This window comes from Papaver somniferum, chromosome 2 (assembly GCF_003573695.1).
Source record: "Papaver somniferum cultivar HN1 chromosome 2, ASM357369v1, whole genome shotgun sequence".
NCBI lineage: Eukaryota > Viridiplantae > Streptophyta > Magnoliopsida > Ranunculales > Papaveraceae > Papaver > Papaver somniferum.
In genome coordinates this window covers 146958320-147030408 of record NC_039359.1, presented here as the reverse complement: position 1 = coordinate 147030408, position 72089 = coordinate 146958320, and the positions used below count along the sequence as shown (strand labels likewise).

Genomic DNA, 72089 nt, shown 5'->3' with positions numbered 1-72089 from the left:
GCCACCAACACCATCAGTTACAGAAGTCTCCCTAGTGTCTGAGCACTTGATCGACAACATCTCTTTTGGAGAAGAAGATCGCATCACGGATGAAGGACACAACCGAGCTTTGTATGTCACTGGTTTCATCAAAGGCACCGAATTTAGAAGAGCTCTCGTCGACACTGGTGTTTCCACCAACATTGTCACTATGAAAACTCTCAGGATGGCCAGATTCCCACAAGGTAAAATCGTTCGCCATCCCATCCTAATGATAGGATTTGAAGGAAGTCAAAGCCATACATATGGATATGCATATATAGATTTGAGGCTGGGTCCGATTCGATCAAAAACAAAGTTTCATGTGATCGAGAAAGAACCTGACTACCACATAATACTGGGACGCCCATGGCTCTATGATAACAAGGTGGTTCCTTCAACATACCATAAATGCATGAAGGCCCTGCTCGACAACAAGATCGTTTGCATTCCGACTTCGTCATCTCCTTATGCTCCTGTCTATGATACTGAGTTCCTTGAATCTCAAAAAAGCATCCCGGAACCTCCAAACAAGATTCACAGTACTCTCCTTCCATGCTGGAAGACTATCGAGAAGGCTGATAACGATCTGTCATCCTCTGCTAAAATGATCAAGTCACCTACTACACCGACTAAACGCCATAACGATCAGGTCTCAACTGCAGGGTCAAACTTCACGACTGATCGAGATGCAGAAGGGAGAGTCATTTATCGCCGACGGAAAGATTAGCAATTAATCGGGGAGAACGATGAAAAATCTCCCCACCATGAAGAATCATGCAGAGTGAACTATCACTTGAAGAAGAAGTCCAGGATGCCCCATGACAACTGCAAGACGACACTGACTCTACCACTAACGATCTTGAAACAATCAACATTGGGACTTAAGACGATCTGAGGCCAATCCTGATCAGTTCAGCATTATCACCAGATGATAAAATTATTGAGAGAATATCAAGATGTCTTCGCCTGGACGTACGAAGAAATGCCGGGTTTGGATGACAAACTCGTCACCCATCACCTTCGCATCGTCCCTGGTTCCAAAGCTGTCAAACAACCGCCCAGACAATTTAGACACGAAGTGGAGGAGAAAATCAAAGTCGAAATCCAGAAACTGTTGGCAGCGGGGTTCATCAAACCTATCCTTCATCCAACGTGGCTAGCAAATGTGGTACCTGTTAAGAAGAAAAATGGTCAAATCAGATGTTGTGTCGATTTCAGGAACTTGAATAAATGTTGTCCAAAGGATGATTTTCCTCTACCAAACATTGACATGCTCGTCGATGCAACCAGTGGTCACAGTATGTTCTCATTCATGGACGGCTATAGTGGGTACAACCAGATCAAGATGTATGAACATGACGCCAACAAGACTGCGTTCCGTACTCCCATTGGGAATTTTCACTACACTGTGATGCCCTTTGGATTAAAAAATGCTGGTGCCACCTATCAACGAGCCATGACTGCCATATTCCACGACATGATGCACAATCAAGTAGAAGACTATGTTGATGATGTGGTGGTAAAATCGAAGACTCAGGCATCTCATCTCTAAGTTATAAGGAAGGTGTTTGAAAGGTGCAGGTAATACAAATTAAAAATGAATCCTTTGAAGTGCGCATTCAGAGTTTCTTCCGGAAAATTCTGAGGATTCCTGGTCACGGCTGAAGGGATTAAAGTCGACCCAGACAAGGCAAAAAGCTATTACCACCATGCCCCCTCCATGTATTGTAAAGGAAATACATAGCTTTATGGGCAAGGTTATTATATTTGACGCTTCATTCCTTGATTAGCTCAAATCATTGGTTCGTTCACACCTCTGCTGAAGAAAGGAGCAAGTTTCACCTGGACAACTGTTCAACAAGAGGCTTTCCATATAATAAAACAGATATTATTGTCACCGGCTGTCATGAGGTCTCCAGTGCAGGGAAGACCTCCGATTCTCTTCACAGCCTCCAGTGACGTCGCCATCAGCGCACTCCTCGCCCAGGAAGACGACGAAGGCGTCGAACGACCAATTTACTACTTCAGCCGCACAATGAGAGATGCTCAACTACGATATCCAAAGGCCGAAAGTGCATGCCTGGCCTTGGTACATGCAATCCAGAAGTTCAGACATTACTTGCTATCTAACAGGGTCGTACTCATCTCCAAAGTTGATCCCATAAAGTTCTTGCTATCAAAGCCAGCCTTGATAGGGAGACCGGCAAAGTGGTTACTCCAGATGTCAGAATTTGACATAGCTTGCACGCCACCTAAAGCCATCAAAGGTCAGGCGGTCGCAGACTTGCTTGCTGCTTTTCCAGGAGAAGATACAACAACACTACATGAAGAAGTGCCCGACGAATTCCCAGATATATTGGTCATCAAGGAAGAAACATGGCTTCTATACTTTGATGGATCTTCCACCCCTAGTGGTGACACCGGAGGAGCGGGCATAGAACTGGTGTCTCCATCTAGTGAAGTTTTCTCACATTAGTTCAAGTTGGATTTCCACTGCACCAACAACTCAGCGGAATATGAAGCCTTCCTATTAGGATTATCCTTGGCCAAGAAAGCAGGAGTAACACACCTTGAGATAAGGGGATATTCAAAATTATTGGTCAACCAGATGAATGGAACGTATTCTCTCAAAGAAATCACACTTGCTCCATTCAGAACCGAAGCTCAGCGACTATTGACCTATTTCACTGACGCAACGATCGTCCATACTGGACGGACTAACAATAGGCATGCTGATTTCCTAGCAACTCTCGCCTCCAAGATGCAATTCGAAGGAGCACAGAAAACGATCATTGTATAGAGGCGTACAATATCTTCAACTTGGCTCACTCAGATCGAAGACATTCCAGCGAACGATTGGCGAGCACTCATCATTCATGAATTGAGCAGATCTATTTCAGAAGGCCAAGTCAGCCTCAAGGAATTGAAGAACTACTTCTTGCTTCATGGAGGATTATACTATCGAAACCATGATGGATCTCTATCACGATGTCTTGGGAGCGACGAAGCGGAATAAAAACTCAAGCGCATACATGAAGAAGTCTGTGGGCAAACGTTAGTGGTAACACTTTACAGAAAGCTTCAAAGAATGGGGTACTACTGGCCATCCATGGAGACTCAGTCAAGAGCTTTACAAGGATCTTGTGCTGATTTCCAAACACCTCCTCATCACTTGGAGGTTTTGACAGTCTACCACACTGGGGACTGGAGGGATCCTTACATCAAATACCTCCGGGATAACAAACTACCACTAGAAAAGAAGCAAGCAGTCAAACTCATTCAGAAATCTAAGATATTCGTCTATCTCGATGGGATCTCATACCGCAAAAGCTTTGGTGGAAATTTACTGAGGTGCTTAGCCGATCATGAAATCCCTACAATCCTGAAGGAAGTACATGATGGAGAACATTAAGGAAATAGGAAACTATTTCTTCAAATTCATGAGAAGTATTATTGGCCGACCATGGAAGATGATGCAGCCGCACACGTTCAGAGGTGTCACCAATGCCAAACCCATGGTAATCTCATCCACACTCCTTGTCTCCCGTTGAATTCAGTGAATAGTCCGTGGCCTTTCTATAGCTGGGGACTAGATATCATTGGGAAGATCAATCCAGCGTCTTCAAAACAACATGAATACATCATCACTGCAACAGAGTACTTCACCAAGTGGGTCAAATCTATTCCTCTTCGAAGCACCACTGGAGTTACGATTGCTGCCTTCATCAAAGAGCACATAATATGCAGATTCGGAGTTCCTAAGCACATCATCACAGATAACAGAACTCCTTTTGACAATCAAGATGTTGAGAAGCTGCTCAATAAATATGGGATCAAACAAATCTTCTCTACGCCTTACTATCCATAAGGAAATGGTCAAGCAGAAAGTACCAACAAGACTTTGATCAGGATTATCAGTCAGACAATTCATGACCATCCTCGATCGTGGCATGAGAAATTACCCATGGCTCTGTGGGCTTATAGAACTACACCAAGGAGCTCGATCGGTACTTTACCATATTCCCTCGTCTATGGAGATGACGCCATACTTCCAACAGAAATCAAAATTCATTCAGCCAGGATTGCAGCATCCAGTGGCGTACAATAGGATGAGGGTGAAATCTCCAAATCAAGAATCGCCGAATTGGATATGCTTGAATCAAGGAGAGCCAAGGTGGAAAAATATGTGGAATCTTACAAACAGAGGATCTCCAGAGCCTACAAAAAAATGGTAAGACCCCGAACATTTCAAGTAGGAGATTTAGTATTAAAGACGGCAAAGCACATTCAACAAGACATGTCTGCTCCTAAGTTCTCTCCTAAATGGTAAGGGACATATGTTATTATCAAAGCAGTGTCTAGCGGATACTACAAAATTTTAGCAATCAATGGAGGAAAGGAAGGAAACATCATCAATGGCAAATGGCTCAAAGCTTATTATGCCTGATCCATGAAACAAACTACCTCTTCATCATTTCAAGCATTTTCAAAATGTAATTTAATTCCTCCAAAGTGCATGTGAATGCTCATTTGTTCATTAAACATTTCATAAATGAGCAAAATTCATTCACGCCATGATCAATTGTTTCACCTAATTAGAAATTCAGATTTATTCAAAAACAACAACCACAAATGCTCACTCAGAGCAAACCATCCAGCAACGGATAATCCCTGTAAGAAGCCTCGTCAAGCTTCTTCTGAAAAATCTTGGTCTTTGCCTTCAAGTCTTCCACCGCTTTCTCAACCCTTGCTGACTCCAGAGCCAGTATCCTCTCCTCATCCAGTAAAGCGGCATTCATGGAAATTGTATCAGCAGCCTCTGCCGCCTTATGAACCTTGATTATCTCAAGACGACGACGGAGCCAGCTTACACTGAATCGCAATATCTCACAATTCAAGATCATTTTATCCCATTTGTGCAGTTCATGGTTTTTGACATCTCGCAAGTGCATCTGGTTCATTTCCTCGATGATCGGCAATATCCCCGCTACCGTGGTTAAAAGGGTTGGAAGAAAACCTTTCCACACTTCTGTGATAGCAATGTGACCATACTTCTTCCAGATCTTGGTGTACAGAGACGCATGACATTTGGGAATAACGAATCCACCGAACACTTCATTGTCTGGGAAGGTATTAATCAATGGAGCTTCGAATAAGAGTCCAGCCGTTGGGTATTCACCAACATGGACACTGTCTCCAGTCTCCACGGATCCTGCAGAATCTTCACATGCCTGGTTGCTGCTTTCCTCAACCTCAACACGGTCACGGACTTTCTACTCTTTCTTCGTCTAGCATCGACGACGACCCGGACATCCACCTATGATGAAACGAAGGAGTGTTAATCCCGGGACTCAGTACAATCTCAAGAGTTATAGGTTTACTTACAGACGATCAAGCTTCATCACGAGCCGATCCATACCGGACAGGAGCTCTAACAGTCCGCTTAGGCCTTGCATTTTGAGGAATAGCATTCTTCTTACAGTCCTATGACAAATCATTCTCTTGTGATCAACAATCTCGATAGAACAGCGGCAATAAAGGAGAAGAAGAAGAAGTGTACAACTTACTGAGATAGACGTTGTTATTTCACGCTTCGACTGAGGATCATCTTGAGAAGAAATACTATTGTTCGACATGATGGAAAGGAGGTAGGATCAAAACTTCTCTGTATGATGAAACTGACTCAGGAATGGAAGAAATATTTTCGTGGATCACAGATTTGGAGTCTTGAATATATATATATATATATATATATATATATATATCAGGCGGATAGTCATCACTCGCGAATAGTCAATTCAGTTACGAGTTTCACTGAAACCCTAGGCTTCAAAGATCGATACTGAAGACGCGGAGGAAAATAACACACTGGGGACTGACCATCACGGGTCAAAGGATGGCCACGCGGCCTTATACATGTCATGAATTCTTATCCATGTGTTATGTTACTTCTCATGAAAATCGACAAGTCATGATGAATTTGGATGTGTAGACATCGGTCCATGATTAGAAGAAATCGACGTTAACAAAATGTTCATCATTCAGAAGAAAAGTTTAATTGAAGTAAAGTCATTTAAACATTTAAAATAAATATATCCACCATGAAGACTAAAAGGGAATGCTCTAACGTTTAAAGAAGATGGAAATACAACTACTCGTTGGACTCATCTGAATTGTCAGATTCATCATCACTGGGGTCTTCGTCACTATCCTTCTCGGAATCATCTTCTTCAGAGTCACTGTCATAATCATTGGTGAAGTACGATGGATGGAAGATAATATCATCATCATATGAATCCGAGTCCTCTTCTGCTGCAGCTTCAGCTTCAATTTTCTTCATCATCCTCTGATGCTCTCTTTCATATCGATCAGGCTTAATGTAACGCTCGGATGGTCCCCATGTGATCTCTTCTTCAGAAGCATCAGCATCAGAATCAGAAGGTACACCATCCAAGAATTGACGCTTCTCCTCAACCTTGTGTCTCTTACGCCAGGTGCGATCTTTCTCACGTTGACGGGCATCCTTCTTTTTGTCTTCAGCTCCTCTTTTCTTGAGTTCATCAAAAGAGACTCTTCGCTCACCCAAGGCAACATTAGGCTTCGCCCCTTCATGGGAAACCTTATCCTTTGATTTCGCTACATGAGCTTCAGAATCCTCATCAGAAGATCCAGAGGAGGAAGAGGAATACCAGTAATCGCAACTGCTGTTGTTGTTGGTCGATATTTTCTGGAACTGGAAGATCAAAGATTACTACTATGTAAACAAACCAACATCAGCCAAAAAAGGTAACTCTGAAATCTTACCTCTTTACAATTCTACCAATGGTAGTAGTTGTGCCGTAAGAGTTAACACGATAAAGTTAGTTCGTTTCCTAAAAACTGCAAAAAAACGAACGAAACTTTAATTTCCGAAACTGATTTTTCATGAAATCACGGACAAAATTTTCATAATGTGAGCATTCACACAACTGACCTATGAAGTTTATAATAGTAAAATATTTCATCATAAATATATTGTCTATCTTCGAAGGTTCCTCAAAACCCACGTTTCTAATTTTTCAAAAAAACAGCAATTAATGCAACATTGCTTACATAAATTCTCAAGAATTTTATCTAATGAAAAAAAATTCATGCAAATAAAATATACCATCATATTTAACACAATATATGTCACGACTGCATATAAAAAAAACTATCTTTCCTTCGTATCGTCGTTATTTGTCTTTAAAACGAAGGTTTATTTCAAAATATTGTGAAAGCTCACATCTTATACATATGATAAAGTTTTGCACTTACATGAAAGCTCATAAGCAAAATTTTATCACTGGACACAAGTTCATCATACGAATTTTCCTTCGAGTCGTCATAATTTGTCTTTGAAACGAAGGATTATTTCGATTTGGTGAAAATTAACTCCTTTTATGATAAAACCGTGGTACACATGAAAGCTCATACACTAAGTTTTATCACTGGACATAAGTTCATATATTAAAAAAAATATATCTCCTAAATCAGGGATTTCAGTTAGTTTTCAAAACTAACGATCGAACGAACATACGTTTTCAAAAATGAGGGTTTTTCATAAAAACTCACACCAATATATACACACATGTATATGGTTTCATCATGATCAAAACATGAACAACTCATGAAGGTCACAACATCAGCAAACATCAAAAAAAAATCGCTCACCTGGTCGGCGCCGGCCGGAAGTTGGCCGGACGGTCGGCGGCGCTGGAAACTCCGGCGAGATTTCTCCTCCTCCTACTACTGGCGTGAAGGTGGTGGATAGGTGAAGATCTTGTCGTGAGAAATAAAAAAAAGGGATTAATTCCTTTTATACAATTTTTATTTCCAAAACCTAATTTTCCAAGGATTCCCTTATTGGGCCCGACCTACAATCGACCAACCACAGACTCATCGTCGATACCAGCGGTTCAACACCAATTTATGCTCATCAAACGACGCTCCAATCATGAAATTGAAGCCTTCATCAAGTCGTGGTTTGCTCATACTATCTAAATCCGGTAACGTCTCAACTTATGACTAAGTTCAATTATTGGTATTATTATTTATGGCCGGAAAATCACCATTTAATGCTGACTGAGGAACACAACTTTCCTCAGTAAGCGGGGTACTTAATGTATATGGTGGATTTTCGACAAGGGATAAAATTGTAAACTCATAATTATACGAAGTTCTGATCCAGCAATCAGACGTGAGTATTAAGACACGGGTCTCTCATCGAATTCTCAATGGAGAGTACTTTCTCTCAGAGTACATGTAGATATGTAGTCTCGCGACTGGACAACGGCATATCTCATGAATACTGAACACCTTCAGTGATTATTTCTATATTGTATCACGAGATGGACGGCTCCTAGACAGCTTGCTCTGCTAGTATAGAGCGATAACATCTTCAGGAACAAACGACGAGTTTACCCTGACTATATAAAGGATATGACTTACTGACAAGCTCATATCGGGATAATTAATGCTCCTAGACATCTTGCTCTGCTAGTATAGATCCACAAAGTTAATTATTCCTAATTAAGATTAATTCTGCCGTGACATTAACTACTGAATTCCCAGAATAATCTATTATTGCTCCTATTCCATGGTCGAATCCACGACTGGTCCCATGGAATGGAAATAAACAATTGTTCTGATTCTATGATCGAATCCACAACCTAATCTCATAGAATAACAATAACTATATTATCTCATTACTCCGATTTCATGATCGAATACACAACTAGTCTCATAAATGGTAATAGATAAATCTTAATTACTCCGATACTATGGTCGAATCTACGATCCCATGGAATGGTAATGCTCACTTTATTATTCTGAATTCGTAGTCGAATCCTCAGCTGATCCTATGAATTAATAATAAACGTCTTATTACTCAGTTTTGTGAATTCTTCTCCACTGAATTCCACAATTACTAATAAATAACCAAAAACCGGGCGTCTGAGCTACCTCTAAGTAAGCCCCGATTCAAATGGTGAAAGTGTATTCAACGACGATACATTAACAGTCATCGCACGAACGAATGTTTCAAAAATACAACGAAACGATGAACCTATGCAAAATAGGGAAGAAAATAATAAATAATTGAAAATATTGATCAGGGTGCTGGGAACACGGACACACGACCAACCGACCGTGTCGTGGTCAGTTCCACGCCAATTTTTATATTTTTAATACATTTTTATTATTTTCCATGATTTGATGAAAATTCTCTCGTTTGATCAAATCTCCTTCGTCTCGAAGAAACTCCTCGGTTTCAAGGTATTTTCATAAATCCGTAAAAAATAGTATAAAATTAAGGAAAGGAGTGTGGAGCGTGACCATAGGCCAACCGGCCGTGCCTTGGTCTCAGCCGGCCCCACACCTCACGGTTTCCTATTATTATTTTTTTATTATTATTTCTTAATTTCATGAAAAAACTCCTTGATTTCATGGTATTTTGCACAAATCATCAAATAATAATAAAATAAAATAAATTATGAAAACTTGTGGGACCGGGCCTTGGCCATCCGGCCATGCCCTATCCGGTCCCACACGCCCCTTTGTTTTATTATTAGTTTTCCCTGAATTCATCAAATTCCTTGATTTCATGGTATTTCTCTCAAATTAGGAAAAATTCCCTCAATTCATCAAAAATACACAAAAATGAGGGAAACTCGTGGGACCGGGCCCAAGCCGGCCGGCCATGCCTTCCACGATCCCACACGCCCTTGCTTTTATTATTTTAATATTTTTTTGCTTTCTTGAACTCATGAAAACTCCTTCAATTAATGGAAACTCCCCAAATTCATCAAATTTCTTAAAATTCATGAATCTTTCATAAAATCATCAAAATATTATAAAATTAAGGAAAAGGCACCACGAGACCGTGGTCACGACCTTCTGACCATGCCTTGACCACGACGGTCTCACGCCTCCTCATTCCTTATTTTATAATTATTTTCCATCGTCTCATGGTGTTTTCCTCAGTTTCGTAGAAACCCTAATTTTGACATATTTTCTCGAATGGATGCTCAATTGCACGCCAGAAAATATCAAAATTCTCAGGACTGAGGCGCGGGCGCCTTGGGGACACGAGCACGCTATCTTGATCGACCAAGATTAGCTCTTTGGCTTACAGAACCCGGTCCCATCAAGTTTCACAGTTTTGACCTAATTTGCACAATTGCACGTATTAGGTCCAAGATTCTTCCAAACACTTTGGATTTTCATCAAGTGATCATCAGGCGGTCACGTGACTACCCAGGTAAGATTTCATGACCCCATGGTCGGTCCCTCACTCCGTCATAATTAATTAGGTTTTCTCATCTAAGGCTCAGACGAGCATTTTCGAATAACTGATTGAACCGGCATTTAATCATTCTTTCACCAACAAATTGTCAACTCTTCAGTAGTTCTTTGTATTTTCTCACGTGAGCATATGAAAACTACATGGTTGATCCACGGTCCCATGTAGTCGCTCCCTCCTTCGTCCCATGGTTAAACTTCTGACGAACCATGAATTGATCAAATTAGGGTTTCTGAATCCAGGGATCATCATTCCATATTCCAACCTTAATAATTTTACGACGACCTCATGGTCATTAATCTTATTAATTATGCTCGGTTCAACAACTAGTACTTTAATTAATATTTTTGGTACGCTGCCAATAATCCATAGATGAGCAACACATGCTCAAACGATCAAATATTCAACAATTCATCACATGAGCAACACTTGCTCAGATGATAAATATTTGCTCAAACCAAGGAATATTGGTTCAACAATCAATATTCAACGATCCGTCGAATGAGCAATACTCGCTCACTTCACCGTAAGAACTATATATCTGTATCATGACATGTTCGATTCATGAGTTTCGGAACATCATGTGCAACTCAGCAACCACATGGACTCATCGTCCCATCAAACCACGAAGTCATTAATTGACTAACAAACCACGAGACGTCAATCGTGTCACTTTGGGGGGATATCACTTAGGGTTTTGGTCTGGCGGTCTACGGCACGTGTGTTCAAACACACGATGGAATGTGAGCAAGTCGTGCAATCAGTTGAAGGAATTCACGAGGTAGTGGGTGGAAAATTGACCAAGTCTCCACACGTTGAGAAACTGGTTTCAAACACGATCTCCACTTCCCCACTCCTTGATTCCATTAACTGTTACACTTCATGGGATCATGGTGTCTAAAATTCCAGCAATATAAATAAGTCTCTGAATCATGATTGAATCATCAGCATCAACAGTATCATCAATCTCACGTCTCATCGACAACACGATATCATCAACTCATCAATTGAGCAACTACTCTCAATTGAGAAATTTCAATCATTCAGAGCTTATCATATTCAGAATTCACACACCCACAATCTTTGATTACCATTGATTCCACACATTTCCCAGCTTCCCTCCTACAGATCAACCCATCCTCTCTTGTGACCGAATTTACTCTGGAACGGTCATTGTCTTGATTTAGGCCGGAGTACTACAGATTTATCTCTCGAATTCAAAGCACCCCCTTTGCAGCGGTCCATGTGTGTGAGGTTTAACATTTCGCTCGGTTCGAGGAGTCTCCCCCGTACGGTCGTCTCCTCAATTCCTTAAAAACCAGCAAATCGTTTTTCCCCATCTACAAATATTTATTTAATTTGGAAAGCTAATTAAGGTTTGTAATTTGTGTTAGCACCCATCCGGGAAAATTCAAAGAGAAGCTCAAAAGGAGAACAATGAAAGTGTCTCCTTCTAACTTAAAAACTCCCAAACCTCGAGGTGGTGGCACAAAGAACTTACATGCAGGGAAAATGGGAATTGGTACGACTTGCTCTTTGCTGTAGAATAAGAGGATGACAATGATGAAGATGTTGGTGAGGAAGGTCAAGAAGAAGAAGAACTAGAACAAGAACAAGAGAAAGTTGTTACATCAAGGGAGACATGTAAGCACATTCCTCACCCGGATAATGTGATACATCCTCGCAGGGATAGTTTGCCCCATGGTCTCCCTGAAGATGGTAGAAGAGTGTTGATTGGATATAAGGAGTCATGGGCGAAGAAAATTTACGAGACTTCGGATCACAGGGATGCAGTCCGCGTACTTAGATACCAGAGCGCCGCACATTGGGATATTTTCAAAGAGGCTCCTGAGGTGGTGGCTTTAGTACAAGGCTCAGGTTTATGCCTGCTATTTTCTATGTACAAGAGGAATTTGATGCAGTTACAAACTCAGCATTTTGTGAGAGATTTTGTCCGGAGACTTACACATTTCATCTCCCTTTTGGAGAGATGGTAATCACTCCAGATGATGCCCAGAAGATTAGTGGTCTTAGAACGCATGGGAAAAATGTTTACTCAGTGGTTTATGAAATGACTTGGGATGAGTTGTATGTACTTGCTGAGGAAACTCATGGTTGGCCAAAAGAAAAAACAGAATTGAAGTTTGCATGCGCTGCTAAAGAGGAGAAGTTTGTGGATTCTAGCACAAAGAAGTTGAAGAAAATCAAGTTCACTGCTTTGAAAAAGTGTTTTAGAGACATAAATGAGAAAATTTCAAAGGGGGAGTTGGTTATGGACAAGGTCACAGCTATGCGCACTGCTACCGCGTATTTGTTGTATACTTTAGGAAGTGTTATATTTCCCGATAACAGTGGGAACAAGGTTAATGCTCAATACCTTCAATTGTTAAAGGATTTGAAAAGCTGCCACAAGTACTCTTGGGGAACCGCGACCCTTTCTTTCCTATTGGAGCAACTTGGAACTGTGTCTAGGTTAACAAGTAGAAACATTGGAGGTTATTTCATAATGCTTCAAGTAAGTTTACACATTGTAGTTACATTTTCAAGAAAAAACTCGGCTTTCAATTTTGGTTTATTTTACGCCGAACCTGCTTTCCTTTGGTTTGGCTGTTTCGATTTCAATATCCTGAGCCGAACTTGTAAGGGTTCGGCTTTAAACCTTGTTTTGTACATAAGCCGAACTTTCTTCTGTTTCCCCAAGTTGACAACCTTCATGATCCAATTCTACTGATCCTAATAATTAAGTTTTGTGTTTTGTTTTCAATATTGTTGGTGTAGGTATGGATATATGACCATTTCCCGGATTTGAAGTTAGTCAAGGAAGATGACAAATGGGTAGACACATTCCCTACCTCGGCCAAATGGAGTTTCAAGGAAAATAAGAAGAGGAATAAAAAGGAAATATTGATAGCTTTGAGAGAAAACTTAGACTCTTTGACTGCTGAACAAGTTGTATTTCAACCATACAAAAAGGATGAAGAAGATGATGATGTTGTTGAGGATGAAGATATGCCGTTGGGGATGTACTATGGGTCATTGTTTTATCCCGAAGGCTTTATAGTGTTTGATCCCCGTCGAGTACTCCGTCAATATGGATTTATCCAAACGATTCCGGTGCTAGAGGAATCAAAGTTCAAGTTGTTTCCCAAGGGTTCTAAGGGAACAAAGAGTACGGAAAGTTCATGGAATGCCGAATATGATCTCGATCCTACCATTGATTGTTAGGATAAATTGGAAGATAACAAATTAAATTGGATTGGCTTAGAAGATTTGCGTGACGATCCTTGTGAAGTTGACCCGGCTTATATGTATTGGTATAACCAAATTTCACATCCCTTAATCATTAATAGGGAAAGTCAAGCTTTGGTAGATGGTAAGAGGGGAAAGCGAACACAAAAGGAAGTGGAGCCGAAGACGAGGAATAACACAAAGGGCATGGTTGAAGATGCTTCGAAGTCTTATCGAACTATGGTATATTGAGTGCATACTTTTAAACTTGTTTTCAATATTTTTGTCTATTGTTGCTTATATGTTTTAACTAAATTTTATCAGATGGCTGGGGGTAACGACGTGTTGAAGGCTATGAAGAAGAAAATTGATTGCAATGTGGATATGGCGGTGGAAGAGCAAGAATATATGTACAACCGTTGGGTTGGAGTAATCAACAAAGGTGAAGGTGCGAGTGGAAGTGGTGCTAGAAAAGGTCGTGGTGGTGGAAGACGCGGTGGTGCTAAATAGATGATTATGTTCAAATTAAAGTACACTAGGTTTTTATGGTTTGGTTTTTAAGTAATGTTTGATTTTAGCACAATTTTATTTACTTGAAGAAAACAATGTTATGTGTTTGGTTTTCGGTACAATGTTTTGATGTTTAACTACAATGTTATGCTTTTATGTTTAAGTGAAATTCTATGTTTTTTGTGTAATGTTGTTTTTATGTTTAAGTTACAGTATAAAGTTCGGCATATAAAAATGTAACACTTATTATCCGAACCTTTTACAATTTGCTAAGTAAAAATCTCGACTTATAAGTGTTTAACGTGTATAAGCCGAACCTTACACTGTAACATTCAACTGCTCTCTTGTTGTTAAGTTTGGCACGAACTTCCATCTTAGTTTAGAGCCAAACCAAATTCTAGAACGGCTAAAACGGATATTTTATAAAGATCCGAACTATTTTCCAAGTATTAGAAAATTCTAGAATCTTGTAAATTACTATACTAACCTTAAGTTTATATAAAAGCAAAAAATGCTCTTTTGGGTCAAAGCATAAGGAACATCAACAGAACCTTTTCGGTTCCTCTCCTCTTCTTCTCCTCTTCAAATCATACTTCATTGCCGAAATTGATCGTCGATTTATAAAAATTTGATCGTCGATTAAACACAACTATAAAATGGCTCGTGGAAAACAAAAAGCAATTGGTAGGCGGTCCAAATCTTCTTCTAAACCGTCAATTGAAGACCAACAACCGTTAGAAGGAGTTGAAACTGAAATTGACAAAGAAGTTCAATCAAGTGAAGAAGAAACCCCGGAAATGAGGATTAGAAGGTATGTTATACAAACCCAATTATTTAATTTGTTGATTAATGCATTTTATTATATTGTTAGATTAGGTTTAATTGAAAAAACCTAGGTTTTTCGGAACACGGAGAAAGGTTCGGCTCATAGAGTGTAATTTATTAGCTGCCGAACCTTAACCGAAGAACAGTTCGGCTAGTCCAGATAACCACCGATCTTTTAGTTTCATTGGTTCAGCTGTTTCGTCTGGCGTTCGTATACGCCTAACTTAGTTCTGTAAGCTATTTTTGTAAGGATATGTTGTGTATTCTGTAGGATTATAATTATTTATGTTTTTATACTATGTATTGGAACCAAAAGGGTAAAATGAAACACCAGGAAGATCAACCAGATGTGGAATATCAACCTGAAGTGGAAGAACAACAACAACCAGAGAAGAAAGATGTTAAACCTCGTGTGGTTGGATTTCACATTCCTGATGATGATGATGTAATAGATCCAAGACATGATGGTTTACCACACGGTCTTCCAGCCGACGGAGGAAAGGTGTTGATTGGTTACAGGGAGTCTTGGGCTAAGAGGATATATGAGACTCCTGACCATTGTCGTGCGGTCAGAGTTTTGAGACATCAAAGAGCCACACATTGGGATTTTTTTAAAGAGGTTCCTGAGGTGATTGCTATAGTGGAAGCCTCTGGTTTATGGCCTGCTATTAAATATGGTCATCAGGAATGTGATAGAGTGACATCCTCCACCTTTGCCGAGAGATTTGATCCTGAGACTTACACATTTCATCTCCCCTTTGGCGAGATGACAATCACTCCTGGCGACGCGAATAAGATTACGGGCCTTAGTGTAACCGGCGAAAGCGTGGATGCAGCGTTTTATAATATGAGTTGGGATGAGTTGTATAAGTTGGCGGAGGAAACTCTAGGTTGGCCAAGATCGATAACCGAACTAGAGTTTTGTTGTTCTGTGAGAGATGTCACTTCTACCCATAATGATAAAGGTGCAGCCTACAAGAAAAACAAGAAGTTCAAGTTGTTGAGGTTGAAAACCTATTTTGAGAAAACAGCGGAGAGGGTTAAAGATGGAAAGTTGGTGATGACTGGGGAGTTAGTGAAACAAACTGTAACAGCATATATGTTGTACAGTCTTGGAAGAGATATCTTTCCAGACACTTCTGGGAACAAGGTGAGTGCCCAATATCTCCAATTTTTCAAGGATGTTCACTCGGTTAATAATTATGCTTGGGGGACAACGTCACTTGCCTACCTACTCAATCAACTCGCACAAGCATCTAGGTTGGCAAGTACAAACATTGGAGGAAATTTCACTATGCTTCAGGTGATAATCTTCATTAAATTTGATTTTTTTTTGTTCAAATTATTCTTATTTAAAACAAAATGTTGTTTGTTCAGTGCAATGTTCGGCTTAAAACCATGCATATTGGTAAGCCGATCTTTCTGCTGTATAGGTTTGGCATGTTAGATAATTTTCATTATCAGCCGAACTTTATACTGTCAAGAGGATATTTTGAGAAATCTTCAATTATTTATGTAGGTGTGGGTATATGACCATTTCCCGAAATTGAAACTGGCCAAAGTATATGCAAATTGGGATAAAACAACGCCAACAGCGAATCGATATGATATGGAAGCTAAGAAAGAAAGAAATAAGAAAGATGTACTTATTAATCTGTGAGAGAAATTGGACTCTTTGGATGGGAGTGACGTCGTATTTGACCCATATTTGAGAGATGTTCAAGAAGATTATGTTGTTGAAGATAATTTTGTGCCGATAGGTATGTACTACAGACCTTTATTTTATCTGGGTGGTTCTGTAATATATGATCCTCGTCACGTTCTACGTCAGTTAGGATATGTCCAAACGCTCCCAGTAGTTAACGACAAGTTCAAGTTGTTGCCATTGGGTACCAATGGGACTAAAAGCACCACCTCTTCGTGGTGCCCCAAATATGATCCAGAACCAACCTTAGAGTACTGGAGAAGGTTGGATGCCAACAAGTTAAATATGAACCACTTGCATATTTTGGGTGGCGGTCCTCCACAAGTTGAGCCAGGGTATATGGATTGGTATAATGAAATTTCACATCCGCTTATTATCAATAGAGCAAGTCAAGTTATAGCTGAAAAGGAGAAGGCAAAGGTTGCCAAAAAGAAGTCCAGGGCCATTGACATTCAAAAGGCATATAAAAGAATGGTAAGCGATGTCTTCAGTTTTTACTTGTTTAGTATTACTTTTGAAATATTAAAGTTCTTCGACCTTTAAATGGAACCAGGTTGCAGCGGGTAAGGAGTTGTTGAAGAATTTGAAGAAAAGAATTTCTTGCAAAACTAAGATGACGGTGGAGGATCAACAGGATTGGTACGACCAGTGGGATGCAGTCATAAACAAAGGGAAAGGACCCAATAAACCAGCAAAAAGGCCGACAAGCAAGAGGCCACGACAAGAAGGTGAAGGCTCAAGTCAAGCTGTTAGGGGCGGGCCTGGTGGGCCCGGAGAAGTGTAAAAATTAAGCGAAATGAAACGGGCCTACAGTAATACCGCAAGTGCACGGTCGTCAGTTGTAGCTCGTGCAAGTACGGGTCGATCCACAGAGACTGGGTGTGTTTTGTAGTTTCTAGCTATTTTGGGTTCTAAATTTGCTATTGGGCTATGAATAATCAATGGGCTTTTGAGTGCTAATGGGTTATGAATACCCTTGGAATGAGTTGGGCTTTCAGTGGTTTTGATGGGCTGAACTTGGGTTCAGTTGGTTTCTGATGTGAATTGAACTGGGCTTGAAAATGAACTTGGGCTTGTTATTGAACTGGACCTATAGCCAAGCAATGAACTGGGCTTGTGGTCAAGAACTGAACTGGGCTCTTGATCCTTGCAATGAGCTGGTCCTTTGCAAAACAGAATGCAATTAAGAGACAATGGCCAAGGAAGGGCAGTAAGCTAACAAGCCAAGACAATGGCTCTAATGAGGCAAAGGAAGCTAGAGAAGACAATGCTATTTACAATGCAATGCTATTTACAGTAAAATGAAAACAGAAAAGAAAAAGCAGCCCAGTTGCAGCAGCAGCAGCACAAGCAGTGGAAGGAAAGCAGCAGCAGCAGGGTTGCAAGTGATAGACGCATTTATGTGTCTAATTTGTCCCAATTGTTTATATTGTTAGTGCTCGATTTTGTACTTATTTGGTTATTTTATGTCTTTGTAGGTGTTTTTGGAGAAATAAGCTTTTGCGGCGAAATTGGCTAAAAAGTGGTTTTTGCGCTCGTGGGAGAAAATTACTATATGGACTCTCACTTTGGATAAGGGGTAACCTAATTACTAAGGGGCACCCCATTTCAGGGCATGTACTAAAGGGACACCGGAACTGGATAGGGGGAGGTCATCTTCAAAGTTTGTGGGTTTTGGCGGAAAAAAAGGCAGCAGCGTCAACAGTTTTGGATCAAGGATTTGAGCGACCTAGGAGGAGATTCAATGGGAAAATTTGGTACCCACGGACTCTACAAGACATAAGGGACCTGTTAGAAGCGATTAGACCCATCTAATTGGGCTGGATAAGTCACAAAATCCACACAAAGTCAAGACAGTGCACACGGTCCCTGTTTAGGGTTTTGAATTGGTTTGAAAGATTTGGGAGAGATTCTTGCGTGGGATATACTTCAAAACAGTTGAGTCCAAGTCCTAGAAGATATTTGAGTCGAGAGAATAGCTAAAAACAGCCTGGAACGCAACAAGAAGAAGATTATTCTTCAAACAGCACGTGAAGAATAAGAGATTTATTCTCGAATTTGATCGAGTTTCTAGGGAATCTGAAGGCTATATAAGTGTTGGTTTACATCAAAGAAAGGTTAGAAACCCTTAGGAGAGAGTTTAGATCCCAGGAGAGCCGTGGAGAATCGATTGAAGACCAAACAGTTCTGCTGCTGCTGCTGTTCGAGGAGGAAGAAGAAGAGGAAGAACAGACCTGCTAAGGCAGTCGTTCTTCAACAGTCTAAAACCAGAAACGCTGTGTCGCTGTTTACAGAACAGACTTGTATCGTTCTTTACAGCAGTCGTTTTCTTTTACAGCACTTTAGTTCTATCGTTTCTTCTCAGCACTTACACCATTTGTAACAGTGACGCTGTAACACTTTTACAGCGTTGCTAATTCCTATTTCATCATATAATCATCAATAAAAACACTTATTTAGCCATGAATACATCTTGTGAGTGTGTCTTTGGGATGAGGAGCTAAACCCATTAGCCGAGACGACGGAGGAAGCCATTGGTCCATATTGATTGGTATAATTCTAATTTTATTATTTATTTGCAATATTATTATTTGATTATTTGCATGGAATTGAATTTGAAATATTAGTTTTTATTGAATAGTTGTGAATTATTTTGATGAAGCATGCTGGGTTTTAAAAACTTTTGATGTTTTATACTTTGTGATTACAATTATTACTTCAAAAATATATTTGAGGCAAATATTAGAATTATTTTTAAAGGTAGAATTGCAAGAATATTATTTAGAGTTTACTATTAAAATGGTCATTGGTGGAATCCTAGTCTTGGTATTTTCTCTAAAGGTTTGAATTATTTTATTTATTTGTGTGTTTAATTTAAATCTAAAAAAAAATTGTTTTCTTCACAAGTCTGAAAAGACCCCTTTTTACCACTACTACTACAATCACTATTTGAAAAACCATCAAATTTTTGGCGCCGCCGACGGGGACCTGTGTTTAGTTAGCATTTTTTTTTTAGATTTTTATTATTTTTATTATTTTTGTTCTTCTTTACGTTTTTGGTTTTTTTTTGTTTCCTTGCAGATTTTTGAAAGTTGGAGCGAAAAGCAAAGCTAAAGGAGCGAAAGAAGAAAAATTTTATTTATTTATTTTGATAAAAAGAGAGAAAAAAAAAAGAGAGACATTTTTTTTGTAATTTTTTTTATTAGACTTTCTTTTCTTTTGTATTTTTTTTTATGGACTTTGGACATTAATTTTGGGACATTTTATTTTTATTTTTTTAACCCTACGGAAGGGTACCCTTAAATATAAACTGTTTGCAGGGAAGGACGACGATTACGATATCGTCTCGGCCCCTTGGGTTCGCACACGGCATAGGAGTCGTGGCCCGAGTCGACTTCAGCGGTTCTTCGCCCGTCTGGTACGGGAGGTAAAATTCTAAACACCCGCGAATCTCCTGCAAGCGGGTTACTGGACTCCTTAAGGTGAATATATGCTGAGGACTTGAATTGGACTGTTTTTAATTTCCTAGTAAAGGGCAAGGCCTGGCCAATCAAGATAAGGGTTCGGATTTCATCACCGCTCCCTTCTTGCCCGCCTTAGGAAAACGAAACCTAAAGCGAACCTAAGCCTAAAATTTGGACTAGAAAGAGACCTATAGGGTATCGAGCTTAACAGGACAATCATTCGAAAAATATTGGTTACTCTTTTAAGCACACTTGAAGTTCTTGACGGTTCTGCGAGTTGAATGCGTGACTGCGCCGCATTGGATCGGTGAGGTTTTGGGTATCAAAGCTCCACTGAGCTTCCCTCGCCTCGATTCAACTTGCTTTAACTCGGATTGATTCCAGAGGGGTTTGCTTAAATTGTAACGAATTCCCTTTCGAAGGATTAGAAGCTGGTCTAGAAACAATCTAAGTGGAGCCATCATGCTTGTTGTTTGCTAGAAATCTTTAGGTTTGCTGTGGTAAAGTCGAGTCAGCCTGCTGTGTGATTGCTAGAACCTTCCTGTTAGGATTTTTATTTCTTTTTGAATTCTTTTTAGTGTATGCCCGATTTTGTTAATAGGGCTTGGAAAAGAGATACTCTAGGTCGATTGATTAGCGAAAAACCTAGTAGTTCTTCTGATTTAAGCAGGGAGCTCGAAGACTCTTCTTTGGAGAGCCCTGTTTTTGGAAACTTCAGTTTTGAGAATTTATCTCTGAGTGACAAAAGTACCCCTAGTACTCTGTTGTGCCAACGATGGCAACTTTGAAAGATTACATGTTCCCAACTAGGACCAACCGAGCTTCATGCATTAAATTGCCAGCCACTACGGCTAATTTCGAGATAAAACCTAGTATTCTTCAGATGATCCCTATATTCTTAGGAAAAGGATGAGAACCCTTATTTTCATATTAGGGACTTTGAGGAAATCTGTGGGACAATTAGATAAAGGACCTTACGATGAAGTCTTGAAACTTAAGATGTTTCCCTTTTCTTGAGAGATAAAGCCAAGACCTGGCTTAACAACCTACCGTCTGAATCCATAGAAACATGGCAGGAACTTATCGCTGCCTTCTATATGAAATTCTACCCTAAGCATAAAACTGCAGCTGTTAGGCAGAAAATTAGTGCTAGTGTGCAACAAGAGGGAGAGTCTCTTTATAGGTTTTTAGAGCGATTCAATGATCTCCTATCTCAGTGTCCTCACCATGGATTTGATAATATGAAACTTGTACAGATTATTTATGATGGTTTAGACTATTCGACCAAAGCCATGGTTGAGTCTATGTGCGCTGGTGAGTTCACTAGTAAAAATGCTGATGATGCTTTTACCTTCTTAGGAGCTATCGCTGAAAAATCCCAACAGTGGGAATCTTGTGTTGAACCCCCTAAAAGACTCTTGGTCAATAGAAGTAGCACCAATATGGTAGATACGAGTTTTGCGTCAGATGCTAAGTTTGCTGCTTTGTCCAGAAGGTTAGAAGCTTTGGAAATGGGTCAGTCTAAAAATAGGTCCCTTGTTGAACCTAATAGAGCCTCTCAAGTCTCTAGTTGTGGAATAGAGCCCGATAATTCATTTTGGGAAGGTCAGGTTAGTGAAGAGCAAGCCCATGCTGTCTATAACAACTCTAGGTTTGAGAACCGTCAGAAGTTTGACCCATACTCAGAAACCTACAACCCTGGTTGGAGAAACCATCCTAATTTCTCTTGGTCTAAGGCCAGAGTCAAGGCCAGTCTAGCAATTCTCAGCCTCCCCCAGGTTTTGGTTTTAAGAACTCTTCAGGTCAAACCCAGTTTCAGAACACTTCCGAGAAAAAGATCTCTACCTTAGAGGATACTCTCACTATGTTAGCAAATAACCATGAAATGCTAACAAAGAACCACATGAGCTTTCAACAGAAACTAGGCAAGAATTGAAGAATAATTCCCAGAGTCTTGCCAAATTAGAACTTCAAGTAGGACAAATAGCTAAGTTCATAAGTGAGAGAGAAGATGGAAGGTTCCCTAGTCGTACTGATCCCAACCCAAAAGGAGAGAAATCGTACAATCATGTGAATGCTGTCACAACCCTAGGAGTGGAAAGAAAGTTGACAACAAGGTCGCCATGCCTGATAGTGAACATGCTGTAGTTCACCCTGCTGAGCCAGAAAATGAGGAGACTGATAGAGTCTCCAAAGAGACCAATGAGGGTCCTGTTGAGCCCGGCTTTGTTCCCAGAGCCCCATTCCCACAGCTGCTAGTTCCGACTAAGAGGGAGTCCAACTTTAATGATATATTGGAGGTTTTTAAGCAGGTTAATATCAACCTTCCATTATTAGATGCAATTAGGCAGATTCCCTCTTATGCCAAGTTCCTTAAGGACTTGTGTACGCGAAAGCGTAAGCTCAGTGTCCAGAAGAAAGCCTTCATAGCTAGTCATGTGAGTTCTATTATTCAGAATACCACTACTCCTAAGTATAAAGACCCAGGGTCCCCTACCATTGCTTGTACAATAGGTAAGTACCGTGTTGAGAAAGCTTTGCTTGACTTAGGAGCCAGTGTAAATTTACTTCCATATCATGTGTACCTTAAGCTAGGACTTGGTGAGATGAAACCTACCCAGATGACACTTCAGTTAGCTGATAGGTCCGTTAAAATTCCTCGTGGTGTGATCGAGGATGTTCTCATAGAGGTTGACAAGTTTATTTATCCAGTGGATTTTGTTATCCTAGATACCCAACCTGTCCCTGACCCAGAGAACCAAATACCAGTGATTTTAGGTCGCCCGTTTTTAGCTACATCCAATGCGATCATTAACTGTCGAAATGGTATTATGAATTTGTCTTTTGGTAATATGACTATTGAGCTGAATATTTTTAATATTAGTAAGCTACCCTCTGAACTAGATGACTCGAATATAGAAGAGGTGAACATGATAGGAACATTAGTCGAGGAGTCATTACCAAACACTTTGTTAGAAGATCCATTAGAAAAATGCCTAGCTCACTTTGGGATTGATTTTGATGATGATAATGTAATTAATGAGGTGAATGCTTTGTTAGATTCAACCCCTTTGTTAGATACTAGTAATGGATGGAAACCTAAGTTCGAACCACTACCAGTTTCTAAGTCTACCCTAGTTCCTTCTTTAGAAGAGCCTCCTAAGTTGGACCTAAAACCATTGCCAGATACCCTGAAGTATGTGTTTTTAGGCCCGTCTGAGACTTTACCTGTGATTGTTTCTTCCGACTTGGATATAGATCAGGAAAGTAGGCTAGTAACCGTCATTCAAAACAACAAGGAAGCTTTAGGGTGGACCATAGCAGACATTAAGGGTATAAGTCCTACTGTTTGTATGCATCAGATCTATTTAGAGGAAGACACCAAACCTTCTAGGGAGATGCAACGTCGACTAAACCCCAATATGAAAGAAGTAGTTCGAACTGAGGTTCTTAAGCTATTAGATGCAGGCATTATCTACCCTATTTCAGACAGTAAGTGGGTCAGCCCCGTTCAGGTTGTTCCCAAGAAATCTGGTATTACTGTAGTCCAGAATAATAACAATGAGTTAATCCCGACCCGAATGACCACGGGTTGGCGTGTTTGTATTGACTATAGGAAATTGAACAAGGTCACTAGGAAGGACCACTTTCCCCTTCCCTTCATCGACCAGATGCTAGAGAGATTAGCTGGACATAGTCACTACTGCTTTTTAGATGGCTACTCTGGATATAATCAGATCGTTATTGCCCCAGAAGACCAGGAGAAAACCACTTTTACCTGTCCCTTTGGTACCTTTGCGTATAGACGCATGCCTTTCGGGCTATGTAATGCCCCTGCGACTTTTCAGCGTTGCATGATGAGCATATTTTCTGACATGGTAGAACGGTTCTTAGAGGTCTTTATGGATGATTTTTCAGTGTTTGGTTCGTCTTTCGATGAGTGCTTGCATCATTTGTCATTAGTTTTGACTAGGTGTAAGGAAAAGAATTTAGTGCTTAATTGGGAGAAATGTCACTTTATGGTTCGTTCAGGAATTGTTCTAGGGCATATTGTATCTTCAAAGGGTATAGAGGTGGATAGAGCCAAAGTTGACCTTATTAAAACTTTACCGGTCCCAAAAACCGTAAGAGATATTAGGTCATTCTTAGGACATGCTGGTTTTTATCGTCGTTTCATTAAGGATTTTAGCTTGATGTCTAGACCTCTTTGCAATTTGCTTGCAAAAGATGTTAAGTTTGTTTTGATGATGCTTGTTTAGAGGCTTTTGAGAAGCTTAAGTCATTACTACTACCGCCCCCATAGTCCAGGCACCCAACTGGAACCTACCCTTTGAGATCATGTGTGATGCTTCAGATTATGCTATTGGTGTTGTGCTAGGTCAGCGAGAAAATAAGTTACTTCATGTGATTTACTATGCTAGCAAAACTCTGAATGATGCCCAGTTGAACTATACCACTACCGAGAAGGAACTATTAGCCATTGTGTTTGCCTTAGACAAGTTTAGACCCTATCTCTTAGGTTCTAAGATCATCATATATACTGATCATGCTGCTTTAAAATATCTTTTGTCTAAGAAGGATACTAAACCTAGATTGATTAGGTGGATTCTGTTGTTGCAAGAGTTTTCTCCAGACATTAGAGACAAAAAGGGTGCCGAAAATGTTGTAGCAGATCACTTGTCTAGGCTAGTTGTTAGTTCCCCAGATGATTCCCTTCCTATAAGGGATAGCTTTCCTGATGAACAATTGTTCTTTGTTACCCAATTACCTTGGTATGCGAATATAGTGAACTATCTTGTTACTGGTCGAATGCCCCAACATTGGGGTAAACAAGATCGTTCTAGATTTTTAGCTGAGGTTAAGCACTTCTTTTGGGATGATCCTTATTTGTTTAAGTATTGTCCAGACCAGATTATTAGGAGATGTATACCTGAGAGTGACCAGTCCAGTATTATTTCCTTTTGTCATGATCATGCTTGTGGGGTCACTTTAGTGCTAAGAAAACTGCTGCTAAGATATTGCAGTGTGGATTCTATTGGCCTTCGTTGTTTAAAGACTCCCACAGTTACTGCGTTACTTGTGAACGATGCCAGAAATTAGGAACCATTTCCCGTAGGAACATGATGCCCTTGAACCCTATTTTAATTGTTGAGGTCTTTGATGTGTGGGGTATTGACTTTATGGGTCCGTTTCCTAATTCTTTTGGTAACCTATACATCCTTGTCGCCGTAGACTATGTCTCTAAGTGGATTGAGGCGGTTGCGTGTAAAACCAATGACCATAGGGTTGTGATTGAGTTCTTGAAAAATAATATACTTACACGTTTTGGTACACCGCGAGCTATAATTAGTGATGGAGGGTCGCACTTTTGTAATGGGACTTTTAGACTTCTGATGAAGAAATATGGTATTACACATAAGATAGCTACCCCGTATCATCCACAGACTAGTGGTCAGGTAGAGGTTTCCAATAGGGAGATAAAACGTATATTAGAGAAAACAGTTAATCCTAATCGGAAAGACTGGTCGTCTAGGCTTACTGATGCCTTATGGGCTTACCGTACTGCGTTTAAGACCCCCATTGGAATGTCGCCTTATCGGCTTGTTTATGGCAAGGCATGTCACTTACCTGTTGAGTTAGAACACAGAGCTTATTGGGCTGTTAAGCAGCTAAATTTTTCACTTGACAAGGCAGGAGCCCATAGGAAACTCCAGCTCAATGAGTTGGACGAGATTCGTATAGATGCTTACGATAGTGCGAAGGAGTATAAGAACAAAATGAAACTTGTGCATGATAGAAACATATTACGGAAGTCATTTTCTCCAGGTCAAAAAGTTCTTCTGTATGACACTCGTTTGCATCTATTCCCCGGGAAACTGCGCTCTCGGTGGACCGGTCCTTTTGTGGTCCGTACTGTTTTTCCTCATGGAGCTGTTGAGATCGAGACACTGGATGGTAGTAGTTCTTCAAAGGTTAACGGTCAGCGATTGAAGCCCTTTTTAGAGCCTTTTCCTACAGGTGATGTTGAGGAGGTCCCTCTGGAGGACCCTGTTTACCCTTGATTGACCATCGAGGCGATTTGTATGTTGTATAATTTTTGCATTCAGTTTTTGGTTTCACTTCACTCAGGTACTATCTTTCCGAACTCTCTCTTTACTATTTCCTCATGTTACTTATATTCTTGGTACTGTTCTTTCATGAGAAACATTGAGGACAATGTTAGATTTAAGTTTGGGGGGGGGAAGAAACTTTTTGTTAGCTTTTAGTTGCAATAAATAAACTCCAGAGCCTAGAAATTTATGCCTATTGAGGATTGCACTAACTAATCTAAGTGGATGGAAGCATTTTGATTGTAGGAGTTTGAGGAACCAATCTGATTAGATGGAAACATCTAAAGAGTATTCATAAAAGCACAGAGCTCAGGTGTTAGAAATAACATGATAGTTTCACCATATCTCGTTGAGTCCTTTTCACTTCTATTTTTTTTTATTTTGTTTTTAAACTATGTTTCTCTAAGTGATAGGTGGGGCCCACGATTCAAGTTGTTACCAATGCTAGGGTGAATTAGAGTGATTGAGATACCATGAAAAAAAAAAAAAAAAAAAAAAAAAAAAAAAGTTGAAAAAAAAAAAAAAAAGATGAAAAAAAAAGAAAAAAGTAAAAACAAAAAAAAAAAAAAAAACAAAAAAAAAAAAAAAAAAAAAAAAAAAAAAAAAAAAAAAAAAAAAAAAAAAAAAAAGAAAAAGAAATTGAGACCAGACCATTTGACCAAAAGGAATAAATTCAATAAAGTCGACCACTGGTACCCTTGTATATGCAGTTGTGTTGACCTAGAGTTAGGTTATCGACCACTGGTACCCTTGTATATGCCAGTGTGTGATATTAGTCAGACTAGTATCTCATCCATTAGGATAGGTTCATTTTGGCGGAGGCCTTCAGACAGATATGGGAAACGTCGTTCACTTAGTAAACATCAAAACCATATATGTTTTCATATCCATCTTCTTGATCTATCCATGTGATTAGTTTTGACTCCGTATGATGTCCATAGTGAAACTATCTGAGTAGGAGCTCTGTCACTTATATGAATTTTAGTATGCTTGAGTGCAAACTCGTGTACACAATTGGAATTTCGCATCAGGGTACTTCTTCCTGTAGTCAATAAGTATGCCAACCAAGGAGATTCTTTAGTGCCTTCCAAGGTTCTGCGTAGATAGCTAAGGTCTGGAGTAAGGTTTTGTGGGTATATCTCTGGTAACCCCCCGAGACAACACTCGCCACTAGGGCCACCTAGTGGTTTAAGGCTTACTGCACGTGCTAAGTGTAGTCATTTTATTTTAGATTAGATTTGCTCGAGGACTAGCAAATAATAAGTTTGGGGGTATTTGATAGACGCATTTATGTGTCTAATTTGTCCATTGTATATTGTTAGTGCTCGATTTGTACTTATTTGGTTATTTTATGTCTTTGTAGGTGTTTTTGGAGAAATAAGCTTTTGCGGCGAAATTGGCTAAAAAGTGGTTTTTGCGCTCGTGGGAGAAAATTACTATGGACTCTCACTTTGGATAAGGGGTAACCTAATTACTAAGGGGCACCCCATTTCAGGGCATGTACTAAAGGGACACCGGAACTGGATAGGGGGTCATCTTCAAAGTTTGTGGGTTTTGGCGGAAAAAAAGGCAGCAGCGTCAACAGTTTTGGATCAAGGATTTGAGCGACCTAGAGGAGATTCAATGGGAAAATTGGTACCCACGGACTCTACAAGACATAAGGGACCTGTTAGAAGCGATTAGACCCATCTAATTGGGCTGGATAAGTCAAAATCCACACAAAGTCAAGACAGTGCACACGGTCCCTGTTTAGGGTTTTGAATTGGTTTGAAAGATTTGGGAGAGATTCTTGCGTGGGATATACTTCAAAACAGTTGAGTCCAAGTCCTAGAAGATATTTGAGTCGAGAGAATAGCTAAAAACCCTGGAACGCAACAAGAAGAAGATTATTCTTCAACAGCACGTGAAGAAATAGAGATTTATTCTCGAATTTGATCGAGTTTCTAGGGAATCTGAAGGCTATATAAGTGTTGGTTTACATCAAAGAAAGGTTAGAACCCTTAGGAGAGAGTTAGATCCCAGGAGAGCCGTGGAGAATCGATTGAAGACCAAACAGTTCTGCTGCTGCTGCTGTTCGAGGAGGAAGAAGAAGAGGAAGAACAGACCTGCTAAGGCAGTCGTTCTTCAACAGTCTAAAACCAGAAACGCTGTGTCGCTGTTTACAGCACAGACTTGTATCGTTCTTTACAGCAGTCGTTTTCTTTTACAGCACTAGTTCTATCGTTTCTTCTCAGCACTTACACCATTTGTAACAGTGACGCTGCAACACTTTTACAGCGTTGCTAATTCCTATTTCATCATATAATCATCAATAAAAACACTTATTTAGCCATGAATACATCTTGTGAGTGTGTCTTTGGGATGAGGAGCTAAACCCATTAGCCGAGACGACGGAGGAAGCCATTGGTCCATATTGATTGGTATAATTCTAATTTTATTATTTATTTGCAATTTATTATGATTATTTGCATTTGAATTTGAAATATTAGTTTTTATTGAATAGTTGTGAATTATTTTGATGAAGCATGCTGGGTTTTAAAAACTTTTGATGTTTTATACTTTGTGATTACAATTATTACTTCAAAAATATATTTGAGGCAAATATTAGAATTATTTTTAAAGGTAGAATTGCAAGAATATTATTTAGAGTTTACTATTAAAATGGTCATTGGTGGAATCCTAGTCTTGGTATTTTCTCTAAAGGTTTGAATTATTTTATTTATTTGTGTGTTTAATTTAAATCTAAAAAAAAAATTGTTTTCTTCACAAGTCTGAAAAGACCCCTTTTTACCACTACTACTACAATCAATATTTGAAAAACCATCAGCAAGGCAAGGAGAAAACAGCAGCAGGGGGAGACAAGGCAGCAGAACAAGGCAAGGAAGAAAGAAGAGATGGCAGTGAAGCAAAGACAATGCAATAAATAAAATGTAAAGAAGCAAAGACAATGAAGCAAAGAAGACTAAAAAAATAGCAAAGAAAACAAACAAGAACATCAATGACAGTGGAGGAAAACAAAAGTAACAAGGAAACAATGGGGAAATGGAACAAACCAAGGCTGTTTAGCCAAGGGCAGTGGAGATGTGAAGTGAAATGGTGAAGGTGAGCCTAGGCATACTACTAGAGTGGGGAAGACTAGTTTGCTCACAGTCACTAGTGAGCACTAGTTTCTCCCCACTGCTCAATCAATACAATGCTTCAAAGCTCTAACCTAGCATTCCACTTCTTGACAGTGAATTAAACTTAACAGTTTGAGAAACTAAACATCACACACTAAACATGACAGTATATCCAATTAACATTACATGGAACACAAACATCAACAGAACATGCACTAGGAAAATTGAAGAAACTAAACATCACAGTGAACAACAAGATAGACGGCAACAGAACAATACATGAACATTAAACATTAACAGCACACATTAACAGGAACAGAGAACAAAATGGAGAAACTCAGAAAGAACTTAATATGAACGCAAAAAAGTGAACATTAACAGAACAAAGTTCTGGACACTGGCTATTCCGCATAACCTTTACATCACACCCACAGTCCCCTTTTTATACCCAGACACCCAAATTAGGGTTTACAGAAAAATTCCCCCAAATCCCCAATTGAACAGTGACAAATTAGGGTTTCTCACCTAATTCGACTATTTAATCATACCCATGTTGCCACTGTTCTTCCTCATGCTCTCCCTAGCAGTAATTAGGGTTTTATCACAAACCCTAAATGGACAGAAAAATTAGGGTTAGGGATTTCTTACCAAACCTGCGATTTGACGCTTCCCTCTTCAACCCATTCCTCTCCTCGTTCACCAGCTCCATTCCCATGCCTTCAATTGCTTTTCTAGCTTCACTAATTCGTCAACCATTCACCTAGGGTTCGGCAGGGGAGAAATTGACGAATTAGGGCTATAAAGATGGGGTAATAGTTATAGGAAGGTAGGGGTGATGATGGTGGAGGTGTGGTGGTGGTAGAGGATTGGTGGCGGTGGCAGTGGAGTGGGTAGTGGTGATGATGGAGAAGGTGGTGGTACGGGTTCTGCTGCAGAGAGGGGGGGGGGAGAGAAGAAGTCGATGGAGAAGAAGGAGGGGGTGTTTGGTTGGGGTATAGGTATAGGATACTAGTGTGTTGAGCAGGTGTAGAGGATTTTGATGTTTCGCGAAGCTGGACCGTAGGATTATAGGATGATGGAATGATCCAACGGCGCGATGGAAATGGATGAGGGGAGACCGTTGGATGACGAGATACATCAAAACTGACGGCGAAGATCGAGGTTAGGTGTTGTAGTGTTAATCGGAAGTATCGAGATTTGATGCGCAGACAAAGAAGCGACCGTAGGATCTAAATGTGATCTAATCTGAAGGCTTGGAATTTAGGTACTATGGTGTTTTGCAGGGACTTCAGATTTTGATGAACGATGAAGAAGCGACCATTGGATGATGAGATGGATCCGATCTAACGGTTGAGAATGGAGGCGGGTATGGATATAGAAAATGGGTTTGGGTAAGGGTTTTGGGCCTTGGGTATGCCAAGCCCATATCTTCTTTAAGAACAATTCTTCCTTCTTGAGCCCATTCCTAGCTTTTTGGTCTTGTGCGCACCATTCTTTGCGGCTTCCTTGCGTAATTTCTTCCGGCTTTTCACTACTCTTCAGCTCTTTTCTGCTCCGCAAGTCATCCAGACTTTATTTATTACCTAAAAATGCAAAATTAAGTAAGAAAAATATTTATTCTTGAAAACAATGAAAATACAGAATATGGGATGAAATGTAGAATTAATGCACAAAAGATGAGTTAAATGCCAACAAAAAGGGATAAACATATACAATATTAGGCACTCATCAGGGCCAACTGGTGAAGAGGACGACAATGTCGTCCTAAAGGGAAAAGAGGTCGTGGTCAGTGAACTATAAGTTTGGATGTGTCGTGAAGTACACTTAGTTTGTTATCTTTTGTTATGAGTTGTGAAGTAAAATTAGTTTTTTATGTTTTGTTAAATACACTTGTTTTTTTAGTACCTTGAATCACTTGTTTAAATGTAGTTTTCAATGGTTTTATATGTTTGGTGGTCTGTGAAACAACTTAAAGGAAATAGTTCGGCTCATTATACCAAGCACGAATAAGACGAACCTTAAGTTCAACAGGTTCGGCTCATTATACCAGACACGAACAAGCCGAACCTTAAGTTCAACAAGTTCGGTTCATAAGGAAATCGTTAATATGAGCCGAACATTACACTGTCTTCTGTAAAAATAGATCCGTTGTGACTTTTTCTATATATTGTGTTCTATTCATAGCATTGGGTCCGCTTAACTCATTGTTTCCGTCTATACTAATTCATGGAACCATTCACCGTAGAAGATGATAAGTTTCTTGTTAGAGCTTTCATTCGGACTTATCGTATTTATCGACAAATCCGTTATACGATGAAAGATTACATCAGATTGTTAGGATGGGTTAATCAATATCATCCCAGCCAAACTAATGAAGAAAAAGTGATAATCCAAAAGCTTAATGTTCCATTTGTTTAGTTTTATTTTCCTAAAACTAACTTATCATTCTTTTCCATTTGTTCAGGTTCGGCTTTGCAATAAAACTGTTTGTCTGCCGAATCCCTATTGTTTTTCAAATTTTAAAAACTAGCCGTTAACTGTAGTTCGGCGTGTAATATAAAAGATGTATTAGCCGAACCATATAGGTTTAAACAACATTTAAAAATATAGTCGTTACAAATAGTACAATCCATTTGTGTATATATAGCCACATATGAAATCTCATTATGAAAGCACAAAACGGAAGCCTCTAGTCCTAAGTATACTCTACAAGAAGATTTGTGTCTTTGCAAACATTACGTAACGTACTATCCGGAGAAGGGTGCCGAGCGACGGGTAAAGGGTCTAATGAGTATGTACTACTTGGTCAGAAATCAAAATGAAAAACATCTTACAACATATTCTTCGTCATGTATTAGATTAACTACTAGGGTAATCCTAACCTTACAAAATCTTCGACGTCATCTTCAAAAACATCTTCTTCATCATCCTTAAAAACATCTTCTTCATCCTCATCATCCATTAGACAAACTAGTCCGGGTGGAAGAGGTGGATGCAAACTTCTCAAAAGCTCCATTTCCGTAACGTAATTTTCACACCAATCCATTGAGTAATTTTCTTTAAAAACAGGCCAAAAGACTAAAGGGCACAAGGGAGGTATTGGGGAACCGGGTATAAGCTTAAGACCGATATAATGGCAGTCTTGAACAAATGCAATAACAAGTCTTCTATATTTCACACTCTCATTGCAAGGTTTTGCTGGCGGCGCGTAGGCGTAACAACTTCCGGCCCTCGCAAAAGAATGAACAACACAATTGAAGGTCTCCGCGATTAAAAACCCACATATCGGCATTTGCATCCAATGGCATCTTGTGATCACGGCATCCCCATGTAAACGGCGTTCAAAACTAATGAACTCGTGTGCGACCCCGTGGTCTCCGCCACCTCGCATCATTGACTTGTAGAAGTCCCTGTTTCAGCACAGTGTTTGTAACAATCTTTGCCGAATATAATTTACTTCGTCCCCTTGGGCAACCGAATGGTTTCCATCTTTAAAAAGCCCTAGTTGTTCCACAGTGACATGGAAACCACAATTGCCATCCCCTTCGACATCGTCCATGGATATAATAAACTCATGAATCGCTTCGGGTAGGTTATCCAAGTAGTTTCGGTAAATCATGTTACAAGGTCTTAAACACTTCCCCAAACTATCTCTTTTGGGACCTTTCATTCTACCTTCCGCATATATGGTTTTCTTCTCCTTTTGCTTGGTAATCAGAGTCGTCTTTGTTGTTTCGATTTGGTTAGATGGAAACATCTTACCCTTAAGCTTGACGTCTACTTCCAATGGGGGAGGACATAGAGGACCACTATTATTAACTTCTTTGTTACTTGTTTGACCTTTATCCTTGCTCGGTCGACCACGTTTCTTTGATAGCTTCACTTCATCCATCTTGTCTAACATCTCTATTGCGTTTTTCTCTTCTTCGTACTTTGCATCATGGTACTCGACCCCACATGGATCCCTTGTGGTAGGTGTGGGTTTTTTGGTAGTAAGAGCATACGCTCTTGCTCTCTGCTCTTTTCGGTCTTCTTTCGTGGGTGGCCTACCTTTTTGTGGCCCCTTTTCCGGTTCAAATATACCTTGTTGGGTGTGAGGATAGAGGATTGGCATCATATTGTCCCATAAGATTTGTTTTTGAGGTCGTAACATCCCACGATACATTTCGGCCAATCTTTTTCCATAAGGTGTGTCCCAAATCTCTACATCATCGTCCTCGTCGGGCATAGGATCATTACTCAATTGTTTCCAATGAGGATCAATATCCTCAAAAGGTATAAGACAATCCTTGTACCGAAGTAGTTCATGACGACAGGGAAGTCCCATGCTTTCCCTCATTTACAAACACACTCTTCTTGGGAGTTAGCATCCATTTTCTCCATCAAATCCACTTCCTTCATTATAAGTTCAATGCACAAATGAGAGACCCTATGGGTTAGTCCCGGGAGCCACTTATCATCCGGAAATTAATCATGCTTCATCATTAGAATTTTTTCGAATAACATTCCAATTCTTATAACGTCACTCAGGAAATAGTCTTCCATTGCGTCAAACACCGTGACGAACGTGTTCACGCACCCAAATAGATTCCTCTTCAAACGATAATGAGCCGACTCTACCATACTTGTAGCTTGGTTGTTGAAGTGCTTGTGTTGGTTTTTAAATGCACTAACAAATCTATGTGGGTTGGTATCCAAGAATTGCTTGCGTAAATATATAATGATTTCCGGGTATTTGACGCCCCAATTCACAATGAACTTTGCAACATTTTCTTCATACAGTTCTTCGGTGATGGACCAAGTCAAAGCTTCCCAATCATTGTGGAAACATGCCCACATACTTTCATTAGCCTCATATGCTTTCCTGAATTCTTTCTTCTTCACTTCTCGTTCTCCATCCGATAATGTAGCAATCTTCTCTAGCTCTTTCAACTTGAGCGGTTGGATTATCACTTGGCATTTCTTCCTAACATTATTCCGTACATGAAAGGTACAAATAAAGTTTTGCGCGTTCGGAAATACCTTCCTTATAGCAAACATCAATGTCGCCTCTTGGTCGGTTACCATGACTTTTGTTAGAGCATCCTCCCGGAAGATTAACTTCACTTGTTCCAATGCCCATTCATAGCTTTCTTTCAACTCATCATGCAAAAAACAAAAAGCAACGGTGAAAGATGACTTGGTTGATGTATGACCAACAACGTTCATCAAGGGTATCTCATACTTATTGGTCTTGTAAGTGCAATCCAATATGATAACTTGTGGGAAGCATAAGGCCAACTTTACGCATTCTGTATGGGCAATAAAAAGGTCGTCGCATGGCCAAATTCACGCAATTTCTTTTGGCAAGCATAGTTCTTTTTTTGAGCCAACCACAATAATTGGTGCATCACCAACCTACCTTGCAAATCCTTTCTTCTCAAAGTACTTCTCGCGTTATAGATTTGTTGCAACGTAGTCTTGTTATTCTTATCATCCGCCTTCAACTTGATAAGAATTTTATAGGGTGCCATATGTGCTCGTGTCATTTTATCTACCTCTGCATATTCATGAGCTTTTAGTCTTCCGGCTCTATAATGTCCATGAAGAACCTTTGGACGTGGGTGGTTATGACGACAATCCATATCTTCATTCATTTTGAAAACTTTTTCATTTATGTTCCACTTTAAGACGATCTTGAAAGGACAATTTATCTTCCTTGTTTTAGTCTTATATTTTTTCCCGGTCTTCCCAACACATGGCTTACCTTTTTTCTTCTTGCTTACTTTCTTCCCACCCCTCTCATAAACCATCTCAACCCGCTCCTTTTTGCTTTGTCTACCTTTAATTGGGACGCAATTGATTTTTCAAGCATGTTCCTCAACCCATTTAACATCCTCTTCTTTGGTTTTCCACGGCTACATATACACAAGTAGAAAATTTAAGTTTTATTAATGATTTAGCATACAACAAACTTGATAATTAATTAAAACATAAACTACGTTACCTACCAAGTCAGTTTGGAAGTGATCTTTAGTATCTTCATGAATGACATCAACAGGCGGTGGTTGATCCTCCATAGTTTCCATTCGAGGAACAGTCTACAACAATATCGCATAGGTTTTGGGTCAGGTTCGGCTAATACGCAGTACTCTATGAAAGACGATCTCAAGGTTCGGCTACTTCGTGTTCAATTTACGAGGCCGAACCTATTCTCAAACATGGATTCGGCCTATTGGGCACAAATATATTATAAGCCGAACCATAAGACTTGAAATTTATAAAAACAAAAATTAGCTGTATAACGTGTAAGCCAAACATTACACTGTAACTCGTATATTTTTTTGTATACGGTTCGGCTTATAGTATCATATCGCATTTGAGCCGAACCACGAAAATTATTTGGCGCGGAAATAATTGAATAAAAGTTCGGCGTATATATTTCTCAATCGTAGAAACCGAACTGTTCTTATTTTTTATGGTTCGGCATACATATTATCTGTCGAACCTCACTCTGTTGCGCCGAACTAGTTGCAAAAATCATAACTTTTGGTGAAATAAAGCTACAAAACTGAAACTAAACAACTTCTATAACCATACCTTTGTATTATTAGCATTGGGTTCCTCATCCACGTACTCATCTTCGGGGTTTGGCTCCATAAAGGAATCATCTTGAGCTTGAGAAAAAGGTTGAGTTTGGGTAAAATCATTTTCAAAATCCAACAAATAAGCCATGTTTGGATCTCCATCGTAATTGATATGTATTTTCATAGCTTTACGTGATGAAGATTCATCTTCCTCACTCGAATTTGTATCACACATCTCTCAATAATCACAAAGATCACAAAGAAAAATAAAAAAGTTTTTTTCCTCCTCTCCTTCTTTCCTCCTTCTTCTTTTTCTTAAAAAATAACTCACTAATCTTTAAAAAGAAAATTATGATCCTAAATTAACACTAAACTAACTAATCAGATTAACACTAATTAATAAGATTAACACTAATCTCATAAGGGTATTTTGGTATATATGAAAATAGGTTGGATAAGGATAGCCTAGAAATACTATTTCGAACCCTCTTTTTGTCTTATTATGTATGCCTCCAAATTTTGTTGTATGCCCCAAAATAGGGTTCTAAATAAATCTTTGAGGCCTCCTGTTATGAATCCTCTGGCCAACAAAATGCAAATGCAATCGCTGCTGCTTGCTCCACTATAGGGCCGTGGTGCATTTTGACTGTTCATTTTTCCATTCCAAGTGGTGTTTTATGATCGAAAACACACAATTTAGTCAACACTATCCAGTAGCAGTAGTAATTGGAATTAGCCATGGCGAAACAAAGAGTATGCCCAAAATCGGTCAAAACTAATTGGATCTCTTCACCAACACTTGTCTTCCACTGATCGACCCCTCGAAGGATTTGTCTTGTTACAGGTATTATTATCTCCGTCTCATATATTTTATGCGGAATTCAATGATCATTAGTTTGTGATTTTTCATTATTAGGGAAGTCAAGAACCAAATCCTTGGCGGAACAACGACTTTAGGTTTGTAATTTTTCCCAAATTTTATAAATTAGGGTTTGTTTCAATTTAATTGTACTGTATAAAACTTATCTATGTTTTCTCTGATTGATGGATGGACGAGAGTTATTTTGCCTACTTGTTTGGGGTGAAGGAGACTAGTTTTTATGGAGCCATTGTGAGTTTTCTAATTCACCACCCTTACAATGCAATTTTCACATTTTCTTTGCGTAGTTAAGCAAATCTTTTGTTGAATTATTGGTTTTTTGCTTCTTAGGATATCGCGACCCGAAAGTCGATTCTGTTTGTAACAAGATTACTTGCCGGATATATACTTGTTTTGGGGGAAGCAAACTTACTAGAATACTTCAACTATCTCAAGGTGACATTGTTTTTACCAATTATTAATGTCGAAGTATCATGTTGAATGTGTTCTGGTGTTGAAGTCTTGTCTTGTGTTTGCAGGAAGCGTTTATGGTTAACATGGTATGCTGCACCGATGAGATTGCTGAAGTTTTGCACGCTCATCATGGGGGATCTGAAAAGCCTGTGTTATTTCTCTTGCATGAGCAGAACACTGATAGTAATAACTTCTTTAAGCCTACAGAGTGTAAGGTATCTAATCCATGGTCTGTTTCATTACCGTACTAGATTGAAAAGGTTGATGTATCATTATTAAAATGTAATGATATGTATATGTATTTGGCAGGGAATGGAAGAGTTTGAGACTGATTTAAGTGTGCTACATCCAATTTTAACTGAATGCCGTGCAATTAAATCAGACGCGGAGCTTTCTCTTATTCGGTATGCCAACGATGTAAGCTCAGAAGCTCATGTAGAGGTAATGTCCTGGTAAAATGTTTTGTAATTTGAAAAAATATCTCCTAATTTGTTAACTATCATTGTCTTTGGTTTGTTAAATATAGATTCGAATTTAACAAAAACGGGAGACTAAAATAACAGGATTTTTTTTACAAGTGACATTACATGTTGGGTTTAATTTGTTATGAATGATATTTTTTTGATAAACTGATCCACTTGGCAGGCAATGAGAAATATGAGAGCCGGCATGTTTGAGATTCAACTAAGAAAGATATTTCTTCATCACGCCAACACAAATGGGGATGGTTGCTCGATCACATGCATATGTTCTACTGGTGGTAATAGGTGGGATTTTCATTGGTTTACTTACATGTATTGTATACAAACATTCATGAACCTCTGCTCATGGATTTGTGGGTGAACATCTTGTAATTAGTAGAGCTATGATGGGCAGATTATCTCTCTGGTTTTTTGATACATAACTGAAATTAACCCAAAGTTATCTATTCATCTGCATTTCTGTTCTCAATTATGAGCATGAAGCTGCTCTAAATATCTGGATACATTCACACTCATGCTTTTAGATTCATAAGTAGCACCGGTGTTTTGTGTTAAAATGAGTGTTATATTGTCTCATGTCTTTTTCATTTGGCACATAGACTGTAGGGATAAGAGTATATTGAGAAGCCATACATTTCGACTGTTCACTACTTGTTTGTTTTCTTAAAATGGAATAACCGAGTTTATATGTGGAGTCAATGGTGTTGATTTATCAAATTCAATTTCTGCAGACCTTTGAAGACTGAGATATGGCATTGTTAGATACGGGAGCTGAATACAATTTTTATGTTTATGACGTTACATGTTCTTTCCCTGTAAGAATCCATGAGCTCAGTTCGCACTCCAGTTATTTTGTAATTGAATAGTGAGTTCTTCTTCCCAATATTTCGTTACACCTTATTGTTATTCAAATGCAAATTTATTAATCCCATCTTAGAGTTGAAATTAAGTAGAAAGGTTCCATACTCCGTACTAACATGCATTTGTTTTCCACCACCTTCACATTTTTTTCTCATTACTGCGTTGTACTTGACTTTTTAAATTTCTACTCAGAAAATCTTCTTGCTTGTAATTGTAGGTCAATGGGAAATTTGCCAGTGATCAAAAGCTGATTTACAATGTAAGTGCTCCTTTTGTTGAGTAGTTTGAAAGGGTCTCTTCAACATATTAAATTTTTGGATGGAAAGCCAATGAAATCTCGTTTTATTTTCTTGGGGTTGTTTTTTTTTCTTTTCACGTTCTTTCATTCCTTTTAATAAATATGAAAATAGAACTATTATGTCTTGCAGGCTATTCTTAAGGCTCATAATGATGTCATATCCACAATGAAACCTGGAGTGAACTTGGTAGACATGCAAAAGTAAGCACCTGATTTGATCATTCTTGGCTCCATTCATGAAGTTTCTTTTGATCAATCCATTTATGAAGCTTCCATGTACATATCTTAATTTTGTCCATTAGGTTTAAACTTTAAAGACATCTGTCATGAGAATGACAATCAACATCAAAAGCTTCATCCTGCATCATTGTTGCTAGCTGTTGAAAAATGATGCTATTTTTCTGATCAATATTCAAAACCTCATAACTCAAAATTTGGGAGTATGCAATTTTTTTTGAAGTACAGATATATAAGTGACCATTATGTAGTTTACGTAGTAATTAGCTATGTCATGCTTTCTTAGCCATATTATTGTGCATCTCTGAGTTCACTTATGTTTCATACTTGCAGATCAGCAGAAAAGTCTATTCTCGAGTCACTAAAGGATGGTGGCATCCTTGTTGGGTACTTGTTGTACTGTTAATCATACTATTTTAATTTAATGCCATTATGCACCAACTGCTAATTGTAATTTTGTATGTGGATTTTGACTGTAGTGATGTTGGTGCAATGATGATAGAAAGACTAGGTGCTGTTTTTATGCCACATGGTCTTGGTGATTTATTAGGCATCAATAGTACACATGATCGTGGTGGCTACCAAAGGTTATTTTGCTGCCTTTTAATGAAGTTATTATTTCTTTACATCTCACTTTTGTTCGGTAGAATCTTAGTTTGACGTGACTAACAGGTAACACTAAGGCCAACGGGACCAGCATTGAAGTTTTTGCATACAACTAGAGAACTCAAAGAGGGAATGGTTAGCAATGGTTCTACATCTAAAATTTGTTGCTTCTCTTTATTAACCATCTCAGTTTTATAGTATGCATTGCCTGGCTTTTTTATTCGTCCCGCTTATGATCCTTCCAAGGGCATATTAATATGAACGACCAAATGTGATACTGCGGCAACCATTATTTTAGTTGGATTACTTTTTCCTGGTATAGGTGATAACAGTAGAACCGGGATGCTATTTCAATGATGCGCTACTGGTTCCTGTATTGGAGAGTTCAAGCACATCTAAGTTCTTTAACCACAACGAGATTGAAAGATTTAAAACCTTTGGTGGAGTCCGAATCAAAAGTGATGTGGCACTGTTTATTTTTCCGATCCTTCTTTTAATATCTCTGCACGTTTTTCTTCTTTTCCTTTTCACGCCCACTCGTTATATTTGAATTAGTCAGTAGTATGATTTGAAGTCCATGTTGTGGTAGCCACCACGATTAGTCAGCAAAAATAACCTTTGGTAGACTGACTCTTGTTCAAGGAAACAATTTATTGAGTTTTAATTGAATATTACAAATTCTAATCCAGTTTATGCAGTATGATTTGAAGTCCATGTTGTGGGCGCATAGCCATGCGATCAACTGGCGAATGAGCATAAGCAGGCGAAAGAGTAAAGTAGTAGCTTCGTAAAATCATCGCCAGAGCAATCTTGCTCTCGATCATTGCGAAGTTGGAGGCTACACAAGTTCTTGGTCCATAACCAAAAGGAATAAACGCCATGGGATTGTTATTTGTGGCTTTCACTATTCCTTCGCCAAACCTGTCGGGCTTAAATTTATGAACATCTTCTCCCCAGATTTTGGGATCATGGTGTACGGCTATAATAGAAAACCCAACATTCATATCACTTGGAAGAGTAAATTTTCCAAGTCTTACTTGGCTCTCAGTTGTTCTTGGAGATCCCAGAACTGGCGGATAAAGCCGCAGCGATTCATTTATGATCATATTCACCTGCAAAAAAAAAAAAAGGAAACGATAAGTATTGCAATTTGCTGATTCTTGTATCTACTGAGGACACAAAAATGGTGCATACTTACGATTTTCAGTTTTGCGATGCATTTCTCATCGAATATTTGACTCTTCTCTCCCATTAGCTCAATCACTTCTTTTCTTGCTTGGTCTTGCCAATCTGTGTGAATGGCTAGAAGTAAACAAGTCCAGGTTAGCAAACTTGCAGTGGTTTCATGTCCAGCAAAATACATTGTCTTGCACTCGTCAACCATATCCTGTACTGAAATCCTCTTGAGCTCATCTGGATCCTTGTTAGCATTTAGAAGTAAACCTAAATAATCTCTGCCATAGCCATCAGATAATTCTCCCCTCTTCATCATCTCTTCTCTTTTCTTTATTATCTCCAAAACCGAATTCCGAATCCCATTGTAAATTTTCTCCATTTCAACTTCCTCTTTACTTCGCCAAAATTTCCTGACAAAGGACATATAAAAATGTCACAAGCCCACACCTGACACCACTACTACATAAAACAACCATCTTTTCTAAAAGTTCGATTCTGCAAATTGTGCCCATAAAAATGAGCATAGAGAATAAAATGCAAACTTACTCAAAAAAAGGGAGTCTTATCTTGAAAGCACTATTTGCTGATGCAGTTGAACCCAACTTGACCAATTTCGTCAACATCTCAAAAATGTTCTTCCCTTCCAAATAACTACTCCCAAATGCAGTTCTTGATATTACTTCAGAAGTCAATATCCGAAATTCTTCGTATACGTCAATCTCTTTACCTTCATGATATTTCCATTTCTCTAGCATGACCTCCACTGCTGTGATCATTGCAGGGACCATTCCCTTCAAACTCTCAGCATAAAACGCATGATTAGCTAATTTTCGACGCTGAACCCATTTTTCTCCATTTATCATAGAAAGACCATTTCCTAGTATCATTTTAACATGGCCTTTAGTTTCCGGTTTCAAGTAAACTCCATCTTTGTTATTTAAGATCTCCTTCATTAGCTCCGGCTCCGTTACGCACATTAGAGGTTCCGGACCACGCCAACTCAGAAAGTTTTTACCTGTATATATATATGATAAATGATAACCAGCATAAACATATATAGTAAAGAGTATATATATATATATATATATGAGCGGACGAATTAGTTACCGTAAATGTTGATCCATGAATGTCTGTAAGGCTGAACTTGAGGGAAAATGTTATGAGATTGCAAGTAATTCTCCATGGGTGTCTTCATGGTTTCCCTTACCATTTTGAACATTTCTTGGGTATTTCCATAGAGGAATTTGTAAGGAGGACCTCTGATTCCTTGTGAAGCTAATGAATTTTGTATGTGAATTGGTTTCCACCATACTTTGTGAAGAAACCTTATGAGAAGATACAATAGAATTGTCACACTCCAAATTGGGATTATCAAATAGTAAAAAATTTCTGTACCCATTCTTTCCTCTGCAACTAGATAGGCAGTTGGTTGCTGCGGAATCCAGTATTAATTTGCACTGATAGAGGAGAGGGGCCAAGAACTATTGACTTGTGTGACAAAAATAAGTTTCTACATGATTTTAACTTGTTCAAGCAAGATCATGAGGTTGTTGTGATATTATGCAAAGTTTGGTACTGGTAGGGTCTTTGATGTGTTTAGATTGACATCATCTTGATATGCTTAGATTGGCACAATCTTGGCATTTTCGTTGACCCGAAATGAATACTAAAGTTAATTCATATGCTCCCTCCGTTACACCATCAAGTTACCTAGTGCAAATTTTTTAAGCACTTTTTATAATTATACCCTTATGGATAATAAATAGTGATATTTTGAAATGATTTATTTCTCAAACTACATCGCGGATGTTCGCAAACCTCGTACCATTAAAAAACATTTTAAAACACCTACGTAACGAATATAAACATGACTATCAAATTATGCATATTTCTTATAATCAATTAAAAGGATAATTTTAAAAATATCTCCTTATTTAATGATATATGTCAAAATCTAAAAGTAATTAGGTCACTTATTAGTGGGACGGAGGGAGTATGAGAAAAAGCAACACCCACGTAACGAATATAAACATGACTATCAAATTATGCATATTTCTTATAATCAATTAAAAGGATAATTTTAAAAATATCTCCTTATTTAATGATATATGTCAAAATCTAAAAGTAATTAGGTAACTTATTAGTGGGACGGAGAGAGTATGAAAAAAAAAAAAAAAAAAGTGAAGGTGCAGGGAATCGAACCCCGTACCTCTGGTATGGGGAGCGAGAGCTCTACCATATGAGCTACAGCCCCAATTTGGTATTTTGGTCAATTAGATTTATAATGTACTCTTATCAAACAAGAACCTTCTACTTCGGGTGCCCTAAAAAACTGAAAATCTCTTCCAACATTCTCTCTCTTCAACTCGCAGCCATCACATAAAATCAAAAACTCGCTATTTCAAACCCAACAAAATCGCAAACCAAAAGCCCTCAAGAGCAAGCTCAAAAAAAAAAAAACACACCCAAAACCCTAATTTTTTCTAAAACCCTAAAATATGGGCCGTAGAAGAAGCAACAATGGGGGTTCTTCATCATCAAGTAATATTGAGAATAATAATCATCCGCAAGTAACTAAGTTATGTATCGATGATGATGATAATGAACTACCAGAAGAGATGATTACTCCTACTACTGATCAATCTATGTCTGAAGCTGATAATAGTACGGCTGTTGTTGGTGGTGGTGATGATGATAAAACTAGTGCTGATTATTACTTCGATTCTTATTCTCACTTTGGTAACTATTTCTTTGAAACCCCTCTCTGTGTTTTTCAGCTTATTGTTGGGTTTTGTTTGATTTTTGGTGTTGTAGTGTTAATTGATGGGGTTTTGGGATGTATTCTTGTCTGGGTTTTCGTTATTTTCTTGTATTAAGTTTTTCTTGAGATAAAGATTCGATTTTTATTCTGTCATATGAAGTTAATTTGTTGTTTTTGGGGTGGTTTTAGGTGTTGGGTTGTTGTTAATTTTGTGAATGGGTGTTTTCTGATATTAATTTGAGTCTGTACGTGTAAGTTAGCGTTTAGGGGTTTAATGAATTTGTGTATAAAGGTGACTGCTTCCAAGGACTAATTGTTCTTTCTTATTGTTTTGTGCAGGTATTCATGAAGTAAGTGCTTCGCCGACATGGAAATAACAGCTTCATTCACTTGTTTCATATCAAGTTGTATTAGTATTTGTCTGTTCAATCATTATGCTGTTGATAACTTTTTTTTGCTCAGTTAGAATTTTGGATTTACACGCAGAATGTAGGACTGGGTAACTGATTTTAAACTTTTGGTTCACCCATGAATGTATTTTTGCGGCTGTTATTGAATTTAAGTTACAATGTCTTGTTAGTATTTGAAGCACACTGAATAATCTTGGTATTTTGAAGAAAATTGCTTTCCCCTACCTTGAGCAAGAGTCTTTTTGCTAAAGTTTTGAACTTTGCAGGAAATGTTGAAGGACACAGTGAGGACAAAGACATACCAAAATGTTATCTACAAGAACACGTTCCTCTTCAAGGATAAAATTGTTCTTGATGTTGGTGCTGGTACTGGAATTTTATCCCTCTTTTGTGCAAAAGCAGGAGCAAAGCATGTTTATGCGGTATGTGATTCTGTCACTGCATCTGGTTACTAATTTACGATTTCAAAATTTAACTGTAATTAGCTCGGTGGGCATTTATTCCCACTCTATTTTACGATTATATTACTTTTGCGTTTTTCTTTGTAAGTGTTGCCTTTTATTCCCCGCAAAAGCCCCTTTATAAGTGAATCACTTTATTTGCCAAATTTCTTTTTTCGCATTTTAAACTGTCACTGCAATTTCTAAGGTAACTACATTTTGTTCATGAGTAAAAGTATAATGGAAAGAATAATTTGATCATTGCAGATCGAGTGTTCCCAAATGGCTGACATGGCGAAACAGATTGTTGAAACAAATGGCTTCTCTAATGGTAATTATCATTTCTGGCATTCTTTCTTCATCTCTATAGATCTCGTGGGTACTTCTTCTCATATACTTCTTTGGTTATCTATTTATACAATTTTTTTTTCTTTTCTCTCAGTTATTACAGTTTTGAAGGGGAAGGTGGAAGAGATTGAGCTTCCAGTCCCCAAAGTTGATATCATCATATCCGAGTGGATGGGTTATTTTCTATTGTTTGAGAATATGTTAGACACTGTTCTTTATGCACGTAACAAGTGGCTTGTAAGTCAATAACGTCCTGTATTACACTTTTTATACATTGTTCTATATTGTGATTAAGATGTTAAAATCGAGGAAAGACTATACTTGGATCCCCTATATGTATAGAGAGTAAAAAACTATAGAAAACCCCTCGTAAGTAGTAACTAAAAGAAACATCCTTTCGACAAGTAATTGTTGCTGGATAACTGAACTCTTTGTGATGGTAGTGCTTTTACATCTGATTGGAGATTCTTATAAAACTTGACGATTGCTTTCTCTGATACTGTGTGCAGGTAAACGATGGGATTGTGTTGCCCGACAAGGCGTCACTCTACGTAACAGCCATTGAGGATCATGAGTACAAGGAAGACAAAATTGAATGTATGGTACCTCCTAGTATCATTCATACATACATTATTTGAGGTGCACCATGTTGTTTATTAACGTATTACCTCCTGTTTGATTTTGTTATTATGCTTTGCAGTCTGGAATGATGTTTACGGCTTCGACATGAAATGTATCAAAAAACAATCCATAATGGAACCCCTTGTAGACACGGTTGATCAAAATCAAATTGTCACAAACTATCAGCTGCTGAAGGTAGTAAAATAAACTCTATATTTTTGATGTATTTTTTTTTGTTTCCAGCTTGTGAATATATTCTTGGCATTTGGTTTGAAACCTATATACGACTGATGTGCATTGTTAACTCTTCTTTCCAGACAATGGATATCTTGAAGATGGCTTCTGGAGATGTCTCATTTACAGCTCCCTTTAAGCTCAGGGCTGAACGTAGTGACTATATTCATGCCCTAGTTGCATACTTTGATGTCTCATTTACGCAGTGTCATAAGTTGATGGGCTTCTCTACAGGTTATTTTCGTTCATTATTTCTGTTTGTGCACAGTAACTAAACTTTATAGACAACTTCCATTAAGATGACCTAATGTGTCGAAATTCGAATTATCCAGGACCTAGATCCCGCACCACGCATTGGAAGCAAACGGTATTGTACCTTGAGGACGTGCTAACCATTTGCGAAGGTGAAGTACTGTCTGGGAGCATGACAGTTTCACAAAACAAGAAGAATCCTCGTGATGTTGATATTACTCTTAAATATGAATTGAATGGTCAGCGTAGCAAGATATCAGGAACTCAACATTACAAGATGCGTTGAGAAAAAGATCCGGAGACATTTTCTCATTAGAACTGTTTTCAACCACAATCTTTAGAAGTAATTGCTTTTCTTTATCCGTTTTAGCAGATGAGATTGATTGAGCAGAGTGATGCTGAGTGTACCATGCTTGTAATTTTAGCAAGTTTAAGTTATTTCCTTGCACCGCACTTATAATTTAAAAATCAATTGTATTCGGCGTCAGTAATGATCATTGATTCAAAATGCAATATCTGAACCTGATTAAGGGAACTACAAGAAGTTTCATGAGAAGGGCCTTGAATTGCGGAAGTTGTTCGTATTGCTCAAAACCGTGCAAGGCTGTAATACTGTAGTTGTCCTAGTTCATACATCATATTGCTCGAAACTGAGAACACCCTCGTCTTCCATTGGAGGCTAACTAGAACTTGAACCAAAAGTCTAAAAGTTATCCAAGAATAGCTTGTGTCTTGAAGTTCTGTCTGAGACTCCGAGTTCCTTTTTCTTCACCATAGTTGAATTCGGCGTGTTGCCTCAGACAACCGGAGCACCAGAAATAACTTGCAATGTAGCACTAGAAAGTAGAAACAACTTGCTCGAAAAATGATTTGGTATTTTGGTGACTATTGGGTATAATTTAAGAAGCAGAACTCTTTTTCTAGGCCCAGTTATCGTGTTGGCATCTCTGCTCATCTATCTTTTCATTTTTCAAACAACTTTACTTTTGTTTGCCATACTTCAAACATTACTAAATTATTTAATTTACCTCAAAAATTACTAAATTATACTCCGTCTGTTTCACAAAGACAGTCCGTTTTGACTTTCTCAAAATATTAAGGAGACTATACTATTTTACTTGACTACCTTTAATTGCTTACCTATTTTATTTTAATAAAAATGCTAGCAATAAAGACTATCCAAAATTGGTGTGAGAACTATAAATACGATATATAAAAGGGAAATTTAAAAGATATTGAATTTAAGAAGTATAAACTTTATAAGGGATCTAATTTTTAGAGTTAATTGTATATTTCCTTGAAAGGAATGAAGGATATATTTGTTTCCTCAATTATACTAATTTCTTTAATATTTTAGATTGGGGTCACGTTAAAAGTGGATTTATGAATATAAAGAATTCAAGGGTATATTGGAGATTTCATTGAAAAAATATGACTATAAATAGAAGCTGGACATAATTTTGAAACTGACGAAAAAGGAATAGAGGACGGTCTTTCAGAAACAGAGGGAGTATTATTTTGTGCGTACATATCTCGTTGTTGTGGTTTCGGTTATTGAAAACCATTTATAAGGATTGTTAGGAGCCGCAACCTTCTTGTTTACATAATTTAAGTGATCTTTCCAACCTGGATTGTAAGTAGCAGAGAAATAATCATATGCTGGCTTCTGATTAACGTTCACATCGTTTATCTCAGCCTCTTTGCATCATCTTGTCCATATTACCATTCTTTACTCATCCATGAACCATCCTCTTATAATGAATTGTTGCATGTTTCAGTCAATCAATTGTGTAGCTTCGTCAAATAGTTTTGTTAGTTAATGCACCACCACTAGCTGCATATATTAAATTTCTCTCCGACTATAGCAGGACATCATCGAAACACCACACTATCAGTTGCTCGTTGAATTGATAACGAGGGAAGCTTGCTAACAACTTCTTGTACCGTTTACAGTATTCGTAAAGAGTCTCACTGACAATTTGTTCAATCCCACTAATTGCTTTATGCATAGTTGTTGCTTTAGGGCGGGAAAACACTTTTCAAGAAATATTCTATGCATTCCATGTTACAATACTTGGAAGTGGAAGATAATAAAACCGTTCTTCTTTAGAATCAGAAGTCAAAAAGAATGAAAGTTGTCGGTAAAGATTTTACTTGATTAGTTCCAGCAGGCTTGTCAACCAATGTTGAACTTGAAACAGTTGCAAGCGACAATTTAAGATAATTTTCTGCAAGATCTCTTTAAGCTTCAGTAACCAATGTATTAACTGAAATTTGAATTCAATTGACTCCTCTAAGTTGATGCAAAGTTGTTTCTGATCAAATAATGGATATGTCAAATCCTTAAGATTGCCTTATTCCTTTCAGGAGTTGGAGGCAGTACTAGTTGTGGACCACCGTTTTGGTAATCTGCATCAGCCATTTCTTCATTGGATGGTTCTTGAAAAATTATCCTGCTTCTAGTTCTAACTCCACATCTTGGGTAATCTAAAGATTAAGCCTCTAGAATTAAAACTCTAGAAATTAAAGCTAAAAACCAAATATGTAACGTAAACGGAAATAAAACAACATGAAAATAACAACTAAAAGCTATCGACCGCTCGTCGGCATCGTTTGTAAAATTTGATGCGAGTCACAGGTGCAACAAATCAATGATCTTATTTCTACTCAATTAATAATGGAATTCAAGTTCATTCCCGTGAAGTGCAAGGAGTTTTAATTGTCTAAAAGGTCACAAAGTGGGTTTTGTAGTAGACTTCAAAGAAAACTGAAAATAAAGCAATTACAAGTAGAGTAGTAAGCAACAAAAAGAGATGGTTGATGATTCTTTCTTCGTTACTAAGAATTCATCCATTCTTCACTAAACATAGATTGTCACCAACTGTATAATAGCAGGTGTTAGAGCATATCCCGGTTGAAATCACCAAGCATTGTTATGTCAAGTTTGGTTGTCATATTTTAGTATCAAAACTCATCTAGAGTCACTTGACTAAATACTAGAGTCAACTTCGTTTAGGTTAGACTAGAAAGTGTAGGAATGTTGAGACATACACGTATTACTCTGAAGACCTGAAGAATGTGAAGAAGTAGAGAACTACAACGACGACATCATCCTTCCACTTGAGGTTAGTTATATTGACTTGAACTGTTTCATTGCTAACATATCTTTCAAGTTGTGCTATATTGAAAACATAACTGCGAAGCTGTATATAACGTACATATTGTATAATACTCTAATGATGTCACATGGTATAACTGTATGATCATAGTATTAGGGAATTAGACTACGAAGTATAACACTCATCTTTTGAACTTCGTAGATATGACATCGACATAATCTTGTATATATTATTATGATTATGTGAATGGGTTATGGTGAAGATTTCACCCTAGGAAACAATGTTTTACATTTGTTTAAAGGAAGTTCATTGTGAACTTGTTTCGTGAATCGAAAGGGAAATCATTAGGCTTATTGGTCCGGCTATTCATTGCAAATCTTTGGATGACCAATATGTGTGAGATGGTAAAACCGATATTAACTATGTTATATAAATAATCACGATGCCTGACTTATGTTTTGGCATGACTGGTTTTTATTAATTGGCGTAACCGATCCTAAGTAATCACCATGTGTTGGTACGATTGATCCTTGTAATTGGTGTGACCGATCCTAGTAATTGGTGTAATCGATCATGAGTGTGGTGTAATTGATTCTTGTAATTGGTAACTGGTCCTGGTAATTGGTGTGACCGATCACAAGCAATACCATGTGTATATGGAACCAATCCTTGTAATTGGTGTAACCGATCCTAGGGACTGGTGTGACCGATCACAAGTGTTTCCATAATTAGGTATAACCGATCTTAGTGATTGGTAGAACCGGTTGAACCCATATATGTGATTTTGTATTTGATCAATCACATAGTGGTCTTGGAATACAGGTGACCCAATTCTAAACTTGTTTGGAAGTGTGGTATAATCGATTCCAAGAATGTAAATCCATGTAAATATGAAATAAGAATTTGCAGTGAAAAGATGTCAACATACTTTGAACACCAACAATAACTCTTATCATTTATTGTTCAAAGATATTCCTTAGTACTCAAGGTGATCTTATGCCGAAATAAATTGAGAATCTTTTAATTAAGGTTTTTGGTTTTATATGCTTTAATTACCGGTAATTAAATGCATATCTCTAGAGAATAAAAATTAGTAATGTGCATTTACTAATTGGAGATTTTCTATTGCGAGATTTAGGAAATATTGAACAAGCATTTATTGGAATTATGAAAACCGAATTTTTCCATTCATTGCATATCTTGAGAATACTTTCGGTTTAGGAAATTCCTTGGTGTCCAAACATCCTTGGTCTATAAGTACTTAAGTTTGCATTTCTATCAAACTATCTTAAGAGCCAGGAAAACTTCACTTCTTGTGTTTCTGGTGGAGCCGTCTATTCGGAGAGGAAAGTATTCTAATTTGGTGAAATATTACGACCGCTCGTTTAAAGACTTTTGTGGGGATGAAGAAGTTGTACGAGTACCATTGGTGGGAAACTAGATAGATACGGTGTTATTAGTTTTAGATTGATTTGATTCACTAACGGTTGTTAAAACTTTGATTGCACCTAGTTTGTTTATTCTTGAGAATCTTCTCTTCTGATATAAGATTCACTCAAACTGGATCGAAGTATCGACATGATCTTTAGAACTGTTGTTAAAGATATCTTGTGTCCATTGTTAACATACTCCGTTCTGTGCGTGATTGATCACAAGATTTTCAAGTGGTGTTCTGCAGGTTATTGAAGATTAAAGAAGATTTCGAAGACGAATAAGATTTCTTTTTGGTTTTCATATCTTGTGAATTTGTGTGCACAAACCTTAATCGCTGGGATCCAACTAGAATCAGATTTATTCGATTGATTAGTTGCATGAGATCGGCATTAATGTATCTCTTTGAGATTTATTTTGATTGACTGCGAATCTATACTTGACTACTAGAGTGGTTGAAGTTAGATTGATCTAACTAGACAAAGGAGTTTATTATATTAAACATAAAAGGCTTCCTCAACAACTCATCTATATCTTGTAGCAAAGATTGATTAGAGTGGTTACCAAACAGATTCTTCCTTTGTTGTTTGGAATATGATCCAAAGGACTTGCTATTCACGTACGTGACTCTAGAATTCGAAGGCGCAAGGATACTGAGGGAACTAAGTATCTAGGGGTAGTCTTCTTTGTCTGAACTATACGAGGTTGTTTTATATTTTTCATTGCGGTTTAATATGAGAGTACTCAAAACTGGACTAGGTCCCGAGATTTTTCTGCATTTGCAGTTTCTTCATTAACAAAATCTTGCTGTTTCTTTTACTTTGATTTCCGCATTATAATTTTTATTATAATAAAGTAAAATACACATACGTTAACTCCGTTATACTTGATAGTTATCCTATAGAGTTTGGTTAAGTCCGAACATATTATCAAGTAACACACTTTGATTGTCGTATCGTCTCGATCTTGTATCCATAGTCAATCACACAAGTTATATTGTTGTCGTATCGTCTCGATCTCTTATCCATAGACGATCACACGAAGTGTAAATGCCGAAGTTGTTGTATTGTCTCGACTTTGTCCATAGACGATCACACTTGCTAAGAGTACTTATAGGTTGAAACAAAATGATTGTGGTATATTTGGGTACGCTTGTCTTTTCAGCAGGTAGCTCAGTGTTTTCCCTTAAATTATTTATATCAGTGAATACGAAAGCTTTTAAATACCAAATTTTATTCGTCTAGACCACTTAATATTTTCTCACTCTAGATGTAATTTGTTCGAAAGCTTTATATTTTATGAATTTATAGATTGATCCTAACAGAGTAGCAGTTAAACTCTTAGGTTATAAACACAGTTTCTTCACAGAGTCCCTCTGTAAGGTCTCATGTTCTCTAATTGTGTAGGAGTAAATTAGACTATTATCTATCTCTTAACTCTTTTTAGCATTAAATCGATCAATAAATCAATTTAGTTGACCACCTAAAAAATATGTCAATCAATCATAAACATTTATTAAACAAGTGATAATCATGTGAAAAATTCAAAATAAATCATATAATTACTCAAATTATGTTTAAAATTTAGAATCATCCCCAATAGGGTATAAGTTATCTGATGGATGTATGGAGACCTAGATTATGAATTCGAACTTTCACCCTCACGAGTGTGAGCAAGAAATCCTAGTATTCTCGGTCATGCACCCCATTGGAAAAATTCCGAATTTCGCTTATTCTCCTTCATTAATTTGGCCAAAAAATGGATTCTCGACCACGTGACCCATTGAGAATTCCTGAACTTGTTTTTTCTCCTTTTTGTCGCACTTGTTTACACGACTTCATCTTGGGTACTTATAACGACTCATCCCGTTGATAATTGAAGGTCTTCCCATTGATTCTAGATTATTCTCCTGAAAAATAAAAATAAACTAAAAAAAAGGATAATACAAGGTAATTTGTACCAAATCTAGTGAATAAATGGTCTAACCGTATACAATAACAAAACCCTTGAGGTCGTCTTGGTCAGCATATTATGACCATGATGACTTAATCTATTTTTCAGATAGAAACAAGTTATATTTTTGTCCAAACATTTATCATGGTGTATCTTTAATACGATAACGACACATCTATATTCGTCATGGTCCAAATACTAGAACCATGGCAACTCTATTTATTTTTCAGGCATAATGTGGTCATAGTTTTGCTCAAACTTTTGTCATGGTTTATCTTTAATACGATGGCGAAAACCTTACAGTTTTCATAGTCAATTCTTTCGAACTATAACGACTTTATTGTTTTTTCATGCAGAATGTGGCCATATTTTTACCCGAATTCTAGTCAAGGTCGATGTATTAGAGCCACCAGGACTGCAACAACTATCAGGAGTAGCCATAGTTTTGGGTTTAGGACCATGATGATTATATCAATTATTCTTCTTTTTTTTTGAAGGAAGGAGGGGCTTTGAAGACCCCCTAGAATTTATTTATTTGACTACCTCATTCAAATTGAGGTTTGAAGGATTACATAGAAGAGGTGTTACATAAATACACCCTCTTTATTCATCGTTATACATTGCATATTGACACAACAAGTGTGCAGTGTCATTTACATTTATTGAGATTACGTAAAACCAAATAATACGGAAGAGACTAACATGGGTCTTGATCCTGCAAGTGAGAAAGAAGATGCTCCAAATAATAACTTGATCATTCCCCAAATCGGCTTGTTTCCCATTTATGTACTCCTTAATTATCATACCTTTGTCTCGTCCGTCAGAGAAGAAATTGTATCAAAATCAGTCTGGTATTCGAATTTTTTCAACGGAAAATCATGAATAATCTTCCACACGAATAACAAAATCAGATTTCGTCCAACATAACATATTTTCTCTGTTCTTCTGGATTGATGAGATTATAGAGACAATATTTGAAGAAAAACTCTGTTGTAACCAATCCATAACTTGATTATATCATAGAATCTCATTAGAAAGCCCCAATGACAATAAGAAATCGCTGTATAAGAATAATGAAATAACAAATGGCATGTAGTAGCCATTGATAAAATTTATTGAAACCATACGAAAAATACAAAAATCTAAAACCTAAAATCTAAATATTGCAAGAACACAATATTTTTTATTGAAAAATAAAACAACAGACTACTATTTCCTAGATTTACTCGGTTAATCTAAGATACAAAACCGAGTAAATCTTGATTAAACAAGAAGATGATGGAGAGAAAATAGGTTGGAGAAAAAATATACAATTGTTTTGGAAAAACGGTTATGCAGATATCAATTATTCTTTTAATTGTAATAAGCACCATCGAAAATCATCATGTTTTCATTCAACGACCACGACGACTGCTAGTAAACATAAAAAGATGATTGATAGGTTGGATGCCATTCAAAGGAGGGTTTTTTGGAATAAAAAAGGTTTTGCTAGAGGTGGTTATTTTTGCAACTGGGATAATGTTTCCAAACCCATTGAGCTTGGTGGTCTAAATTAATATAAGAAAAACAAAACATCTTAATACTGCACTCCTGAAAAAAGTTAGCTTGGAGAATGCTAACTGAGCCAGATGCTTTTTGGGTCCAAATCTCAGGCATGAATACTTTCCTAATTTTAACCCTTTTCATGATGTAAACATAGAGTCTGTTTCCTGGGTTTGGAAAGGCATCTGTAGGGTCTTGATCTATTTAGGAAATTTTATTGTTAGGAAGTTGGGGATGGTGATTTCATTGAAATATGGAAGGACAAATGGGTTCTAAGTAAAGATACTTTACTTAACAATTTTTTTGCTTCAAATGGTATGAAAACGGTTAACCAGCTGATTGTGCAAGAAACAGATGAGTGGAAGGTTGAAACTCTAAACTGTTTATTTGACATTGATACTGTCAATGAAATTTGTAAGGATATTCTTAGATAATCTCCATCTCATAATGGTCAGGTTAGTGTTATGGAGGAATTGAATCTCAATGAATCTAGTTCCTTCCCTTGGAAAGCTTTATGGAGTCTTAATCTTCCATAAAAGATAAAACATCTCTTGTGGAAATGTATGAATTATTGTATTTCGGTGAAAAGTAATATTGTTAGGTTTGTGTCTTCTATAAATAGTGAATGTCCTTTTTGTGATCCTCAAATTGAAACAGCTAATCATCTCTTTATTGATTGTGAAGTAACTCAAAGACTGTGGTTTGCTCTTGGTGCTAACATTGTAGGAAGTATTGCTACTGTTAATCTGCAGGAATGGATTACTAGATGGTTTCAACCCAATAATGTATCTACAGATGAGCATGACAAATGTATACAGTTTTCAGTTTTTCCATCTGGTAAATGTGGAAGCTTAGGTGTTTTTTGATGTTTGATAATGGAAAAGTACATGCAACTAAATTAGTGACTTAGGTTAATAAGAAATTACTGAACGCAATGCAAATTACAGAAATGGTAGAGTCACGGGACCTACAATCATACGAGCTAGAAATCTGATTCCATGAAAATTGCCAGACATTGGTTATCATAAGTTAAATATTGATGCTGCATTTTTGAAAGAAAATAAAAATATGAGTATAGGTCTGATGATGTTTTCTAATGCAGGACAATGTGGAGGCGCTCAATCACTCTCTAGAATAGCTCAAGATGATGATCAGGCTGAAGCTCTAGCATCACTGACATCCATTAAGTGGGCAAAAGCTTCAGCCGTTGAAAAGATACATTTGGAGGGAGACTGTCTTAATGTAGTTAAAGCAATAAATGATGGTAGTGTAGAAAATGTCAGATGGACAAATAATTATGTAATTCAAGACTGCAAAAGTCTTGTAAAAAGTTTTAGAGCGTATAAATTCACTTTTGTGCATAGAGAATCGAATGAAGTGGCTAATAGCCAAGTCAAAAAAGCTAGAAGTGCTAGGGTAGATCAATGTTGGAATTCAGAGTTCATAACTTGGTTAAAATCTCTAATCAGAGAGAACTGAATGTAGTTTTACATTAGAATTTTAATGAAATTTCTTTCTTATTAAAAAAAGAAAAAAAAGTGTAATTAAAAATAAACCATGACGATTAAAATACTGAAAATCTCCAAAATTTTGATTAATCTCATATCCACTTGGTCGTGATTATGTTTAGTTTTACCTTTTTGAAGATCAACAATAAATTTATGTTTTAATATTTAATTGGTTACAAAACTAACAAGGGGTTAGTCCTCGGGTGAGGTGGGGGTGTTGAGTGTATTTTGAATCTTGGGGATTTTGAGGGAATGTAGGGAGTTTGAGAGAGTTTGGTGTTTTTGAGTTCAGGGAGTTGGGGGGAATGTAGGAAGTTTGAGAGAGTTTATTAGATGTAGTTTAGGAGAGTTTAAGGAGTTTGAGAGAGTTCATTCCTAACTCACTCAATTAAATCAGTTCCATGATGCAAATTTAATGATAATCCATTTTTCTGAAACAATTGAGCTTCTTCAACCTAAAAACAAACTAGCTAATTTAGTATCTCTCTGCACTGACACCATTAAAGTTTCTACTTACCAAGTTCTGACTATAATTGAACAGAGGCAACAGTTACAGTAGTATTAGAACTGTAAAGGAGGCTCCACAGTTCTTCCAGGAGCCTTAAGTTTGCTATCCCCGTTTCTGGTTTTAATCAGTATTAAAACTCGTATAACTTGGTTCACAGACTCATATAACTAGTATAAAATCGGTAATTATTGTAACTAGTAAACTAATCATTCAAATTCTCAAGCCACATACTCCAAAACTATCACTTGTGTGTGCATAAGAATTTTTCATGGTGTAGCTAAGCATATCGTCACACGCAACAAACGGAAACATACACTATAACAAAGAAACACCCAAGTCAAAATCACCTAAACAAAACAATCACTACTACATATAAAACCCAGAATTTAGTCATATCCTATCAAAAATTTTACGGGCAGATTTTTCCTAATAGTCGTGGAAAAAAAATAGTTAAAGATTCTTATTCATCAGAGAACTGCACCAATACAACATGTACACAGATTTATATAACGGTAGTCAGAATCAAAAGTAAAAAGAAATACCAATCAAATCATGGCGATCAAAGAAGAACAAAAAAGATGAAAAGCATACCTGAAGAGCTATAAAGCATTTCCTCTTCTTTCTCCTATGTTTTTTTCTGACCAAACTACCTCCCAAAATCTTTACTGTTTTGAAAGATTTATAGTGAGGAAAAAATACCTTACAACCTCCCAAGAACTCCCCAAAACAATCAACTCCCTAGCATTCTAGGATTTTACCACTAACAGGATATTCAAGAGTTTTTTTTCAAACTCCCCCACGACTAACCGGTGTTTTCTAGGGAGTTTGGGAGACTCTTCTAAACTCTCCTACGACTAACAGGGATTTTGAGAGACTCCTTCGAACTCCCCCACGACTAACAGGAAAAACCCAACTACACTGAACTTCCCCAACTCCCTTGAAGACTAACACCCTGTAAGTTGAGGTATGATGATTTCATGTGAAATAGTGATGGAGGGGGAAGTAATGGATTTTGAGTTTTAGATTTAGGTTAAATGAATTTTTATAAGGGTGAGTTTTTTTTTAATTGATACAAGGAGAAGGATAATTAAGTAACTTAACATCCTTTAGACACCCAATTAGCTCATTGTATTAGCTGAACTTAAGGCTGTGTTTGATAGGAGTTAATTCTATGGAATTAGCCATCTTTCCATGGAAATAACGTGTTCTCCGTCGTTTTGTCAAAAATCTGTTTCCATGGAATTGCAATAAAAGCGTGGCCTAAAGTATTTTTTAAACTCAATTCCGTGGAATTTCATGAAAAGTCTTTCCTTGCCTCCCCAGGAAACTGATTCCATGGAAACACTTTCCATGAAATTATTTCCTTTCTCTATTATCAAACACATCCTCATATTTTGGGAGTTAAACTAGGTGTTCCAATTGAACACGACACGCAATAACACCATTCTCACCCTATAAAATTTTTGCTAACGATCATTGCCCAAATACTAACAAACAACGTATGCGTGTCATTGGGTATTTCTAGCTAAATTTGGAAATTTGCTATCTACTAAAAGCTCTCGGGATGTTACATATGTAATTTAATACCATTTCAGTGCGGAAAATTCACGAAGAGCAGATGGAGCATTACCATACTTGAAGGCGACTTTATCATTATCGAGTAAATTATTCTTATGACCCTATATATTATGAGTCTTACTCTTATGATTCCAGGGTCATACAAATAATTATATAAATTATCCTAAAGGCCCTATCATATATTGAAAAATTAGATTACTAAAATATCCTCTAATAAGAAATTATGTTGTCCCCATTCCTTCCTTCCTTCGTAACTATTCACTGTCAAAAACAAAAATCATTCCCATAAATTTTTTTTTGATAAACCAAACTATTCTATGATTCTTCTGTAAAAACAAATCATTCTCCGACTCTTCTGTAATCGTCATCATAATCTTCATCGTCAATATCGATAGAAACCTAAATCAATGTATTCATTCAAAATCTCAATCAGATCCTTGCAACAACAAATCTAAAATGATTAGCAAAGAAATTGAAGTCGAAATTGAATCTGATTCAGAAAATACCGAATCAGATGAAGAACAAACCAAGGATCAAGTAAAAAAACAAGCAATAAACGGTATGCGATCTGTTGACTTGTACACTATTCATTTTATTTGTGGGTATCTTCTACAGGGACTAAAATTTGTGCTTTTTTTTGTAGCTAGAAGCATCAAATAAGAAGAAATCTAAGAAATGTAAAAGAAAAAAAATGGAAGCAGATGAAGAAGAAGGTATAAAAGCTTTTGTTTTCTCTTCTTGTTGATTCTTCCCGCATGAAAACTAAATTTTAGGTATTTTTCAGCAAAAAAATCAAATGTGTGAATATATCCTGCACAATAGGTGTTTGTGAAGATAACCTACACAAAAATGGAAGCAGGTGAAGAATAAGGTACTAAATGATTTTGTTTTCTCTTCTTTTTTAGGTTCTTCAACATCAAGCACTAATTTTTTCACATATTTGTAGCGTCGAGATTTAAGGATTTCTGTAGGATATTTTCTTCTTTTACTGTGTTAAATTTGGAGCGATCTCGTCTTGAATCCATAGAATTGGACGTGCTTTACAAACTTGTAAGTTTTGATTTATAAGTGTTTTCTTAGTTTTACTTGATAGTTCACTTTCCTTATCTTGTATTTTGGAGTAATCTTGTATGAGCTTATCTTTGTATATGAAATTGACCTTCTTGTGGACAGGAATATCAAGCTGAACAAGAATCATAGGGATGAAATTTTTGCAAGGGTATTAACTAGCAATTGGTTTACCCTTAATCAGCTAGTAAACGTAGTACTAAAATCTCTTCCCTTTCTTTGGTTCTTTCTTTTTATCTCTATTGTATTATTAATGTCTTATTTTTATTGTTATACTACATTCCCATGGTATACAACTGTACTTTGCTGCTATACTAGATTTCGTGCATATTTCCTCCACAAAATCGAGTCGTGCATATTTTCTCCACAAATCGAGTGTTGGATGATTGTTCATGTGCTGCAAAGAATAATGATTGTGAAAATTTCCTACATATATTCTAGTTGTGACTATTCCCTCCACGGTTTCCAGTTGTGTATATTTTTCGCACATTTTAAAGTCGAGGAATTTTTTATACACATGAATTTTGCATCTCGATTTTCATAAAAAAATGTGTGAATATGCCTTGCACATGAAGTTTTTCTATGTTTTGGATCATGTATAGGATAACTAATGCTAAAACTATCTTACATTTAGTATCATGATTTTATTTTTCAATATAAGAATCAACTGAAGAAATAAACTCATTTACATTTAATTGGTAACAAAAAAATATGTAGAGTAATAAACCAAATGATGAAGAAATTGCGGATGTAATACCTATCCGGAAGTAATAATCATTTAATTAGTATATTTTATGCATATATATAAATTGTACTTGTTTCTTTAGGAGTATTTGAATCTAGATCAAAAAAGGAAGAAATCTTGAAAGGTACTAGCAAACAAAGTTGATTAGATGCTGAACAATTACATGTTAAAGAACATTTAGCAAAGAAAAATACTAAAATGCTCTTGTTTTCTCTTTTCGTGGATTTTTTCTTCACAACTCAAACTTGTGGATGCTTCCTGCACATAATTAACTGTGGATAAATCCTGCACATAATGAATTGTGGATATATTCAAAGATGACTTAAGCTTGTTCTTATTGTTAGTCATAAAAGTAAAATGTTTGTATTTGTTTTTGTAGCTTCATCTGCATTTAGGCCATATAAAACGACTTTTAGTAATGCTTGATTTGCATCGAGTTTGTTATGTAGTTATATAATAAAAATAAAAAAACTCAGTAATACATCTCTGCCCGTATATGTTGTGTGACTCGACCATGTACTGTTTGATGTTAAGTTGTTATATCATAACCTTGAACAAGTATTTTTCAAAAAAAAAATCCCATTAACTTCGCTGTACTGTTTGCACTCATAAAAAGCTGCATCCATAGAGTGCATATGAGGAACAATTCTAAATTGGAGAATCTTCATCCTTAGTTTTATGGTTTGAAGAATTTGTACGTTTATATGAGTGCAGGTGTTGATTTCTTACACATATTCTAGTTGTGAATATTTCCTGCACGGTTTCGAGTTGTATATTTTTCGCACATTTTCAAGTTGAGGATAATATATTTTTCGTACATTTTCAAGATATTACTACTAGCTAAAAGTACCACTGGCGAGCAGCATAAATATTCACAATTAGGATATGTGAGTAATATCTTCACAGAATGAATTTCAGTTTATTTGTACTTGAAAACGTGCAAAACAAAGTTGTGTGAATAATATCTACATGAAAATATGGTGTGAGTAATATCTTCACATAATGAATTTTCAAAAAGTGTATATTTTTTGAACATCTTCACGGTTTTCAGTTGTGTATATCATCACAGTTGGTAAACTTAAGTTTGTTACTCATTGTAGGTTTGGAAACTAGAATGCAGGACACCGATGCATATGAGTAAGGAGATTATGGTGAATTTTCGTCAAGGCTGTAACAATAATCATCACTCGAGACTTCTTATAGCTCCAACTACTATGATGGTTGAGATAATGTTGCTTAAAACCGAGGTTAAGTTGTTAACTCCTCATCGATTTTCATCTCAGATATGCAGCATTGTGAAGTTTCAATATCAAAGAGGCAATAAACTCTAGACGGTAGCCAATATAAGTTGTAGCATCTGATCATGGAGGCTCGACGTCACAAAGTTATTTGGTTAGTTTAGTATGTCTGTGCTAAGGGAACCATTGGATACACAAATAGAATATGCAGATTTCACACACATGCACTCAACTTTCAGGGTAGTAGTAGTTGTTGTTGTTGCGAAGTGTAATATTGTTAATGAAGAGATGGAGATATTATTTTCGTTCAATCTTCATGATGAGAAATTTCAGTTCATTCATCTACCAGCTAAAAGTACCACTGGCGAGCAGCAGAAATATTTACAACTAGAATATGTGAGTAATATCTTCAAAGAACGAATTCTAGATAATTTGTACTTGAAAATGTGCGAAAAATAGTTGTGTGAATATTATCTACACAAAAAAATGGTGTGAGTAATATCTTCACAGAATGAATTTTAGGTAATTTGTACTTGTTGTTTAATTGGTACTTATTGTGCGGATACATGTGCTTTAGTTCATGTAGTTTTGTGTAAACTTTCATGTTGATATCTGAAAAATCTGCAGAGAAATAAATGTGTAAATAGTTATTACAAAAAATAAAGCGTGTGGATAAATTCTTCACAGAATAAATTTCTGCACATAATATAAGCAAGTTAAAAAGAGTTGATTTTAAAAAGAGTTGTAGATACATTTCAAGTTTTTTTAAGATGTTACGTTCAATTTTTATTTGGGATAATTGGTCTTTGGTACTTAGGTTTCGACAAATACTAGGTTTTGGTCTAATATTTGTACAACGTTAGGGCTTGGTACCTGGACTGGACGTTGACTCGGTTAAGTCCCAACTTCTGTTTGGTAATTCTTGATAAATTTATATAATACTATAATTATTTAACGAGATTACAACTATACCCTCAACTTTACTAATATTTACACGATAACCATTCAATATTAACCTAATTCTTTCACTTCCTCCTCCAAACCGTTGTCGCCGCTGCCACCGTCATCAAGAGAAGGAAACAGTTCTTCCCCATTCAAGCAGAACCATCTTAACCAAAACCGGCAAATCTATCTCTTTAAAAATAACATATAAATCCAAACCCACCTGCATTTGCATCTCAACAACACCATTCAACCCATAGGTCACAATACTTCCTATTCAACACAACCAGTACCACTAGCTTTCAGCTGAATCATAACTCCTTCAAATCTAATACCTGCATCAGTTCATTGTAATACTGTAACTAAAACTGTAACTCAATCATCACATACAAGTGAGCACCACCACTAGAACCTGCAACACCAATACCATGTTCTCAACTGCAAATTTTCATCTCCTGGAATCATCTCCCAAGCCTTGTAATTTCTCTAATCACCACCACTTATATTTCCATTCAGAACGCATTCATCATAAATTCTCTTCTTCATTGAATCTCCACTATTCCAATATATCTTCTTCACTTGTAAATCCAATCCATGAACCTTAGGTCTTCACTCTGTTAAGAACCATAATTGAAATTGCTTCTTTTTTTTTCCTGATTAATTCCAAGAACATCAACCCTAAATAATCTCCAAATCCTCACTTCTGCACGATTCAAGTTCTAAATCAATCAAACCCATCCAATAATTCTGTTTAATTACTTCTTCGATTTGTAACTCAATCAAACCATAATTCCTCAAACAGCTTCTTAATCTCGGATATAAGAGAAAACCCCAATTTTTCACTGAAATTTGAAAATCAGATGTTAATTCCTCTTCTTCACTTTCAGTAATGAAAACCCATCACTACTTCTTCTCAATTAACATCTCAACAAGCAAACCCTAATTCTAATTCTCCCTGCTTCAGTTGTCTTCAATAGAAAACAACCATAACCCAAATCAGAATCACAATTTCACTAACACCTTCCTGGTCTATTTATTTTCTTAGATTTCTGCTTAATCTACGTGAGCGATTTCTCATTTCAGGCAAAAAGAATTTGAGAACGAAAGAGAAGGAAAGAGAAAAATCAACCTAATTTAATTAGGTCAAAAGAGAAGGGATGGTTATAAGCACCCAAGAAGTGGATGCTCTGAGCAATTCCATGGGTTTTTTTTTTGATGGTGATGAGCAGAGGAATGAAATTAGGGTTCAAAGTTGTGTGAAATCAGTAGAGGGTGGAATCGATTTGCTGCTGTTGACGAGTTTGAGATGGAAATACTGTGTTGAAGTGAGGAATGGGACCGTAGGATTTTTTTTCTTCTTTATAACTGTTAGATAGTAGAACCACTTCAAGGGTATACTTGTAAGCTTGGTAATTTAAAATATTTTTATTTCATAAAATTAATTAAAGTGCGGTCATTAACAGTCAACATGAGTCAACGTCCATTCCAGATACCAAACTCTAATATTGGATAAATGTTAGACCAAAGCCTAATATTGGTCGAAACCTAAGTACCAATTATCCCTTTTTATTTTTGATCCCAATAATTTCTTTGATAACTATTCAAAAATAAACAGTGAAGAATAAAGTTGTGCATGATCCCTACACATAAAAACTCCGTGAATAATTTCTTCACATATTACCTTGACATAAAAACCAATCCAGTCTAAAAAAAATTATTCCTTCTGAAGTAAACAAAAAAGTAACATGAAAAGAAAAACAAAAATGTGTAAAAAGCTAAATTTAACATCTCAAAAACAATAAAAAAAAACTATATAAAAATGTAGTTCAAACTACAAAATTCACTTCTAAGCCAAAATATTTTCCCAATCCATGTCCTCTTCTTCTACCAGTTGTGATTGGAGCTTCACCAGGAGGATCCGGATATCTCTTGTTGTGAAAAGTTGGCTTTCTACAGTTACCACACATCCGTTTCTTTCTTAGCTTCTCAGAACGAGGTAAATACCTATTTTTTTCTGTCTTCCAAGTCCTTTAATAACAGAAGGAGCGTTGACCTTAGTGCTTTCATCAACTTCATTCGGTTTCTTGACATCAGGAATGCGAGCAATTGGATGTGAATAGGCATTACGATAACACTCACTTGTAAAACCAGGATCAATGTAAACGTATACAGTGTGTACTGTACCTACAAAAAATAAAAAGGACTCATCAGTTACTAACATTCTAAAAAACATGAGCCAAAAAAAAATCTCCATTTACAAGTTTTCGTGGCGAACGAAGCACACTATAAACAAAAACAACAACAAAAAATCAAAAAAGAAGATACAAAGTAACATCAGAAGTGTGTATATATCCTCTACATGAATAAGTGTGTATATTTCCTCTACAGGAAAAAAACCTCGACAGGAAAAAACCTTAACAGTGTAATGGTAAAGAACACTCTTTACGATTGGATATGGATAACCGGTGTAGATGCAATGCTTATCTACAGCTGCACGAACTACATTGACTCCTCCTAGAAACTGTTGGCCAACATCACCAAGAATATTCTCCCACTCCTTTAATCTCCTAGAAAATTGAGTGATTAATGTCTTCATAGAATAAATTTTAGTTAATTTTAGTCGGTAATGGAAGTACTTCAAAGAAAATTCTCCACTTATGTCTTCAATTACTGAAAGACATGGATGCGTCAAATCATGAGGTATAGCAAATAGTTGATATGCATGTTTAAGATCATATCTTTGTAAGCATGTTTATGTTGATATCTCTATATGTTCTGCAGAAAATTAGTTGTGTGAATAGTATATACACAAAAAAAAAGGTGTGATTAATATCTTCACAGAATGAAAATCATATATACCTTCCGAAAGTTTCACAAGTCGCGACAATTACTTCAATAATATAATTAATCTCAGCAACAACAATCACCACATTTTACATCTTCATCACCTCATTATCACAAATCCATAATAACAACAATTCGAGCTGGCCAACATCTCTAGATTGAAAACGACCACGAAAAATAAAAGAAAATCATGAACAATACCTGGATATGACACACTATCTACAAATTCATTTTGTGCAGAAAATATCAGAAAATTCAGTTTAATGCATACTCGAGAATTTTCATATAGTTTGTATAGCATGACAATAAGTTTCATACTTACTAGTAAATTCAGTTTTCATACAATCATACCAGGCTTGATCATGAATCCAGTTTTCACATCCCCACTGGCATAGTTCCTAAAGACAGAAAACTGAAATAAATGCAACAATCTGGGACGGTCCTTGTATCCAGCAATGGATCAAATACAATTGCAGAAGAGGTTTCTTGCATTTGCAGAAAATCCTTGATCCAGTTTCACCACAGATGAATGAATGTATTATTGATTCGTTGGACCTGCAATACCTTTTTATGCAACAGAGTATTCTTAGAGACAGAACCAACATTAAGAATATGTACACAATTTCAATCCGTGCAGAAGATATGCACAAATTCAATCTGTGGAGAAAATACACACATATAAAATCTAACTAACGCATAAGAGATAAAGAATATGGATGATATTTATTAGCTAACAACTGCTTAAAAAAGTATGATAATTTAACTCTAATCAAGTACTAATGGTCAGTCCATTGTCCTAACAAAGAACTACATATTTGAGACTGTTAATTTATACAGAAGGTATCCGTAGTTTCCTATGTGCAGAAAATATTCACAGATTCATTTTGTGCAGATATTATCAACAAATCCAGTCTAATGTGTAAATTTAGAAATTGAACAAAATCATAGAGATACCAAGAGGGAGTGGAAAAAAAACTTGCTTTAGTCTTTATAGAATATATCCATAGTTCGCTATGTGCAGAGAATATCCACAAGATCTGGTATGAGCAGAAAATATCTACAAATTCATTTTGTGCAGAAACATCAACAAATTCAGTCAGATGCGTAGGTTTAAAACGTACCAAAAGGGAGTTGATCTTTGTAAAATCCTAGGGGCTAGTCCTAAAATCCTAGCGCGTAAATCATTTCGTAAATCAAAACATTTAGCAGGACAAGAAAGAAAGATTAACACCTACTAAAGACTTAATTATCATTAACTGATGATTTCCTAAGCAACTTTTGGAATCACCTTCTATGTGTTTTTTTTTCTAACAGAGACCGAAGTGATTCTGCAACTAAGTATGGATCACTAGCATATCACTTAACCTTGGACATTCCAATGACTACAAGATTGTGAAAGAAAAATCTCTGCTTATGTCTTCAATTACTGAAAGACATGGATGCGTTAAATCATGAGGTATGTAAAATAGTTGATATGCATGTTTCAGCTCCTATCTTTGTATGCATGTTTATGTTGATATGTCTATATTTTCTACAGAAAATCAGTTGTGTGAATAGTATATACACAAAAAAGGTGCGATTAATGTCTTCATAAAATGAAAATCATATATACCTTCAGAAAGTTTCACAAATCACCACAATTGCATCAATAATCTAATTAATGTCAGCAACAACAATCACCACATTTTACATCTTCATCACCTCGTTATCACAAATCCACCACAAAAACAATTTGAACTGGCCAACATCTCTAGATATGAAAACGACGACCACGAAGGATAAAAGAAAATCATGAACAATACCTGGATACGACACACTATCCTTATAACCTCTAGATTCAGTAGCCGCATCGGGTCATTTTCTTTCATTTCGTTAATTATCTCCTCAGTTTCTTGGATAGTCTCTACACCTACCTTGTGAACAACCATCAAAATCAAAATTATTATACATTTATCAAATACTTTTCTAAAATAATTGAAACAACAATTGGAGGCTGAGTCACCCAAATTCAAAACATGACAATTAGTAAAGTGAATTTCAACAATTGTTAGATTGAAATCTTATCTTCATAAGTACCAAATCCAAAATCACGAATTAGAGAATAAGTTATTGATATCATATTCGAAGGTGATGATGGAGATCCAATAGTTTAGTCGAACCCTAAATACATACATAAACAAGTTTCATATACCAAAATGTGATGACAAATGCGCTTATAATTGAAGAATCACTTAAATTTCATAATAAATTAAGCAAATATTTTAAAAATTACCTTAAACACGAGTATAATACGAATCAAAATCATCACCATCAGGAGCAACTTTAGCAGTCTAAAATTGATAAGATCATTAAACTAAATCTGCAACCTGGATCTAATCTTACAAATCTATTGTTTATATCCTTTTAATCAATTTAGATCGGAAGCAGAAAACTCAAAATCAAATTTATAACCATTCTCTCGTGTTCTCTCTCGAAATCTGTACTTCTCAATCTCTCTCTCTCTCTCTCCATCTCCATCTCTCATCTCTGTTTTAGCATCTTCTCACAAATGAAAAACGGAAAAAGGGCTACTTTGGGAATATTTTATTTTGTTTAAATGCCGTCAACAAATGAATTTATTTTGATACCTTGACATTTTCTGTTTTGACTCTCTCTTTTAAGTGTGCTCGAAAATTGGAAACTCTTCTCAAACCCAAGGTCAAGAGAGTAAGATAGAGTGAGGAGAGATTCAAACACTTAATTCGCACTATCATTAGCAAGTGGGCAGAAGTGGTTGCTATTTCAATATGGTCTGTTGTGAGTTAAATACTCATTAATATGAATGGGCATGAACCCATTAATACATTGCATTATTATAATACTGTTGTACGAATTGCCTTATAAATTCATGAAAACGCGCTCCTACATGTGTCGAATATATTGATATTGAAATCAGAATTGGTTAGTTTCAATTAAGACACATGTCAATTTTTTATTGGTAGGGATAAAGAGACAGGTAAATTTTGGGACAGAAGATCCGAGTCCACTGGGATTGGATCCAGTTGTAGCTTCGATGTTGTCCTAAGAAGGTTCGGCGGCTAACTCTTTGGATCCAATGATTGTCTCCACAACTGTAATAAAGAAAGTTGTAGCAAATAGCACGGTGCTTACATGTTAAGGTATCGACCCCAACTCGTCATAAGACGATGGGTAGAACTTAATTCGAAAACCGATTGACTAGATGAGGAAATCCATTGACTTATAAATTGCCCAATTAAACCCCATCTAATGAATGTGGGACTAACATCCCAACAATACACCATACAATTTTTCTTCCGTCCAAACTCTTCTGTATTTCCAAGCTAACCACTCATGCATTGAACTGCTAGTGATATTGCACCCATCTGTGTCTGAAGACTCTGAACCATTTTTCTTTTTTTTTTTGATCAGAAAGAAGAAAATTTATTAAGGAAGAAAATTTTGATCGGAAGAAATCTTTTTCAAGACTCTGAACCATCTTGAAAATAGCTCCATAGCTTTCTTGCGTGCTTAGTAGTACATTGCAGCAAAAGATGTCTTTTTTCTTGGAACTTGGGCTAAATTGCATAAACTGGCAACTCCAGTCCAGTCATGCAATATCACTTTTACATCTGGTCCCATGTTGGAAACTAATCTTTCAGAAATGCTATAGGGATACCACTTTACACTTTGACACACCAATTCAGTAAGTGGTGGTGAAAGTTTTGATTTCGTATGAGTTTGGTATACACTTTTGAATTTTTTAACCTTTAAATAATATTTTTATATAATGTTGAGAAACTCACTAGAAGAAATTATTAATAAAAGTGAAACATAAAAAACACCCATAAGAGCCTGCACTACGGTACTCTCCATCCCTTTCCTATCCCTCAAATGAAGGGAAGGGATAACACAAGAAAGGTAACTTCATTATGGTGCCCTCTTATCCCTTCCCTATATGAAACGGCTACTCAGTAATCGTATGAATAGTGCCATACGGTCAACTCGTTGACTTGACCAATACGACTATTGAGTAGCCGTTTAGTAGGTTTAAGTCTTCAGAAGCGAGATCGGGCTTCCCACTTCTTCTTTTTCCTTCTTCTTTTCCTCTCCACAACCCCTTCCGATTTGAAGACCCCCTGGTGTGATTCAGGAGCTAAAATTCAATGGGTTTGTTCCTTAGTATCCGGTAAAGCATTTGCCTTTTTTAATTTCGTGTTTCATCAACAAAATCGTTCAAGGTGAGTGTTTCAAATTTTAGGGTTTAAATTTAATTTGAGTTTGATTATGATTTAATTGGAGATGTTAGGTTGATTATAATGTGGCCTTGTATGTTGTTTGATAGTTTGAGACATGTTGATTAAATTTATGATATTTTGTTGATTGAATCAAAGAGGTTGTTGTTTATGATTGATTTTCATATAGATATGGTATTGTTATTGATAATTTTGGATTGATGGATGATTAAATGAATATGTATTATGTCTAGGGTAAATTGTTGGCAGAGAGATTGTATTTGGATTACTTTAGGGTTGATTGATTATTTTCTCCATAACATTCTCCTGATTCTTTTGTGATTGACTAATTTTTTTGTTGGTCTTGTACAATATATATCCATTATAGAATTTTTGCATAAAATGGATTGTTTTGTGATGATTTTGTGTACATGTGTGTTGTAGATATACTCTGATGATTTTCAACGAATTATGAATGATAGAATTCCGGTTTCTTCAAAAGAACATAGTGATCATAAACTGAAAGTCACAATCTCGTCAGATGAGAGGCAGAAATCTCTGAAACATCGAAGTAGTGTAAGCCAACTACATGAAATGTATATTGCAGTTAGTAAATTTCCACATGCTAAACAACTTGTAGATGACTGCGGGTTTGGTTCAATTTTCAAAATAAAATATCCGAAACTACAAGACAACTGCCTAACTACTGGTATATTTGAAAGGTGGTGGCATACCACCAATACATTTCACTTCCCTAGTTTTGAAATAGGGTTTACCCCATTAGACTTCACTCAAATTACCAGAATTCCTATTGGCCAAGGAAATCGCATATTATTGGAAGAAATCAGTATGGACCAACTGCATCAGATTTCTCCTGAAATCAGTATGGACCAACTGCATCAGATTGCTAGAACAAGAAGAAGGAGAGGAGAAGAATCTAGAGATATAATAGGAATTATAGAAGTTAGACAAGAAAACTCAATCGACTAGAGAGTTAAAGTTGTGGATAGATGCAAGGGGATCAAGAATAGTTTGATTAAATTGTTTCTTGACCATAGACTCGGCCTATAAAGCAATGTTGTATTTCAGGAGGAAATTGCAAGATGGTTTTTGATTTGGTGTTTTGGGAATATCCTTTTCCCAAACAAGAACAATGTTGTTGAGATTAAATGGCTTAGTATAATGAGGGATTTAAATGTGTTGAGGCATTACGATTTAGGTTCGGCCTTGTACGATAGTATGTTATAGGGCTTGAATACTGGAGTAACGTGCAACAAGCCTGACTTGCAGTTCTTTTCGTATCCATTGATGGTAAAAATTCATATTCACTTGTAATCTTACTTTCCTTATTTGTTTTTTGTAATGCAATTAGTTGTTAATAATAAATAATAATGTTACAACCTTGGTTTTGGGCATACTTCCGATATCTATTTCCCTATACAAAGGCGGAGAATGAAAATGTGGATCAGTGGCCAGCGGGTAGGTTATATGATGGAGATCAAAGATACTTGAAAAGAGGTGCACAGAGTGATACAGGTACCCATTCAATGACTCTTGTGTATTACCAGATTGATAATGCCTCATTCGATTCTGTAGTATGGTCGCCATGGGAGGATAGTGAATGGAAGACTAACCCCGAGGTGGTAGAGGCTAAACAAATATCTGTAACACGGAGGATCTTTTACGACTCATTTGGTCACAACGCCTTGTACCTGGGCGAATAGTGTCTCAAACAAGTTCTTGGAATGACAGTAATACCGTGCAATCCTCCTGATTCAATAGTAGACATCAACACTGCTTATTTGTATGCCAACGAGCAACTTAATCCCTTGTATTATGTTGAAGTATCCGATCATGAGTATAAGTTGTTCTGGAAGGAGAGGTCAGTTGGGAAGTACTCAGGTGTAATTGTACATGAAGGAAACATGGATTTGTATGGTATCCAAGATAACTATGCTTATGTACGCCGACCAGCACCGCCACGAAAAAGCACATACACAGAAGAGTTGGTGCCCGTCGATCGTCATCTCTTCCCATATCCACCCAAAATCTAACAACTAAAATATGCGACCCTGATTTTAATGCCATTCATATGCCTGTTGGAATGGAGTATTTGAGAGAGTTTCCTAAACCCAATTATAATGTCGATCAGGGTACAACTGTGAGTGTCATATGTCCTTTAATTCTTATATATTTTACTTTTGAAAAAAATATAAACTCATGTCGGTATTTACTGTATATAGGAGATGTGGTGCGAGGCATATCAGGATGTGCAACAAAAATACATGGCTGCACAACAATTCTATTTCGACCACACAAAGGAACTGCAACACCAAATCAAATACGGTGCAAATTCCATCAGAGATTTGTGAGAGAGTATGAACCACCATATACATGTGAGTCATCTACCCCAGGATAGTCTCGTGATTCGGGACCATCGACGAGTTCTTTTGTTCCAAACAGTCAAAAAGAATCTTTCCATCCTTATAACTCTTCTGAGCCACTCAATCAAAATACAACCACGTACCAACATCAGGGTAATGAAAATCATCCATGGTTTTAAATGTAAACGGCTAGTTTTTTTTTAACTTTTTAACGGATATCTTTATATCTCTATGTACATCTCATTTTTACTGTATAACGACTACTTTTTTGGTTTTATTTGTAATGGTAATATTTACTGTATAACGTTTTTTTTTTGAATTTTATATCCTCTCATTATATCTCTATATAGCAAATCACTTTCCAAAGTAAAGCTATCCAAACATTCTATCATATTTGTGTTTTATAAAAATGAGATTCAGCAAAGAAGAAGATGTTGCTCTTACGCAAGCATGGATTGAAGCAAAAAACAATATTCTGAACGTAGTTCATAACACCAGTAACCAATTCTGGAAGAGTGTATTTGAATTTTTTGATAACATATCCGGAAATCCAAATGCGATAGTCCAAGGAGGTCTTAGAGCTAGGTGGAGCAAGATCAACAAGGACATCATCACTTTTGTCACGATTCAGGCCGAAGTTAACATACGTAATCCTGTAACGTCATATGAACAAAGGGTAAGAAATTATTAAAAAATTTCTTTTATTTCCTAAAATTATAACTATTTTAAGCTAAGTTTATTTTTAAAAATTTTAGAAAACTATTGCTCGTTTAGACTATATTAACCAGACAGGCGACAATTTTCCGCATGATGAATGTTATCATCTAGTGAAAGCAAGTTATGATACATACAATCCCGACGAAATGTAGATTTATCTCTGAGATGTTCCTGCATCATATGTTGATCAAGTCTTTAGAATAACAATTCTGAAGAATGATTAAATGTGAATGTTTTATCTTATATTTATGTAATTTTCTGTCTTTGTATGTATGTTTCTGCATCATATGTTGATCAATTCTTCGGAATAACAATCCTAAAGAATGATTAAATGTGAATGTTCTATCTTATA

General features: G+C 36.9%; 2 protein-coding genes and 1 pseudogene across 2 annotated transcripts; 2 read left to right on the top strand and 1 right to left on the bottom strand.

Moving 5' to 3' along the window:
* The first annotated feature begins 36452 nt into the window (after positions 1-36452).
* On the top strand, positions 36453-40373 carry LOC113352168 (annotated as a pseudogene).
* Positions 40367-42360, bottom strand: LOC113352167 (cytochrome P450 CYP749A22-like). Its single transcript, XM_026596021.1, has 4 exons — positions 41970-42360; positions 41409-41877; positions 40885-41272; positions 40367-40798 (listed from the first exon to the last, which is right to left on the bottom strand). Exons 1-4 carry the CDS (start codon positions 42259-42261, stop codon positions 40367-40369), a joined length of 1581 nt encoding a protein of 526 aa, XP_026451806.1. The 5' UTR covers positions 42262-42360.
* Positions 42361-43220: 860 nt separating this feature from the next.
* On the top strand, positions 43221-46441 carry LOC113349384 (probable protein arginine N-methyltransferase 1.2). The gene is made up of 9 exons (XM_026593352.1): positions 43221-43601; positions 43963-43973; positions 44300-44455; positions 44741-44804; positions 44916-45058; positions 45331-45418; positions 45522-45637; positions 45760-45910; positions 46009-46441. Exons 1-9 carry the CDS (start codon positions 43361-43363, stop codon positions 46212-46214), a joined length of 1176 nt encoding a protein of 391 aa, XP_026449137.1. The 5' UTR covers positions 43221-43360; the 3' UTR covers positions 46215-46441.
* The last annotated feature ends 25648 nt before the right edge of the window (positions 46442-72089 follow it).

What these genes read in the sequence shown, in the direction of transcription:
- LOC113352167 (XM_026596021.1), bottom strand. Translation starts at nt 42,261, where the DNA reads ATGGGTACAGAAATTTTTTACTATTTGATAATCCCAATTTGGAGTGTG. An exon ending in ATAAGACTCCCTTTTTTTGA is followed by an intron (nt 41,273 to 41,408) that starts GTAAGTTTGCAT and finishes GTCCTTTGTCAG; the next exon opens with GAAATTTTGGCGAAGTAAAG. An exon ending in GCATCGCAAAACTGAAAATC is followed by an intron (nt 40,799 to 40,884) that starts GTAAGTATGCAC and finishes TTTTTTTTGCAG; the next exon opens with GTGAATATGATCATAAATGA.
- LOC113349384 (XM_026593352.1), top strand. Translation starts at nt 43,361, where the DNA reads ATGGGCCGTAGAAGAAGCAACAATGGGGGTTCTTCATCATCAAGTAAT. An exon ending in AACAAATGGCTTCTCTAATG is followed by an intron (nt 44,805 to 44,915) that starts GTAATTATCATT and finishes CTTTTCTCTCAG; the next exon opens with TTATTACAGTTTTGAAGGGG. An exon ending in ATGCACGTAACAAGTGGCTT is followed by an intron (nt 45,059 to 45,330) that starts GTAAGTCAATAA and finishes TACTGTGTGCAG; the next exon opens with GTAAACGATGGGATTGTGTT.